Source organism: Podarcis pityusensis, assembly GCF_964106645.2.
Source record: "Podarcis pityusensis genome assembly, chromosome: 3".
Classification (NCBI taxonomy): Eukaryota; Metazoa; Chordata; class Lepidosauria; order Squamata; family Lacertidae; genus Podarcis; species Podarcis pityusensis.
The window spans coordinates 113,563,256-113,635,344 of NC_138026.1; positions in this window are offsets into that span (position 1 = coordinate 113,563,256).

A 72,089-nucleotide genomic window follows, 5' to 3' on the forward strand; every position below is an offset into this window, starting at 1 on the left:
AATTAATATTGGCTGTCTGGGGAAAACGATGGAGTTCTGTTTCTGTTGGAGGGATGGGAAAGTAAGATATAAGGGGTGTTCACACATTACAGTCAACAAGGGTACTACCTGTGTGCACAAAACATTGAGCCATGCAAATTGACGAGTGCACACTCTAAACCATTGAGCCATTTGGGCTGCCCAGTCAAAAGGTCAGCAGTTCGAATCTGCACAACAGGGTGAGCTACCATTGCTCTGTCCCAGCTCCTGCCAACCCTAGCAGTTTGAAAGCTTACCAGCGCAAGTAGATAAATAGGTACCCCTGCAGCGGGAAGGTAAACAGTGATTTCATGTGCACAGTCCTCCATGCACCAGCAGCAGTTTACTCATGCTGGCCCATAGCTGTCAACTTTTCCCTTTTCTTCTGAGGAATCCTATAAGGGAATTTCCCTTTTAAAAAGGAAAACGTTGACAGCTATGTGCTGGCCACATGACCTGGAAAACTGTCTGTGGACAAACGCCAGCTTCCTTGGTCTGAAAACCGAGGTGAGTGCCACACCCCATAGTCACCTTTGACTGGATTTAACCACCAGGGGTCCTTTACCTTTCTGTACCTTACCTACAGATGTAGAGATGGCATGACCTGTGTTCAGTGTCACACCTGAGCAAGCCTATAATGAAAAGGGGTGCTGATTTGTTTGTTGGTTCTTTCTCCATAAAATTATGCAGCAAATGTATTGCGGAGAAAATAAAGTGTGTGTGTGTGTGTGTGTGTGTGTGTGTGTGTGAAGACTTGCTCCCTGAATCTGTCCTGCTCTGCTGAAGCTGAAACATACCTGCAGCTAAATTGTTTGCCTTCTCAACTCCCAGAAGCCCCTGCACCAGGAAGTAGGAAGATGTTGCTGCTTAGCTCTTTCAGAACACTCCCAACATTGCCTCATAGTCCCTCTGTACCTCCCTGCCAATCACTAGCCCTCTGTTTTTCCTTGCTTTGTCATCCTGTGGTATTCAGTGGTAATGGAATTCAAAATATTACAATGGAATGCACAGTACATTTAATTGCCTGCATTTCTTCCTTTGTTTTCAAGTTAAGTAATGGATAAGGAACTGCTTATTGTGTCGGAGATGAAAAGATGTAGCAAAATATTTGCTTAATTTTTTATTATTTAAAAAAAAAAAAAACATTGAGAACACCTTTTGGCAAATTCTGGAATGTGCAAAGCAAGGCATTGCATGTATACTGCATGTGCCCTTATGGTGTGTGTGTGTGTGTCTGCGTGTGCATATATGTATATTTCCCTAAGACCTCTGAGTGCTTCCCCGTTCGGTGGGCAGCCGAGTCTTTGGTGATTCAGCCCACGCCACAAAACTCCCCTAACAAACAGGATTAAAATTCACTCCTTTCAACCAAGCTAGGCCTTTATTCCTCCCTTTTCATTGAGCTACATTTGTCTGATTTAACAAGATAAGATTTGAGTGCTGATGCAGCCCGTTGTTAATGCAGCGGCGGCGTCTGCCGTGCCATCGACACTTCCGCACGAGACTGATGCATAAATCAGGTATTCAAAAAAAAGAAGAAGAAGAAGAAGAAGGAAAAAAATTAGATATGCAACACACCGGTTTTATAGTACCAGGCTCAGAAATTGAAATGGGCCAGATTAATGTATTATATCTTACACACTGTCCGAGTGAATCAACTTTAATATATTGAACAGATTCACAGAACAAGACTGTGTTATCTAAGGAGCACTCGGAAGAAGGGATTGACCCAGGGATTTGATTTGGTTCAGGTAGTTCATGTTGTACAGAGGCATTTGAATAGTATCACATAAAAATAAAATTTGTATTAGAAATCTCTCACATCATCCTCAGGCGGCTTCTCCTGAAGCTTTTCAGGCGGTATGTCTGTGTCAGAGAGAGAGAAAAAGATTCCCCAGAACTATAACAACAACATAGACAATGTCCACAGTGCAATGGGTTTTAACATTTGCTACAAATGTCCCCTGGACATTGGGATACCTATTGGTGCTGCCAGTCTTTTCCCGATCCTGGGCATGCCAATGAATTTCCTTTTCAACTGGAATTGAAAACAGACATGGGCCATTTTCAAATCTCTAAAGGGGCTGTCACATGGAGGATGGAGCCAGCTTGTTTTCTCTTGCACTGGGAGGTAGGATTCGGACCAATGAGCCAGTGTGGTGTAATGGTTAAGAGCAGTAGACTCGTAATCTGGTGAACCGGGTTCGCGTCTCCGCTCCTCTACATGCAGCTGCTGGGTGACCTTGGGCTAGTCACACTTCTCTGAAGTCTCTCAGCCCCACTCACCTCACAGAGTGTTTGTTGTGGGGAAGGAAGGGAAAGGAGAATGTTAGCTGCTTTGAGATTCCTTCGGGTAGCGATAAAGCGGGATATCAAATCCAAACTGTTCTTCTATCAAATCCAATGGCTTCAAGTTGCAGGAAAGGAGATTCCGACTAAACATCAGGAAGAACTTTCTAATAGTAAGAGCTGTTCAACAGTGGAACGGACTCCCTTGGGAGGTGGTGGACTTTTCTTCCTTGGAGGTTTATAAACAGAGGTTGGGTAGCCATCTGTCATGGATTTTTTAGTTGAGATTTCTGCATTGCAGGGGGTTGAACTAGGTGAGCCTTGGGTTCCCTCCAGCTCTAAAATTCTATGATTCTATGACTTAAAACAGGCTTACTCACAGATATTTCTCCCTAGAGGATCCTGGGAAGTGTAGTTTGGCCAGGGGAACTAAGAATTTCTAATTCTAGTGTGATCTGTAGACAAGAGTTTCAAAAAGCATGGGGGGAAATGCAGAGAATACTTCACAAAACAGTGCCCTAAAATGCATACCTGGACTTGTTTTGATTGGATATTTAAGTTATAATTAGAAAAATATTAATAATTATTCATAAATGACTCAGTTTATAAGAAGTAAATAAGGAGGCCAGATACAGGAGAAAGGAAGTCTTTTATTTGGTTGTTTGTATTGTTGTATGTATGTTATGCTTATTGTATGTTATGTTCATGTTTAGTGAGGGTAGATTTCTGTATTTGGGGGGTGGGGGGTTTATGTTATGTTGTAAATAAAATAAAATAAAAAATTAATAAGAATTTCTAATTCTAAATACTCCCCCAATACTACAAGGTTCAATACTTTATCTGGAAAAGGTAAACTGTTTACCAGTCATCATGACTGACCACCAACCAGAGTTGGACAAAATCATGGTGGAGATGGCTATTGACAAGTGCAAGGCATGATGGTTGTGATCTGCCTTCATGGCCAGAGGCAATAATACTTCTGAATACCAGTCACTGGAAACAGCAGAAGGGGATAGGAGTGCTCTAGTGCTTGAATCCTGTTTGCAGGTTTCCCAAAGGCATCTGGTTGGCCACTGTGAGAAAAAGGATGCGGGTATTGATGGACCACTGGCCTGATTCAGCAGGTTCTCCTTATGTTCATCACCATTTCTTATATCCCACCCTCCCACCCACAAGATCCCTGGGCAGTTTTTTAATGTCCCAAATTACTAAAGTAATTGTTAAATTAATCACCTTAGAGTCTTGGATCTGCTTTGGGCTTTATGAAGTCCCTTCTATGTTCGGGAAGATGTGCTACTTGACTGCAGTTATCAGAGACAATGCCTTTTTGTGGTAGTCCCATTCCCTCCCCAGGGAAATATGCACGGGCCCTTTGATGTTGACTTTTGGAGAGAATTTTGAAGACTTTTTAATTTCAGTTAACATCAGGCAGATGTGCTGGTTCTTGTGTTTTAATTCTCGCTACTCCATTAATTAGAGGACTGTTTGGAAAACTGGCTTTAAGTGATTTTTACAAATGAATTCCTACTAATAATAGTAGCGATACTGTTTGTAGGAGTTGGGCACACAAGCATCAAAGTATAAAAAGCATTGCCCTCGCTTACATATCTCACTCTCTTTATACTAGCTCCTCTTTCATCCATCTCTTTGTCAGGGGAAGTGATTCTCTCCTCCTCTCCCTAACAAAAGAATGACAGATATCAATTATTCCGAATTGTATTGGAAACAATTAGGACAATCCAAGAGTCATTGCATCCCAAGCAATTGGGCTTTTCTATTTAGCAGTCTGGAAAGAGCACATTTTAAAACACAGGCGCAGTTATTCCGATGCATTAAGTATAAGTCTTTAATGCAGCAGAGTCTGTATCTTCCATCTGTTCCATCAATTAAACTGTACATTGATCTATGAAGTTATTAGCAACTGCCGAAGTTCCAAATAATCTGCTTTGCCGCTAAAGGAAATCCTAGTTGTTGTGGGTTTATTTCTTTCAAAGTGTGTGTGTGAGGAACCAGAAACAGGATATATTATAGCACCTCCTTCGAAGGCTGACTAGGATTGTCTGGATTCACAAAGGCTTACCTTTCCCCCCTCAACAAATTGCACCATTATAAATTAACTTTGCTCTAGCGTATGCATATGTAATGGAAAAATGGGATCTAGGCTGGCCATGGAAAGATTCCCTCCTCTCTCTCTCTCTCTCTCTCTCTCTCTGTCTTACACACACACACACACACACACACACACACACTGGAAATGCATCACGGAACAAGGACAAAAGGAGATGTAGATCTGCATAACATTTGCATATGCTAATTTATAGGTACAGATGCAATTTTAGAAATTAATTACTATGATTTGCATAGAAATACAACAGAGCTCAGCATAGTAGGGAATATTGTGAGCAGGTAACCTGCTGTCCAGAATTGGTTCATGGGTTGGGGCACTATGCTAATTTACTAGCAGATGGGGTGCTGCTGCTTGCTGGAAGGGAAAGGAGGAGCAGGGAGTTGGTGGAGAGTTCAGTGCAGTGCAAACACACTGGCATAGCCAACCCAGTGCTCCTGCCAATGGGTTTGCACTGTGTCAACTTCCCCACTACCTCCCCCTCTCCTTCCTGGTCAGTGACAGTGACCCATCTGCTGGGAAGCTAACATAGAGCTCTCACCCCGACAGCTGCTTCTCTTGCTGTTCAGGTGCTAATGTTTGAGAGGCAACCTCAAAGCTTCTTATGGTACTTTATCCATCAATTGGACATAGACCATATAGGCCTTCAAGTATAGGAACATTGACACCTGGAAAGTTTCTGGAACAGGTAATTAAATGGTCAGTCTGTGAGCACTTAGAAAAGGATGCTGTGATTACTAAGATACAGCATGGATTTCTCAAAAACAAGCCATGCCTGATGAATCCCATTCTTTTTATATAGAGTTACAAATTTGGTAGATCAGGGGAATGCTGTGGACATAGTGTATCTTGATTTCAGTAAGGCTTTTGAGAAATTCCCAATTGATTTGCTAGAGAAGCTGGATGAGGTAACTGTTAGGCGGATTTGTAGCTGGTTGATGGACCAAACCCAAAGACTAATGGTTCCTCATCATCCTGGAAAAAAGTGACAAGTAGGGTGCCGCAGGGTTCTGTCCTGGGCCTGCTGTTATTTGAAGTCTTTATAAAATGAATTGTACAAAGGAATTGAGAGGATGCTCATCCAATTTGCAGATGACCTCAAACTGGAAGGGGGAGCTAATACTGCAGAATACAGAATTGGAATTCAAGATGACCTTAAGAAATTGGAGAACTAGGCCAAACTAACAAAATGAATTTCATTAGGGTCTACACTTAGCCAGGAAGAGCCAGCTGCACAAATATAAGACGGGGGACACCTGGCTTACTAGTGAAAAGGATCTAGGGGTCTTGGTGGACCACAAACTTAACATGAGTCAACAGTGTGATGCAACAGCTAGGGAGCATCAACAAAAGTATAGTGCCCTGATCAAGGGAGGTCAACCAAGATGGTCGAGGGTCTGCAAACCGAACACAAGTACAGGTGGCAAGAACAGGCCTTTTCTGTGTTGGCTCCACCTTTGTGGAACGCTTTGCCCAGGGAGGCTCACCTGGCATTATAGTTATATATCTTTAGTCACCAGGTGAAAATTTTTCTCTATAACCTGGCCTGTGTCTGATTATCACTCTGTGACTTTTAAAATGTGTTTGAGGGAGGGGGGTTATTGGCTTGTTTTTGTTTTATTATGCATTTTGTGTTCTCATTTTGAATTTTTATGTTGTGAACTAACCTGTGCTCTTTGGATGAAGGGTGGTATAATAATAATAATAATAATAATAATAATAATAATAATTTATAGCTAGGCTAATCACTGTGTTTTATCAGTCTGTGAGCCCTTTTGAGCCTTTTGCTGAACCCCTGTCTGCTGCCACAGAATATATAAGCCAACTGAGGGCTCATCCAAACTTCCTTTCACCCCACGCTTTCTAGGCACAGATAAACACTTTAAAGCGCCATGTTCGAGTGCTATTCCACTCCTCCCAGGCACTTCCCCCATGAAAACCTGGTCTTTATCACTGAATTCGAGCAAACGGTAAACCTGAATTGCTGTTTGTTCCAATTCAGCATTAAAGAACAGGGTTTTGTGAGGAAAGCACTGGGGCAAAAAGAAGAAGTGTGCACTTTAAAGCTTGGACCTGTGCCTAGAAAGTGTGAGACGAAAAGGTCTGTGTGGATTGGCCTTAGGACAAAGAAAAGAGACATAATTTTGGTTGCAGAGGTCGAAGAGGAACCTTCTGGAGGGCTTGGGAGAGAAGGGGCAGCTTGGATGCAGATGAGGAGATAGGAGAGGCATTCCTCGTCTTATAAAGGCGAAGGAGAGAGGGAGAGAGAGAGAGAGAGAGAGAGAGAGAGAGCATGCTCACTCAGAGCCAAAGAAGAGTAGCAATTGCTTCCTGTTGGAGCAGAGCGGGTGAGGCAGCCTAAATTTCACACGCTGATTTCGGAATAAACAGCCGCATCTGTGGCAGTACCCAGTTTCCAGAATCGGCCGAGGGGGGTTTAAAGGAAGACGATCCCAAATGAGTCCTGTCTGCAGTTTTCTTTTCCCTGCTTGTTCATCTCACGCCCTCTGCAATAAGCAATCTTGAAATTTTCCAGTATGGAAAACCGTCGGCAGAAGTGTTTACATTATGACAAAAACACCTGGTTCCGAGAGATTGCAACGAGCCTCCCCACCTCCCCTCTGTTCGTTCTCTCTCTCTCTCTCTCTCTCTCTCTCTCTCCAGTGCCTTTGAAGAGTGGGCGCTGTCGAGGGATGTGATTCAGCATTCTCTGAAGCTTGTTAATTTTGTGTGTGTGTGCGTGCGTGCATCTAGAGAGTATTTCTAATGTGCTCACCTGAACAGCAGGTGTCTCTTATGTGCCTGCTTTAAATATAGCGCTTTGCTAGCATGACTCGTAAAAGGTAATCACTACACATTTTTAGAGTGCTGCTCAGAAATCACATAATGGCATCCTACTGGGAAGAAGTGCTTATGCTACTGCCGTGTTAGTCCCCTATAACCAAGATGTGTGTGTGTGCATGTGTGTTTGTGTGTGTGGCCGGGGACAGACTAAGAAAAAGACTACTGGCTGTTGTTGTTGTTTTAAGGGAAAAAATAGTGATTATCTTCTCCTTCCACTTTGGATCTGAAATTCTTGTTGCTGGGTGTGGTCTGCAAGGACTCAAGACCCCATACTGCTGCCAAAGTGCTGGCCCCATCAGGAAGGGTGGGGCTTTGGCTACATAAGCACCATACATTTAAATCACCATTATACCACTTTAAACCATCATGGCTTCCCCCCAAAGCATTATGTGAGCTGTACAGTGGTACCTTGGTTCTCAAACTTAATCCGTTCTGGAAGTCTGTTCCAAAACCAAAGTGTTCCAAAACCAAGGTGCGCTTTCCCAAAGAAAGTAATGCAAAATGGATTAATCCATTCCAGACTTTTTAAAACAACCCCTAAAACAGCAATTTAACACGAATTTTACTATCTTACAAGACCATTGATCCATAAAATGAAAGCAATAATGTACTGTACTATAAAAAAATAAAACAGTATTGTAGATGATAAAAAAAATAAAATTAAAAAAAAAATCTTACCTGCACTGATGGTAGTCATTGTTTGGATGGGGGGCTTTTATCCATTTCCACAGTCACACAATCAATCAATCAATCAATCAATCAGTAGCTGAACTGGGATCCACACAGTCAGAAAAACAAATTAACTGAAAAAGCCTCAAAACAAAAAATGCAAAATAAATAGCAAAAACAAAAGCACCAAATATAAGCTCCAAATATCACCTTAGAACACTGCAATTGGAAACGGAAGGCTTGAATTACAATGAAGGGACTCAGATTAGCAGCGCAATAGGAAACACAGGGGGACTCAAAACGGAGCATGTTCGGTTTCTGAGGCAAAGTTTGAAAACCGGAACAGCAACTTCTGATTTTGCAGCATCCGGGCTCCAAGTTGTTCGTGAACTAAGCTGTTCGAAAACTGAGGTACCACTGTAGTTTATTACAGGTGCTGATCCCTATTCCTCTCGCAGAGCTACAATTCCTGGAGTGGGTTATCCATCAATCTCTCTTCCCAGAGAACTCTAGGAATCGTAGCTCTGTTGGGGGCATAGGGGTCTCCTAACAACTCTCAGAACCCTTGACAAACTACAGCTCCCAGAATGCTTTGGGGGAAGCCATGATTACTTAAAGTGGTACCATGCTGCTGTAAATGTTTGGAGTTAATGGGACCTTAGGTAAATGACTTCCCATTGCCTCAAAGCTTTTGAGGATGAAGACAGATGCACCTTTGAAAGGCAGCTCTTTTAGGCATTTTTCTACTGTCAAAACATGCTTCTTGGGGTTAGAAAAGCAAACAAGAAAAAAGAGTTATGCGGGGATCTTTAAAAAGAAAATTAATTTATTTTTCCATAATCGGATAGGTACACATACATATTTTAACTGAAATAATAGTGAGAGAGAGAGAAATGAAAGAAGACCAACAAACCGTGACTACCATGTCAGGGAATGAATATGCTGTTGACATAAATTTAAACATTTTCATTTTTCCTTTCTTTTGTATATTCTTACAGGAGATTTGGGATCCAAAGTGTCAGCATCCATCAACAGTGTTAGGTTGGCAGGCATCAGGCACTTCAAAAGCTGGCGTAATTTGCTAGAACAGTCTGGATATCATTAGCATCATTTGCAATAAAAAACAAAACTTTGCCAAGCCTTTTTTTTTTAAAAAAAAAATGTATTTCTTCATTTGTCCCCGACTCAACAGTATTTTACGCTGTAAGATTTCAATAATAATTAGAAACCTGGCTGTAACTTTCTTCTCTGAGGATCATAAAATCATAGAGTTGGAAGAGACCACAAGGGCCATCGAGTCCAACCCCCTGCCAAGCAGGAAACACCATCAGAGCACTCCTGACATATGGTTGTCAAGCCTCTGCTTAAAGACCTCCAAAGAAGGAGACTCCACCACATTCCTTGGCAGCAAATTCCACTGTCAAACAGCTCTTACTGTCAGGAAGTTCTTCCTAATGTTTAGGTGGAATCTTCTTTCTTGGAGTTTGGATCCATTGCTCCGTGTCCGCTTCTCTGGAGCAGCAGAAAACAACCTTTCTCCCTCCTCTATGTGACATCCTTTTATATATTTGAACATGGCTATCATATCACCCCTTAACCTCCTCTTCTCCAGGCTAAACATGCCCAGCTCCCTTAGCCGTTCCTCATAAGGCATGTGCTATGACTTGTGCTATGTTAAGATGACTTGTACTATGTTAAGATGACAGGTACCCTTGATATCACAAACCACTTCTCCCCTCTTCTTGATCCTATGAGCAAAAAATTGTAAGGTAAAGTATGAAGATCAGGCTTCAGGTGGGAAGAAGGACCAGTTCCTTGGCTGTTCTGGGAGACTGGGGCTGCATTCACATGATACTTTATTCCACTTTCCAGATGTTTCCCTAACTGCTAATTTTCTCATTATATTTGATATTTCACATGACTTAAAAGCAACTTCCAGAAATACAGAGGAATGGAGCAGAAGGCTGCGTTTCCTGATGTTTCCCCAACTGTTGATTTTTACATTATACCTCAGCTTTCACATGACATGCCACATCCGGAAATATAGCAAGTTTAGGGCTTGTTTCCATGTTATTTGCTTGCAGGGAGGAAAGTCCATTTGCAAATAACACAGAAATAAGCACTAAACTCGCTCTATGTTGTGCTATAGTTCCGGAATGGGCTTTTCCATCGTGTGAAAGCACAAATATAATGCAGATATCAAAAGGGAAATGTCAGGAAAGCAGAATAAACTGCCATGTGAAAGCGGCCCAGGTCCATCAATGGTCACTTGACGGCATCAGGGCTGCACCATTGGCTCAGCTACTTTTGGACCCTCCTTTGTTTCCATCCCAACTGGTCATTATAATAATTATCAATTAACTTTAAGAATTGGTGCCTGACTTTGCTATCTGCCTTTGGTTGGAGAGGCTGAGCTCTACCAATGCAAGATGACTTTGATCTCCACATTTCAGTTTAGAAAGAAATTCTAGGGACAATTTGTGAAGTAAATTGCTCAGCAGATCTCAGGATCAATTTGCTGAGTAAATCTCTTTAGCTGAGATTCCTGCCTTGCAAGGGGTTGGACTAGTTGACCATTGGCACCCTTCCAACTCTAATATCCTACAATTCTATGAGTGATTTTAATATGAAAACAAACATTCCCATTGCTGCCTTGGACAACTGTTCTCTGTGTCAGGAGTTCAGCCTACACTCGAGTAGGATCCTGGTAGAGACGCATGCCCGACTGGCATGTTCCCTCCCTCCTGGTAGATCGTTCGGGAGCTTCATAAGCTTTCTTCAGCCCGAACATCATAGCGACCGATGCCAGCCGACACCGGCACACTTAGGGATCCGCAGAGTTTGTGCATCATGTGCGTGACAGAAACCCCAGCAACTCAGCATTTTGGCTAATCTACTTTATTTACATATAAACACACACAGAGCACTGCAACATGGCTCCCTCTCTCTCTAGCATCAGACAGCAAGGAGAAAAAGAACAAAGGACAATAGTCTCACTTCACAGAACACAGTAACACAAACATCCTGTCTCTGTCACTTCCCACTTTGTGGAGTCAAAACATATACCGTCATGTGATAGACAACAATCCCATGACTGCAATCATGGAGCAGAAATTCTAACACTCTGGACATTAATGAGGATATGCCTTTTTGGGATGCAGTGTGGGGTGGAAGCATACATTAATACGCACCCAGGAAGGGGTTGTCTTAAATGACGTTTTCATCATTTTTCATTATAGCTTTAGTCCTGAACCATGGCACATTTGATCAAAATAGGCATCCATTTGATTTTAAACAAACATGGACATTTTAAATCCTTAAATTCCTAGCAATCTCACTGGATTTACTTTCTTCTTCTTTGGTGATTACTCCTAGCCGAGTAAGATTGTCTTCCATGAACACGGTCTTAACAGTGAGTCTGTAAGTGACTGTGGAGGCCAATTCTGGATCCACACGTCCTTCCACAGTGGGGCCTGGGTAGGAGTTGATCATGGTGAGGGTTTGCCAAGTGTGCCTTCCTCTTAGCACATTTCTCCCTTTCGTCCTGAGTTCGGGCTTCTTCAAAGTCCATGACACCTTTGGTAAGGGCTATTCTCCAACTGGAGCACTCACAGGCCAGTGTTTCCCAGTTATCAGCCCAAACTCTATTTATTATCTTCATCACCACGATCCTACATATTGTCAAAGGGAAACTCCCCACCAGGGTAGAAATCATATATCGAACAGATGGAAAGCTCTTTAATCTGAATAGGCCAAAAGCAAAGAGTAAGGTTACCATAACTTCCATCATAGAGCTTCAATATGCTGATGACAACATACTGGATTTACTACATGTGGGAAGGAAACCAATGTCCCAGCTAGCACAAGAGACCAAATGCATATTGTGGATTATCATGTACAGAAAAGCACCATTTCATATGTCTTCTTCAATTGGGCTTGGTTAAAAGAAAACCTGTATTTTGCGTAGGTTACCATTATCCCCATTTTAGAGACCATAGGTTGGTAAGATGAGGCTGAGAAATCATGTTTTCCTGAAAACCAGTCACTAAAATCATAGCTGAAGTGGTTTAGATTTGAACCGGAGACCCTCCCAGCTCTTGGCTGATGCACTTAACCACCTCATTGTACCAGCTGTTGCACAGATACTGCAAAAGAGATGATCAGTAGGTCCTGCAGGTGTGCTTCATATATCTCCTAATACCTTTTAGTTCTATCCATCAAAAGCCTAGCCTGGAGTTGAGTTTGGCTGTGGCAGTGTCATCTCTCTGCCATTTCCTGAATTTATTTCAAGGCTCTCAGACCAGCAGCTGAATAGTTTGTGCTTCTGATGGCTAAAGACACCATTATGTCAAAGACAGAGAGAGAATTAGCAGGCCCACTTGTTACAGACCAGGCTGTGGGACAGCTTTCATCTCCGAGGGTTTCAGCTCAAAGACGCAAGTGTTGGCTAATAAATGTCGGGCCAAGGGCTATGCTAGTTCCAGTTTATTCTTCCACAGCTTTGTTTTTCTTTCAGTGTGTAGGCATTAAAGGCTGGGGCTGAAGCCTTAATAATTCTTTTTTTTTTTTTAATCCAAAGTCATATCCTGCGCTACAGTAAAGCAACTGTTGCTACGGACTTGTTTCCACACACACACACACACACATCACTATTTTTAAGAATTAGAAGGAACCAAATGGTTAATGTGGTCTAAACAGAAGGCAGGAACGAGCTGCTAATTAGACAGTCCATTTCGCTAGAGCCCCTTCTAATAAATGACACCAAACGTAGGCTCACACATATTTGTTTATTTTTCATTCCAAAAATGTTGTTTGGACTATGCAGACCCTGAATGTGCTTTACTGAAGGGTCCGTGCTATATCCGGAAAATGCTGAAGGAGCTGCTGAATGGTTGGGTTTCTAATATGCAATCCGCATGAACATAAGAACATAAGAAGTGGCGGCTGGATCAGGCCAATGGCCCACCTAGTCCAGCATCTTGTTCTCACAGTGGCACAAGAGTCCTCTCCCTTCTGGTGGTTTCCAACAACCATTATTCAGAAACCTTGTTGCCTCTGACCATGGAGGTAGAGCTTAGCCTTTGATAGCCCTCTCCTCCATGAATTGGTCTAATCCTCTTTTCAAGCCAACCAAGTTGGTGGCCATCATGTGATGGCCTGGGACTCAGGCTCGGACTAGGAACCGGAGAAGTCTCGGTTCGCACTGGATCCTCTGCCTCAGGCGGCATCTGAACCGAGTCTGGGGCCTGATTCTGAACATCCCCAGTCTGCACAGGTTCCCCTGCAACAAGCACCAGCTGGCCTGAGTCAGGGGCCTGAGCCTGCCCTGGCTCCAGATGCGGGGATTACCTCGTTCCCCTCTGCTGGGCCATCACATGCAGCTGCTCCACTACCAGTTGGGTCAGGAGAGGCTGAGGCGGCCTCTGGGTCTAGGAACCCATGACATCTCCCGAGCTGCAGAGACTGAGGTCTGAGAGGAGAGACCTGAGTACTCGCAGGAGGAGTGCTCACCTTCAGGCAAGACAGGGAGGTGAGTCACCTGGGGATCAGGACCGGCCATTACCCCGTCAAAGATAAAAGGCTGCTGGACCCCGCCCCCCCAGGTTGCGGGAGCAACATTGCTGCTTGCTGGAACCTGCCTGTTACCCTGTGCCTGACATAGCCTGGTTTCCTGCCTTGGCCCTGTTGGACTGACTCCTTGTGGAATCCTTGGATTCGGGACTGGACCTGGACCGCATGGCTCGGGTTAACCCCCAGGCCCAGCACACATCACTGCCTCCTGTGGCAGTGAGTTCCATAACTTAACTATGCACTGAGTGAAGGAGTGCTCTATTTGATCTGTTGCAAATCTTCCAGCATTCAGCTTCTCTGGGTTTCCACCACATACGCCTAGATATATGCCTAGAATGAGCACGGTTATGCGATAACATCGGTAATGTAGGCTGATACATTAGGGCAAGTGAAACACTGACTTGCCAGTCTCAGTCTGCCTGAGCTAGCCCCTACCTCCCTGCCGTCTTCCTTACAGTCTGGGAGTCACTCTTCCTGTCATTGGCTCTCCGGCGCCACCTACTGCTGGCCTCCCTGCCTTCCGCCCTATCAGTCCCAATGGGCACAAGCCACCACTGAATACAGAAGATGGACACAGGGATGGTTTTCACATATTTAAAGAGAGCAAGCATTGCCCCTTCCAGCCACCGAGAAAAGGACAATTAGGGATGGCTCCCAATTGGCTTGTGCAAAGGGTACAGGAAGAGTCTGCATTTAAAAAGATCTGTGTGCTGAGGGCCACTAAGTGAACCCACCTGTCTTTTGGGTTTGGGCCAGTTTGCTCCCCATCGCACTACATCATGGGTTTGGCATCTCAAGGGTGCCATCAATTCCTGTGCAAATAGTTCTACAGAAAGAGATATGGTGAGAAAAGATCTGTTCCATGGATTTGTAGCTGGTTGGCTGACTGAACCCAAAGAATGCTCACTAACTGTTCCTCATCATCCTGGGGAAAAGTGATAAGTGAGGTGCCGGAGGGTTCTGTCCTGGGCCTGCTGTTGTTCGAGGTCTTTTATAAACGAATTAGATGAAGGAATAGTGGGGATGCTCATCAAATTTGCAGATGACAGCAAACTGGGAGGGGTAGCTAATGCCACAGAAGACAGAACTGGGATTCAAGATGACCTTAAGAGATTGGAGAGCTGGACCCAAACTAACAGAATGAATTTCAGTAGGGACGAACGTCAGGTTCTGCACATAGGCAGGAAGAACCAGCTGCACAAATATGAGATGGGGGGGACACCTGACTTGCCAGTAGTACATGTGAAAAGGATCTAGGGGTTTTAGTAGACCACAAGGTAAACATCACTCAAGAGTTGATCTTGCTGACAAAAATATGTATAGTTAAATCTATGCTTTTTTCCAGTAATGATGTATGGAAGTCAGAGCTGGACCATAAAGAAGGCTGACCGTCGAAGAATTGATGCCTTTGAATTCTGGTGCTGGAGGAGACTCTTGAGAGTCCCATGGACTGCAAGAAGATCAAACCTATCCATTCTGAAGGAAATCAGCCCTGAGTGCTCACTGGAAGGACAGATCCTGAAGCTGAGGCTTCAATACTTTGGCCACCTCATAAGAAGAGAAGACTCCCTGGAAAAGACCCTGATGTTGGGAAAGATGGAGGGCACAAGGAGAAGGGAACGACAGAGGATGAGATGGTTGGACTCCAGGACTGCAGTCTCTTCCAGCCCTACCTAGCGATGTCACTGGGGATTGAACCTTGGGACCTTCTGCATGCAAAGCAGCTGTTTTGCTGCTGAGCTATGGTCCTTCCCCAGGTTGGGGGTCAGACTTGATGACCTGCGGGGATCCCTGTCGCCTCCAAGTCTCTGATATGCACGTGCTTCAAGCATCTCTGCCCAGGGCTGGAGCATAATAATAACAGCAGCTCCTACTGCTGTGGTTGTCAGAAACCGGTAGCCTATGCCAGGTCGCTTCACATGCGCTAGCGACAAATCTTCTGCCGGGGAAATTAGAAAAGGACCTTGCCACTTTAACAAGGCCCACAGTTTGTGCTCCTCTGAGCTTTGTGGAATTAGTAAAGCAGCATGAAAGACTTGATTTTCATTTTATGTTGTGCTTGTGAGGCATTAACATGATGTTCTAACACTTGTAAATGAGCACAGCCCTCGCCTAATCTGTCATTTTAATGCCTTATAGATTTTATTTCACTGTGTGTTGTACCAGCTTCTCAATAATAATAATCAACTGCTTTGTTGTTCTTTCGCAGAAATTAAATTTTCGGTAGTGAGTGTGCAACTAATAAAAGATGTTGCTTGAGGAAACAAAAAATAAATATGATGAATCATAAAAGTTGTGGGAGGGAGGGAGGCAGAGTTGTTCATATATGAAAGACAATTACTGAACCAGTGGTAAATTCATCTGATTCACATATTGTCAACAGCTTAATAACTCTCGGGAAGGACTTAGCCGGAGTAATTTCTCTGTTTGCATCAGCAGCTGTGTTCGCAGACCTGCTTCCCGGCGGACGACGAAGATACATCCTGTTGACATATTTAAAGAAATATATGTATATGCAAGAATAACAAGTACCCTGGGAAATTATGTGGTTTTTCTTTCCTACACCTTAGGAAGAAAGGGGGGGGGAGAGATAAGAAAGAAACCTTTCCTCCACTTGAATCACATCAACAATCTTGGAGGCTTGTTTTCACAAGTGCTTAATTTAATAACTTCTAACCTTGCTCTATCCTCTTAATGTTTGTTCTTAGGACTTGCTACTACTCAGCGGTTCATTTTCTCAGCATAGAATTAGCAGGGCTTAATCCTACCTGCAGTCATTTGCTCCCCATTCTCTTCCCCGATTCCCAGATCTGTGGGGACCTGGTGGGGCTTGCCTTTGGATTGTAACTTGCGTAAGGTAAAGGTAAAGGACCCCTGGACTGTTAAGTCCTGTCAAAGGGGTTGTGGCGGTCTGCCATGGATGTTTTAGCTGAGATTCCTGCACTGCATGGGGGTTGGACTAGATGACACTTGAGGTCCCTTCCAACTCTATGATTTTATGACAGGTCAGTAGATTCCCCACCTTCCCCTGCCCCACGATTTCCTAAAACTAGGAGGGGGTTGAAAAGGGAAGAGCAGCTACGACTTTTGTGCAGAGATCTCAGGTTGCGAGTACACAACCCATCAGAGCCGAGGGTATATAAGCCGGAAGAGTGGAGAAGTTCTCCTGTTGCTGCAACTGCTCCATAAGGTCCAGACCTGCTGTGGACAGCTGCCTTGAGGCTAGAAGTTGTCTGTGTTTATCCAGTCCACAGTGGAAGTTGCTGTAAGTGTTTCTGATGCCAATAAAGAGTCAACTATCTGTCTGTGTTTTCCTTATCTGGGTTGGGTTGTTGACAACACATCATTCCACAATGGCTCCTCTGCCCCCCCCCCTTTCATTCAGAACTCAGAGCAATAATGCTTTTGAACATGGAGCTTCCAGGAAACTATCAGGACTTTAAAACACCCACCTACCACCTCATGAATTTGTCCAATCATTTCTCAAAGCCATCTAAAAGTCATGGTGGCTGCCGTATCTCATAGTCTGATAATGCCATAGTCCTGCACACTCCAGCCCTCTTTATTTTTTTCTACACCCCTTCATATTTCAAAGAAAGCAGTTTTCAACATCCTGAAATATGAAAACTAAAAGATAAGCATATAGGGGAGGAAACACAACCACTAAGATTTCGTATTTCACACTGGAGGAATGGCAGATGAAACTGATGGACTATATGGAACTGGCGGAAATGACTGGTAGAATCCGTGACCAGGGAGAAGAGTCGGTGGAAGAAGATTGGAGGAAATTTAAAGATTATCTACAGAAACATTGCAAAATTAAAGAATGTTAGAGTGATGATGGATTGAAATTAAGTGGTTTCTAGCTGCACAGGTGTTAAAGTTATATATAGACTAAGATTAAGGATTAGGCATAAAAAGGTTAAAAGAATGGAAAATTGGCTATTGATAGATAATAATTTAATGTTACACCATATTAAGATTAAGGATTGGGATTTAAAAAGAGGGAAAGAAATTGCTGGACAAATAAATTGAATTGGAATACAAAAGAGGGAGGTATGAGGAGGTCCAGAAAATAAGTAAATTTAAAAGTGGTGATGAAAAGATGGTATTGTTTTTAATTGTTCTTTTCTTTTGTTTTTGTTTTTGTATTTTGTATTGTGTATTTTTGTATTGTGTATTTTTCTTTTTATTTTTAAATTCTTTTTTACTGATGTGTCTTTTCTTATTGGAAACCTTAATAAATATCATTAAAAAAAAAAAAAAGATTTCGTATTTCACGTTTTCAGGAAAAGGAAGATGACCTTGTGTGGGTTTCTGTGTTTCAATTCCTGCCCAGGGATGAGGTGGTGATGAGGTTGGTGCTGTGTTTGCACATTAATGGAGACAATCCAGTGTTCCCACTGATGTGGCTGCGTATAAATAATAAAATTATTATTATTATGTTCCTGCGTTGCATCGACCTCCTTCCCCACGGCCTCCCAGGAAGCAGCTATGGCTTAGCTGCTGCGTAGCTACATGTCCAAACCTTGTATTCCTCCCATGATTAAACAGGGCTCCTATTGTGTTCTTACGTTAATTTCAAGAGTTTGCAGCAACGGTGAAACCAATGCACCTGTGTCCTTTGTTAACGTGTCAGCAACTTTGTCTGGAAACGCAAGGGTCAGGGCTTTTGTTCAGCCAGAACTCGCCAGAACTCAGTTCTGGCACCTCTCAGGTGGGCGCCATTGCCGTTATGAGAGAACAAGGGAACCTCTTTTTCTAGAAAAATAGTGCCGGCGGGTGGCACTGTGGGTTAAGCCACAGAGCCTAGGGCTTGCTGATCAGAAGGTCGGCGGTTCGAATCCTCGTGACGGGGTGAGCTCCCGTTGCTCAGTCTCTGCTCCTGCCAACCTAGCAGTTCGAAAGCACATCAAAGTGCAAGTAGATAAATAGTACCACTCCGGCGGGAAGGTAAATGGTGTTTCCGTGCACTGCTCTGGTTTGCCAGAAGCGGCTTAGTCATGCTGGCCACATGGCCTGGAAGTTGTCTGTGGACAAATGCTGGCTCCTCGGCAAGTAAAGCAAGATGAGCGCCGCAACCCCAGAGTCGGTCACGACTGGACCTAATGGTCAGGGGTCCCTTTACCTTTACTAGAATCTGAAGCCCCTTTCTGAGATCAAGCTCGCGGCCTCCCGCTTCATGAATAGCCTCTTAACTTTGGGACTCCTCTTGCTATTTGAGTAATGAAAAGGTGTGCAACACCTGCTCGGTGTGGGAAATAGTTGGAGGCGAAACCTCTAATGGATGTCATCCGGAGAGAAAACGTAGTCCCATCCAGTGGACACTGAGAACCTCAGGCTGGTCGGATGTCTCTCCCATGTTCTAATCTGGCTTCTGCCAGTGTCCTACTGGGCTCCCTTGGGGGATTTTGTCAAATCCCCTACTTGTCAAATTGGGATAATAATGCTTCCGTAACCAACAGGGGTGTTGCAAGAATTAATGTGCAGCATACAAATAGCCCAATTAAGTCTTGGGCATGGAGCAATGTCAGATCCAGAAATAGTCTCAGAACAGTGATTATATGGACAATTACATTTCTCACTCGGTGGCACAGGTCTCCTGCTCCCTCCCTGAAACAAAACTGTTTTGAGGGGGGAAACAGAGCTCACCTGATTGGGTCTTCTTAGTCTATTTCCCACCAGTATACAGAGCAAAAGGCCTTGTGCTGGAACTCTGGAATAGCCGAACATGTTTTTCTCTTGGCTTCTGTCCAAAGTCCTGAACCAGTCTTGTGTGGTTGGTAGAACATCAGGTTCAAGCAAAGAAGAACCATCCTTAGCCATGTAGCTACAAATTAGTCACAGGAGAAACATAGGAAGTTGCCTCATACTGAGTCAGGTCACTGGTCCATGTAGCTCAGAATTGTCTACACTGAATGGGTTTCAGGCAGGGGCAGTTTTGTCTAAGCAAGAATGCTTTTAAGGTAAAGGTAAAGGAACCCCTGACCATTAGGTCCAGTCACGGCCGACTCTGGAATTGTGGCTCTCATCTCGCTTTATTGGCTGTGGGAGCTGGCGTACAGCTTCCGGGTCATGTGGCCAGCATGACTAAGCCGCTTCTGGAGAACCAGAGCAGCACACGGAAATGCCATTTACCTTCCTGCCGGAGTGGTACCTATTTATCTACTTGCACTTGACGTGCTTTCAAACTGCTAGGTTAGCAGGAGCCGGGACCGAGCAACGGGAGCTCACCCCGTCACGGGGATTCGAACCGCCGACCTTCTGATTGGCAAGTCCTAGGCTCTGTGGTTTAACCCACAGCGCCATCCGCGTCCCAAGAATGCTTTTAGCAAACAGAGCACAGTAAAGGCACCTGCTTGATCTCAATATGCAGGGAGTTCCAAAGTACAGCTGCTGCCACACTAAGCAATCTAATTCTTACAAATGCTATTATGATGCATGTTTGTATGTTGCTACTTTCACTAATATTAGCACCAATATGCACATTTTACCCTAGTATGCACAGTTTTGGACAGATTACGTGGCTGGAGAGCTGTACTGCAAAAATCTGGCAAGGGCAAATTTCAAAGGCTGCCTATTTGTCAGCTTGCATATTGTTTCAGAAAGTGGAAATTATGTAGGTTTGTCCCTACATGCAAACTTAGTCAAATTTCACCCCCACCTGTAGCAGGGTTATTGCACAGCGCTGTGCATGTCTGTTTGGAAAGGAGCTCCATTGGAGTGGGTGGCCTTTGTTGTTGTTTAGTCGTTTAGCCGTGTCCGACTCTTCGTGACCCCATGGACCAGACCACACCAGGCACTTCTGTCTTCCACTGCCTCCCGCAGTTTGGTCAAACTCATGCTGGTAGCTTCGAGAACACTATCCAACCATCTCGTCCTCAGTCGTCCCCTTCTCCTTGTGCCCTCAATCTTTCCCAACATCAGGGTCTTTTCCAGGGAGTCTTCCCTTCTCATGAGGTGGCCAAAGTATTGGAGCCTCAGCTTCAGGATCTGTCCTTCCAGTGAGCACTCAGGGCTGATTTCCTTCAGAATGGATAGCTTTGATCTTCTTGCAGTCCATGGGACTCTCAAGAGTCTCCTCCAGCACCATAATTCAAAAGCATCAATTCTTTGGCCTTCTTTATGGTCCAGCCCTCACTTCCATACATCACTACTGGGAAAACCATAGCTTTTACTATACGGACCTTAAGGGTGGCCTTACTCCCAGGTAAAAATAAGACTGGGATGGAAGCTTTTCTATTACTTTTGGGTACCTCAGGGTAGAAACACGCTCACTCCCTTTTCCAGACTTCCACAATGGGAAATTGCTAGAGATGAAAACAAAATTCAATTACCTTGCAAGTTTTGATAAGGTTTTGACTGGGGAGCGGGGGAAACGTTTGCAAATACATCCCATATGTTGGGTTTTTATTTTGTTTTTTGTTTGGTTTAACCATCGCTGACATCTATTTCTCTCCTCTCTCCCTCTCTTTCACTCTCAGAGCAGCAAGTGAGAGACACTCATCCCCAGGTAAGCATATGCAGCTGTCCTGCTTGGCTAAGCATTTATTTATTTTTATTACATTTATGTTTAAATATATAAGGATCATTAGCAGGACAAGGTGACACCACCAGGTATTTTGACTGCCTCTGGGCATTTCACCACTGACACATGGTGTTGCATTCCTTTTGCAAGTGACCCAAATTATCGCAAAAAGTCTGGAGTTCATGGACCGGCAGACCTGCCTGCTCCAAACTAAGATATTACTATGTGCTTTTGCAAACCTTCTACAGACTGTATCAGCAGCAGTAGTAGTAGGAAAAAAAAAAATTGCTATCAACAGAATAAAGGTACAAATTACCTTGGCTATGTCCTGCAGTCTACAGCCTGGATAGCTCAGTCAGTTAGAGAGTGGTGCCGATAATGTCAAGGTTGCAGGTTCGATCCCTGTATGGGACGGCTGCCTATTCCTGCTTTGCTGGGGGTTGGACTAGATGATCCTCAAGGTCCCTTCTAACTCTACATTTCTATGATCTATGGCCTCCTGAGGGCCACATGCTGGTGGGAATCAAGGTCGGAGGCAAAATGGACAGAGCAACCACTGTAAATTTTGCCTTGGGGCGGTGGCTGGTTTCTCTTTGCACTTGCACACTCCCCTCTGCCCAAGGAAACAAGAGGGGCTATCAGATCAGGGACATGTTCCAAGCTAGGCAAAAATACCCTCAAGGGGAGAGGGTGCACAATGCAGAGCCTGTGAGGAGGTGTCCTGGAGAGACGAGGCATGTCAGGGACTGGTTAGACGGAGAAGAAGAAGAGTTTGGATTTGATATCCCGCTTTATCACTACCCGAAGGAGTCTCAAAGTGGCTAACATTCTCCTTTCCCTTCCTCCCCCACAACAAATATTCTGTGAGGTGAGTGAGGCTAAGAGACTTCAGAGAAGTGTGACTGGCCCAAGGTCGCCCAGCAGCTGCATGTGGAGGAGCGGGGATGTGAACCCGGTTCACCAGATTACGAGTCTATCGCTCTTAACCACTACACCACACTGGAGGAATGGTGGGAGGAACCAGGCGGGGAACCCCTGGCGAAAGAAGGATGAGAGCCAGGGGATTGGCTCTGAGCCCCTAAACAGCTAGTTGGAAGAGAAAGATGGAGAAGTGGGGAGGAATTGTGATTGTATAAGACACAGGTGGCGCTGTGGGTTAAACCACAGAGCCTAGGACTTGCCGATCGGAAGGTCGGCAGCTCGAATCCCCGTGACGGGGTGAGCGCCCATTGTTCGGTCCCAGCTCCTGCCAACCTAGCAGTTCGAAAGCACAAAGTGCAAGTAGATAAATAGGTACCGCTCCAGCAGGAAGGTAAACGGCGTTTCCGTGTGCTGCTCTGGTTCGCCAGAAGTGGCTTAGGCATGCTGGCCACATGACCCGGAAGCTGTCTGCGGACAAACGCCGGCTCCCTCGGCCAATAAAGCGAGATGAGCACCGCAACCCCAGAATCGGTCACGACTGGACCTAATGGTCAGGGGTCCCTTTACCTTTTAAAGGCAGTGGTCTTATGAGCATACCTGCAAGCTGAACCTGAGCGTAACAGCACTCTCCCCTCTTGTGATTCCCAGCATCCATAAACGTGAGCTTGGTCATGGAAAAATGAGACACTGATCACCCACCAGCCATAACCTTCATCAGCTCCATCTATGTGTCCATTTGTACACGAATAAACATGTGTAATGGACTTTGGTGTGGGGAGAAAGGACATTCTCTCCTCGATTCATTCTGTGCTGGAAGATGTTTCTGTTTGTGTGTGCACTCCCCTTCTCCCCCCCCCCCTTTTAAAGGGACTTTCTCCTCATTACTCATTACTCATGTTTTGGGGTATATTTAATGTCTAGCCTAATGAAAGGAGGGCCAGCCTGTTGACACATCAAAGCATTTTCAGGTACTGTGAAGCAATAATGCGTAATTAACCCAACTTAAGCCCTACCTTCTACAAAGGTTAATGGGATTTTTTGGGGGGTGACCTCGAGTGGTCAAGGCCTCCGTTTTGCATCTCTTCTGAATGGAACTAGGAAACGGAGAGAGAGGAAATAAAAAAGAATCTATTCTAACTCACACACCCCACACACTTCAGAGAATAGATAAACTCCCAGGTACGGGTCATTAGTGCCCACCACTAGTCAATTTTGGTTTGTTTCTCAGTTCTTCATTGCCCCGCACCAGGAGTGAATGAAGGTGGAGCATTTCCGGATCAGTTTATGATTTATTTATTTATTTTTAAAGAAAAGTCTTCCCTGAAATTTATCAGCATTTTACTGAGCATTGCTCCAAATATGCACATTTTGGCATTTAGCCTCTCCGCATACTTCCTCTAATGGGCTTCTTTGGGAGGGAGAGAAATCAAAGAAATGAATAAATAACAGGTGATTTTTTTCGTATACCATTTTTGGTTGGAGAATGGCATTGCGAATTTCAGAGAGGTTGGGATTTTGAAGGATAAGCTCCATTTGGGTTCGCCTACTGTTTCATGGAGTGAAAATTCAGCAGGTCCATTTGTGAACCAAACAGAACTTCTCTCCCATTTCGATCCACCACCAAATCACCACCCCACCCTCACCTCGATGCTCACTATATCCAGTGCTATTTTCCTAGAAAAAGAGGTGTGCCAGGGCTCAGTGTGGTGTAGTGGTTAAGAACGGTAGTCACATAATCTGGGGAACCGGGTTCCCTTCCCCGCTCCTCCACATGCAGCTGCTGGGTGACCTTGGGCCAGTCACACTTCTCTGAAGTCTCTCAGCCCCACTCACCTCACAGAATGTTTGTTGTGGGGGAGGAAGGGAAAGGAGAATGTTAGCCGCTTTGAGACTCCTTAAAGGGAGTGAAAGGCGGGATATCAAATCCAAACTCTTCTTCTTCTCTTCTTCACCACGAACTTCTCCCTTGTTCTCTTAGAATGACAGTGGTGCCCACCTGAGAGATGCTGGAGATGAGCTACACTCGGGTGGAACTTAGATGGCTTTAAAAGAGGACTGGACAAATTCATGGAGGAGAAAGCCATCGATGACCATCAACAATCGTTGCTGCGCTCTGCCTGCGTGGTCAGAGCCTGCAATAATTTGGAATACCAGTTGCAGGAAGCCACTGGAAAGGAGAGGGCTCTTGGGGTAGGATTCAGTTTGCAGGATTCCCACAGGCATTTTGGTGGCCGCTTTGAGAACAGGATGCTAGATGAGAGGGGACATTGGCTTGATTCAGCAGGCCTTTCTTACATTCTTAATGCAAATGGAGCATTTAAGCTGGGTGTGTGGGTTGAGCAAACATGTGACATGCCTGTGTTTGTTTCTTTCCTCTTCCAGCACCCCATGAATTAAAATGCAACCCCGGGACTGGCTCTTGAACCAAGTGTGATGCCGTCAAATCCATCTAAACAAGTATAAATGTTGTGAAAGTAAAGAGTACTAATCAAGAGACACAAGACATTATACTGCCTAATAAATCTTGCCTTCAATTTATTTGTCTAGTATTACAAAGCTGAGGAGATATCAATTAATATAGGTAAAGAGGACCCATAATTTATAATTAACGGGCAAGCACTTTTTTTGTTGTTGCGAACAGCCACCAACTGAATCTAATAGCTGGTAGAAAAATAACTAGAGTTGATTTGTCCCTCAGCAAATTAATAGAGTGCTTATCAATGACAGGGTTACATAAAACTGCTAAATAAATAATCATCAGTGAGTAAGAGTGAAGCAGATCTTTAACAAGCTTAATCTGAACCTCTTGACACTGGCAGACTATGAAGAGATTAAATGCTAAGGGGAGAAGCGTGAGCCACACAGAAGGGAAAGCGTGCGGCAGGGACCATGAGAGATTGTCTTCCACCGGTAATGAGAAATAAGGAAATATTTTTATTGCAAAAGTGCACTGAAAAATTATTTTCATTCTAATTAGAGGGGAAATTATCAAAGATATATCAAAAGGGACGCTGAGCCGGAATTAAGCAGATGAGAATTAACGGTCTTGTTTCTTAGCAATGGAAACGCATGGTGGTAGGTGGGCTGGAGGTTCCTTGCCTTTATTGCCCACCCGTCGTCCTTGCCCTTGGCAGATGTTGCAGGAAAGATGCAGTTGCAGGTAAGGTCAGTTGTATCATAGCAGATACAACTGCACCTTGCCAACAAAGGTCCATATAGTAAAAGCTACGGTTTTCCCAGTAGTGATGTATGGAAGTGAGAGCTGGACCATAAAGAAGGCTGATCGCCCAATAATTGATGCTTTTGAATTATGGTGCTGGAGGAGACTCGTGAGAGTCCCATGGACTGCAAGAAGATCAAAGCTATCCATTCTGAAGGAAATCAGCCCTGAGTGCTCACTGGAAGCACAGATCCTGAAGCTGAGGCTCCAATACTTTGGCCACCTCATGAGAAGAGAAGACTCCCTGGAAAAGACCCTGATGTTGAGAAAGATGGAGGGCACAAGGAGAAGGGGACGACAGAGGACGAGATGGTTGGACAGTGTTCTCGAAGCTACCAGCATGAGTTTGACCAAACTGCGGGAGGCAGTGGAAGACAGAAGTGCCTGGTGTGCTCTGGTCCATGGGGTCACGAAGTGCTGGACATGACTAAACGACTAAACAACAACAACAAATCATAGCAGAATGAGAAGAACCCTTCTGGATCACATCAGTGCCATCACGATGTCTAGAGCAAAGAGCCATATCTTAGTTGTAGAGCATCTGCTTTGCATGTAGAATGTCCCGTGTTTGGTGCCTGGCAGCTGGGGGGTAGGGCTGTGAAAAGACTGGCTGTCTGGAATCCCAAAGAGCTTCTGCCATGCAGTGTGGACAGTGCTAAGCTAGATGGACCAGTAATGTGACTCCACATAAGAGGCAGCTTCTGATGCTCTTCTGGTGTGAAAGACAGTGGTCCAGATTCAACCAAAATGACATACTAGTGGAAGCTACTAGGGCTCCTGCTAGCACAATGGGGCTTTCCCTCTTACTTCAGATCTACTCTGGAGAGCTAAGAAAACCCCTAGAACAGTAGGGGAGGAGGAGGAAAGTGGGCCCCCCCGCCATCTGGCAAGCATACGTTTTTGTGCTGATGGAACGATCAGAAAGATCCCTCCCAGTTTGACTCTGAAAATGGGGTAGTGAGCTATCGTGCTCATGTCCTGCTTGCAGGCATCATAGACATCTGGCTGGCCACTGTGGGAACAGAATGCTAACTAGATGGGCCTTCAGTCCAATCCATGCTGCACGGCTCTACTTACATTGCTTTCGTTTCATGATGCTTCAGTTGAGATTCCTGCATTGTAGGGGGTTGAACTAGATGACCCTCTGTATCCCTTCCAACCCTACAATTCCATAATTCTATTATTCTGTGTTGAAGTTTGATCAGGGCATAAAGGCAATAGCCTTTCCCTGTTATCTGTCCCAGCATCCTTTACTTAGAGCCTCTGAATAAGCATGGCTGATGATAACCATTAATGATGAACTTGCATAATACCCATATGAGATTATTGCGTTGCTGTTTTAATTTTGCAAATATTCACCGATAAGCACAGTCAACACAACAGATGAGTAAAGCTAAGCACAGGGACAGCTTATCTCATCCTAATGTTTTTCAGTGTGAGCCACCAGCAGATCTTTGTCGTGAGCCAATAAAGGAAGCCCAGAGAAGATGTTGCAAGGGAAATGCTAAATGGACTGATGGTAACAGCTCCTTCAATTATCCCCAGAAATGAGACCAGCTAGAGCAGTTCCCAGATTCCTTCCCTTCCATATCACCACCTCGGGTTTCAAAACCACACAAACACCACAGGTGTTTTGATTCTACTCCCTTGAGGTCAGTTTCACCTAGTGAGCTCTGACACCAAGGCCCTTCTATTGGTATGATCTTGTGATAGGTTTGTACCATTCAACTTTTGTTATCTGCTGGCCTGATCACAGAGAAACCAAACTGGTCTGAACTGACTCCATGGCTAATGGACCTGAAGGAGACCTTTATTAGAGGACATTAATCTGCTCTGGAATTAAGGGCACACATTTCTGGAAGCTGTCCAATGTCGCTAGTCATTGGTAGATCCTCAGCCAGTGATAATGATGTCCAGGATCCTTCCATTTTGATTTGGAAAGGCATCCCCAATCACGTTTGGTTCTTATTGCATCAAAGCATTAGGAGCTAGGCAAATCCTTTATCTTCCAAACCAGGTGATTGTCACTTTTGGTGCAAACGCTATTGGGGAGGCCACAACTCTCAGTGCTGGGCCACAGGCAAAATAGCATGTAACATGGTGCAAGGAAAAGTTTGTGCAAAATGGGAATCGGGGTCATTTGGGAGGCAAATTGTACAGGAGGTAATAGGCAAGGAAAGAGGCCGGATGAACACAGAGCAGAAGGGTCAGCCACAAGCTTGGTTTCATTCTGAAAAGTATGGAACATGGATGTAGGCGTATAGCAAGACAGCAAGTAGGCAAGGGACCAGGAAACCTACCACACAAGCTATGGTAGGTATGCAGATAAGGAGGGGGAGAAGAGGCATCCTTTGACTGGACTTCAGGCAAAGCCACTTCTGACCTCAGAAGGAGGTGGTGTTGCGGACGTCACGCCCCCAACACTCACGCGGAGGCCGGCTCCCAGCCCCGTGCGATCAAGGGAATCCTCTACTGCGTCATTCCCCTGGCCAGCCAATCGGCTGGCTCAGGGGGTGTGGCTTGCCGCATTTAAGGCAAGCGTGGCAGAGGAGCATCCTCTTTTGCCCTGATCAGCTGGGGAATTTCCCACCCACCCACCCTTCAAGGTTTCTCTGTTGACCTTGCTATGGACTTAAGGGGCCTGGTAGGAATTTTTTCCACTTGGCAAATTGGCACCAGCCATTTGGTTTTTCACCTACCTCGTAGCAAATCGTCACAACTTCCGTGGTTTGGCAGTTAGGCATTGGTCGGGCTATTATTATGTAGATGAATGGGGGGGAGGAGCGCCACCACCTCCCCCAGTTACTGAAGGGTAGTCCGGTAAAGGATTCTGGGGAGCGTGGCCCTGTCCGAAGTCTATGGAGACCAGGGCCCAAGGCATGACCCCGGGGGAGTGCCTAGTTGATGTGCATCAGTGGGGCTTCCCCTGCTGGTGTTAACCCTTCCCGGCAGACAGACTGAAGCCTTATAGTCGATTAGGACCAATGCCTAAGCCAATACCACTCATCACCTGTAACCAATAAAGTTGTGGCCAATTTTAGCCCATTAACCTTAATAATGGTGTCTTGTGTCGTTATTTCTCCTGGTGGGAGGTGGGAACTCGCCACGCAAAGACTCAGGCCTGGCCCAGAAGTATTTGTGTCACCCATGGAGTGTGTAGCCACATTGGAGTTTGGGAGGAGGGGAATGTGCCTTCGCTGACATCACAGTGTAGCCAATTGGGATTGGCTAAAAAGAATTCTGATGTCCTGTTCATACTTTGTGCTCCCTGATTGGATAGGATTACCCATGTGTCTAAGTGAGGAAACATTATGTAATCCTTACGTGCATGACATTACCCTGGGTGACATGATCACGTAGCCAGGTGTGATTGGCTACATTGTGAAATCATCTTGTTCAATGGCATGATAACTGATTGGTTAGGATTACCCATGTGGCTAATCAAAAAAAGGGTGAAAAATAGCATCCAAGGGGAAAAAGGAGAGAGAGAGAGAAAGCACTGAACAAAGTCAACAAATCATGAACACTGAATTAGCAGTGTGGGAGAGACTATGGACAACAGCATTAAAGTATACAGCATGTAACACTCTGAAGGAGAAATATATGAAAATGACGTATTGTTGGTATTTAGCGCCTAGCAAATTAGCTAAGATCTATAAATCAAAGTCTAAAACGTGCTGGAAATGTAAAGAAAAAGATGGTACTTTTATCATCTGTGATGGTCACGTAATATGATAAGAGACTTCTTGGAAATAACGAACTGGAAAAAATGTTGAAAATAGCTTTTCCTAAGAAACCAGAAGCTTTTCTTTTAGGTATTATAGGAGCAGAGACCCCAAAGGACCGGACAAAACTATATATACGGCTGCATGGACTCTGTTAACCCAGATATGGAAAGATGATACAGCTCTGACCAAAGAAGAGTGGCAGACAAAATAGATGAACTATGCCAAGATGGCAAAACTTACAGGAAGAATTAGAAACCAGGAAGAGGAGGCCTTTAATAAAGAATGGGGAAAGTTTATAATTTATTTGAAAAGCTATTGTAAACAATTACGTATGTTGGTAGGATTGACAGAAAACTTGTAGTAAAAAAATTGAACTATAGATTGACAAAGGATTTATTTTTTTAAAAAAAAGACTTATGAAAGAGATGTAGGGGGTAAATCATTATACAGTGGTACCTCGGGTTACGTACTTAATTTGTTCCGGAGGTCCGTTCTTAACCTGAAACTGTTCTTAACCTGAAGCACCACTTTAGCTAATGGGGCCTCCTGCTGCCACTGTGCTGCTGGAGCCCGATTTCTGTTCTTATCCTGAAGCAAAGTTCTTAACCTGAAGCACTATTTCTGGATTAGCGGAGTCTGTAACCTGAAGCGTATGCAACCTGAAGCGTATGTAACCCAAGGTACCACTGTATTAGGATCCACAATGTGGGGGAGGGAAGTCAGAAGGGCTTATATGTTTATGTATTTAATTCATTTGTTTATGTAAAATAGAAAATGCAAAAATAATTTTTATTTTTTAAAAAGCAAATCATGGTGTGGGGTACCCCCTACATGGATAGGGGCTTGGAGTAAGATGCCATTTGAGGTCCCTTCCAACATTATGATTCTCTTCTACTGCACGAGAATAGCTATTTTCAACTTGAAAATTGAAACGAGAGAATATTGAGTGCAGCCCTAAACAAAATAAAAATGGAAATAGAAAACCTGAGATGTGCCATTACTCTGTAAAGCTGTGGATGTATAAACTAGTTTTCTACCATTACATGTTTTTTTCTTTAATGTCATCAGTGGTGGCTTAGCAGCTCATTTGCTAATAATGATTGCATTTCTCATTAAATTGTTTCTTTCATTATTCTACAGGTAGAAATGTGTAATTTGACGATTGTTACATCAATTATACTTAAAAAGCTCATTAAAACCCTGAAATATTATCTCCTGTAGCCAGAGAACTTTAAGGGGACCGCACTAATTACAAAAGGAATAAACTCGTCGTAATATCACCATTTTGAATGGATGCCTTATAAATTCTTAATGTAAAGCTAACATCGAAAGTGTAAATCAAATATATAGATCCACTATACTGAAACCCCCCCCTTTTCCCCCTAATCGTGTTTAAACCCCCCCCCAAAAAAAAACTTTGGCAAAGGATTCTGATCATTGTAATTAAATAATGCATAGTGTAATAAAGATCTAGCACATGCAATTATTTCATCAGCAATTGAATATTTGCACTTTTTGGCATTGTTGGGTAGGCTTTATTTATGTGCCCAATTTATCATGGGCAATATGGATCAAGCATTAAAATATTGATACAATTACATCTATGCAGCAGAACCGATTAAACAAAAAACAAAAAAACCCCCAACAGCCCCATGTCATGGCTCTCCGCTGATAACGCAGGGGCGGTTTGAATTCCCTTTTTAAAATTTAATATTCAGATGTGCTGGGTTATGCTAATTCTGCGAGAAGAAAATGCAGCTTTTATTTTTGGGTGAAATTCCAATTTCAGCAGCCCTTAGTATGGGTAACTAGCGGTGCTCATGGAGAATGAATCAAAGGTGACTCAGTGCAGAAGGTCCTTGTTTGTATTGATTTTATGCCACCAATGCGACTCCCTGGTTTTGCTGTTAATTACATAACATGTTAATTTTCTAAGCCCATTCCGAAGTGAAGCAGAGACTCGCAGAGAGAACAAGGCTTCCTCTGACTTTAAATTGCTTCTGATCACAACATCATATTCTCCAGCGCTCAAGAGAAGAACTGGGAACATTTGTAAAGGAGTAATAAGCGTACACACTTGCACGCATATGTAAAATGAAAAATTCCCCCTCCCCACAAAAATGCCTTGACACTGAAGCCTCTTGTAGCAATTAAATGAATGAATGTACACTAGGTAAGTACATAGGGACGCGGGTGGCGCTGTGGGTTAAACCACAGGGTCTAGGGCTTGCTGATCAGAAGGTCGGCGGTTCAAATCCCCACGATGGGGTGAGTTCCCGTTGCTCGGTCCCTGCTCCTGCCAACCTAGCAGTTTGAAAGCACGTCAAAGTGCAAGTAGATAAATAGGTACCTCTCCGGCGGGAAGGTAAACGGCGTTTCCGTGTGCTGCTCTGCTTCGCCAGAAGTGGCTTTGTCATGCTGGCCACATGACCTGGAAACTGTACGCCGGCTCCCTCGGCCAATAAAGCGAGATGAGCACCGCAACCCCAGAGTCGGCCACAACTGGACCTAATGGTCAGGGGTCCCTTTACCTTTTTAGGTAAGAACATAAGAGCCTTCCGGATCTGTCCAATGCCCCATCGACTCCATCATCCTATTCTCACAATGACCAGTCAGATACTGGTGGGAAGCCCAAAGGAAAGACTGGAGTGCAAAAGCTCTCTCCCCCCCCCCCGAGGTTTATAATAATAATAATAATAATAATAATAATAATAATAATAATAATAATTTTATTTATACCCCACCCTTCCAGGTTCAGAAAACCAGGCTCAAGGCAGCTAACAACAAATTTAAAACACTTAATTGTGATACAACAAAACCAGTATAAAAGTGTGAATAACAATAAATTCAAAGTTCTAAAATCAATTTGAGGGAAAATCCATCCAATAAACATTAGATGATCACCAGAGCTAGCTGGCTAAATTAGTCCTATTTGGGCCAGCAAGGAGGCCAGGGTATTCTAGCAACTAGTATTCAGAAGATGTGGAGACGGAGGATAGCCAATGTGGAAAGTAGCTATTGATAACCTTCTCCTCCATTAATTTGTCCAACCCGTCCAAGTTGGTGGCCATCACTGGCCACTGTGATAACTAGATGAGCCGCTGACCTGATCCAGCAGATTCTTCTTTTGTTCTTACGTTCTCAGCCTATCCTACCTCACGGAGTTGTTGTGAGGAGAGAAGGCAAAGCAAGAAACCATGTATGCCACTCTGAGGTTGGTGGAGGAAAGGCAGGATATAATTGGAGTGATCAAATATAAGCAAACAGGATTATATTATTGAGAGCAAGTTAAGGAAGCAGAGTGAAAGGAAGAGGGAAATCTTCTTTTTTGGCAATCTTTCGTAGTCAAGTAAGATTGTCTTCCATAAACATGGTCTTAACAATGAGTCCATAAGTGACTGTGGAGGCCAATTCTGGATCCACACGTCCTTCCACAGTGGGGACATGGGTTTCCAAGCGGGAGTTGATCACAGTGTGGATTTGCCAATCATGCCTTCCTCTTAGCTCGTTTCTCCCTTGATTCCTGAGTTCGAGTGTCTTCAAAGCCCATGACACCTTTGGTAAAGGCTGTTCTCCAATTGGAGCGCTCGCAGGCAAGTGTTTCCCAATGGTTGGTGTTTATACTACATTTTTTTTTTAAATTGCCTTGAGACAGTCTTTAAACCTCTTTTGTTGACCACCAGTATTACGCTTTCCATTTTTAAGTTGGGAATAGAGTAGTTGCTTTGGAAGAAGATAATCAGGCATCCACACAAAATGACCAGTCCAATGAAGTTGATGTTGAAGAATCATTGCTTCAACACTGGTGATCCTTTTACCTTTTTACATAACAATGGATAAAAGTTGGGCATTCTCTTATTTTGTTGTATTGCAACAGATCACCCTAGAATTCAGTTGCTCCCAATTAGCTAAGTATTGCAGACCCCCTGTTTTTCAGAAGCCAAACCATGGAACCCAACTTTCGAAAATCTCTGTATATCTATGGTACTTTTTGTTATGTGAATGAAGCTACAGGCCCCCTGGGTGGGTTATGCGGACCCCCTGGGGTCCACGGACTACCAATTGGAAACCACTGCCTAGATCATTCATGAATTATCAAAGGTTAATCATGCCTCTAATAAGAGCCCAGATCCAACAGACCAGCTGTGTTACAGCTCAACTGTTCAGTATAGACCAATTAAAACAAACTCTTTGAAAGACATTAAAAAAGAGGGGGAAATGCCAGTCGCTTGCCATTGTTATTTGCAGATAGAAATCTCAAATGGAACATATTAGGGGGAGGGGATAAAAAGACATATAATTGAATAATTGATTAGAATTATAATTCATTTTCAAAAGAAGATAATGTGTCTTATTTATATCTATCTCCCTGGTACCGACATACAATGGAGAATGATGAATGGGCAACTTAATTGCCAAGTCATCCTTGTTTAATAGGTTGTGGATTCAAGATATCAGCAAGCTTGCATTACAGTTGCGATGTCTATATTTTAGACATTTTAAAAATGTCTAAAAACACCCCTTGTCTAGATGGCTCCTCAGCACAGTGACCAATGACAAGGACAATCCCATTGGGATTCAAGGTGACTTGAAGCATTGAAACCTGAGGTTCTTAGCATCCGGATAGGTTCATATAATGCAGACATCCCCAAACTCGGCCCTCCAGCTGTTTTGGGACTACAGCTCCCATCATCCCTTGCTAACAGGACCAGTGGTCAGGGATTATGGGAACTGTAGCCCCAAAACAGCTGGAGGGCCAAGTTTGGAGATGCCTGATATAATGTGTACATTCTTTCAGGTAAACTGGGCCAAAGCCATATAGGGCTTTATAGATTTTGTCATGTTTGATGATTTTGAACACCAAAAAATTGGCATGGATGAGGAGTGTCCGTCCCACTTACTGGGTCCTTCCAGAGCAGAAAATTTGGTGTTACTGTATCACTGGAATTTTTAACAGTAGTGTTGGAGAACCTTCTTCTGGTGTATTCCCCTCCTCCCCTCTCTCCCACTTCTTGTCTTTGTCATCACTGCTTGTTATGTACTGAGTTGAATAGGGTTCAGAATGCAGCAGTCTGATTGGTCCTAGAATAATAGGATTCAGAATGCAGCAGTCTAATTGGTCCTAGAACAATAGGACTCAGAATGCAGTAGTCTGATTGGTCCACAGGATCCACCCAATCCAGCTCCAGGTGGAAGTGAATCAGCAATCCGATTGGCCTACAGGAGAATCCCGGAATTAGCCAATCACGTGGGGCCCATAGTGTAAATAATATATAAAGCAGACATTCTGGGGGAACTTCCATTCCTCCTCACCACTATGAGCTGAATAAAGAGAATGAAATCCACTCTCGACTCAGAGTATATTTCACTGCTAAAGATGATTTAATAAGCTAATGGCCCTTTAAGATCCTAATGGAGCCAGAGCCAAAAGCGTTACAAGGCTGGCCAATCATTTAAAGATCTCAAGAGGCGTTAACACCCTGCTGAAGCAACAGCTTCCCTTGCAGTATAGGCAAAGAGTTTTCAGCTGGTGAGCTGTCCAAGGTCCTGATCAGCTAGTTTTAACCTGATTCTGCTCTGCTCACTGAGTCTGGACCTTGCAGACTGAAAGGTCACATTGTCCGAGCTTACCTTTGTTTTACTGTCTGAAACATTGCTTCAACTTCTGCTCTGAAGGCACTGGAGAGACTATAAGATATGACAGACACATTTGATCAGTCTCGATTGATGTGAAAGCTCAAACTGTGGACTGCATGAGTGCACAAGCAAACCTCATCTCTATGTGTAAGGCCCATCCCCAATGGCTTGGCATGCATGAATCCTGTCTGCTTGGTCCAATAACCCTCTGCATGATTGGGAACCCTACACTAGATAAGGTCCCCAACTACTCAGAGGGTTCTACTTGTGTTGAAGCAAATATGAGAAAAGCTCCTACAGACCACCTGCACTAAACACAGGAAGTTGACTGGGGCCATTTGCAGGGAGCATATTACTTCCTTGTTAAAACAACTTCACTAGCTATTGGTCTGTTTCTGGGCAGAATTCAAAGTGTTAGTTATGAGCTATAAAGCCCTATATGGCTTTGGCCCAGTTTACCTGAAAGAATGTACACATTATTTTTCCACATCTCTTGTTGTTATTTTCATATATTTCAATTGACTGTAGTTTTCAGTTCCTGCCTTCTTCATTTCACTCCATTCATTCTGTTATTGCTTCTTTACATTTCTTTCCCAACCTTTCATACATGCTGCTTCTCTCCCAGGAATGAGGAATTCCTATAATTAATTTTTCAGGTCTCTCTGTCTTTCCCTGTCTGTCTCTCTCTCTCTCTCTCTCTCTCTCTCTCTCACACACACACACACACACACACACGTTGCTTTCCCCACATGTTGCTGATGTGCCATGGTATATGACCACATTGGGTCAATCAGTACAGAAAGGAAGCGTGAAGAGATCAAATTTCCTTTTTGTGCAATGATAATAATAATAATAATAATAATAATAATAATAGAATTTATTTATATCCCGCCCTCCCCAGCCGAAGCCGGGCTCAGGGCGGCTAACAACAATAAAACAGTACAAAAGTACAGCACAAACAACACTCTAAAATCATTCATTATAAAATTAATTTATATGACTTCTTTTCTTTTTTTTTAAAAAAAGATGGTATTAGCTGGTCACATCAATAACATATAAGGGGAAAAGAAGAAGGCAGGAACTGAAAACTACAGTCAATTGAAATATATGAAAATAACAACAAGAGATGTGGAAAAATAATAAGAAAGGACTGGATAGTACTGTGAACATCATAAGGTTAGATTTGTGGACATTAAAACAGCAGTAAGAAGCAAGAAGTTGATTGGATCCCTTCGGAACTTGAAATATGGGTACCCCCAACAAAAATTTAAAATTCGGCTGTGTAATTTGGAATTTATGTAATTTGGTTTGATTTGATGTGATTGGTCGGTTAATAAAAAATTATTCTTAAAAAAAGAAAAAGAAAACTACAGTCAATTGCACAGCAATCCAAACAAAATCTGTAAAACAAAAACAGAAGAAAGGTGGATCACTAATACATTAGTCCTGCATCAGATGCAAGATACTTTGAAACTCTGATGTCCTAGAAGAAGTAGAGGGTATGACTAGGGAGAGTGCCTTAGGTGCTAAACAGAGAATATTATAAGGCTGCATTCATACACACACACCAGGTCTGAGGCATCCCAACTCTGGACTGGACAATAATTTTGTAGCAGCTAGTCCTGTGATGCATAGTTGGTGATGCAACAAAATTTCTGAACTGTGTTTTTTTTAATTGACAAATATTTGATCATGCCAAAAACATCTGGAGAACATTCAACCAGGAAAATTTCTCAGTGGAGAAATTTTGGGGGGGGATGTCTTTTTGCTTTCAACCGGATCTGCGGTCTGTAGAACAACCTGCAGGAAATCTGTGCTAAGCCGTGTATTTACACTTATACTCAAGCAGTTGCTACTGATGATGGCTGTGTTATAGTATGGAAAGCGCACCCCCACACCAGCAGCTGAAAGCAGTGGCTTGTACTGGAAATGAGCTGTTTGCAATATGAATGCTCCCTTGCTACGAAAAGTAGCTGATTTAGTCAGAAAGGTGACAGTTAAGCAGGAGAGATTTTTGCATCTTCTCGGCGACTTCTTTCCCTCTCCCTCTTCTGCTTTACAGTCCTGGCTGTCCATCACAGTTGTTATGCATGCAGGCTCACAGAGCCCGCAGGGGATCCGAGTTATTTACACTCTTTTTTCAAGCACCGAAGCTGTTATAATCATTCGCTGTCAACTTTGTGCTGACATTGAATTTTACTTTGTGGGCTGTTTTTTCTCCCTTTCTTTCTTTTCTTTTTTTAAAAAAAGAATGTGCAGTTTGGATCTGAACACCAGGCACCCTTACCTTCTGCTACAGGACTGTGGATGACTGAGTTGACCAGCGATAGGCAGTGTCATGATGTAAAACCTCCAGAAACCTGGGAGCTATATCGAGATAGCTGCGATTTGTTGATTTGTGGGCCGCAAACAAAGTCTCTAGGCTTTGTACTCTTTTTTTATCCTGGCGGTGGCCCTCAGGAACCAGTTCTATTCTATGTTTCATGTCACTGCATTCTCATCTTTAAAGATATGTAAATATATCTCCCTCCCACCTGCAAAGTTAAGAAATAGAAACAGAAACTTCTTTTCCCTAACACCTGGGTTGAAAAGGATGTTTCAATTGCTTTTCCCTGCTCCTGTAAGCACGTTTTGAAGTTTGGTGATGTTAATGTGTATGAATTATAGAGAGATTTGGAGGAGCGTGCCTCATTTCCTCGACTTCCTGCTTTTACACTAAGTTGTAGGGTTGTGTTTATGAAATTTGTATACGGCTTCCCACTTAGAAGTCCTGAAGCAATTTGCAAGTGAAAAACAAACAAACCCAAATACAACATAACATCACAAAAACTTATATTAAAAACAGGTTTAGCAATGTGGCGTAATTATCATTGGTGTTGTCCAAAGGCCTGGAGAAATGTTCTTGTATTTTTCTGGTGGCAAAACAACGACATGGGTCTTCCTGGGAGAGTGTACCATCCAACATTTCTCCAATGAAAATAGGGATGTCCCATTCCAGAATGATTATTTTACTATTTATATCCCACACATCTTACTAGGTTGCCCCGGCCACTGTGGGTATCTTCCAACATATATAAAAACATAATACAACATCAAGATTTTTTAAAAAAACAAATCCCTTCCCTATACAGCATTGCCTTCAGACAGCTCAGGGTTCGCATAACTTCATACCTTCCAACGTTTCTCCAATGAAATAGGGACATCCTACCATACCTTCCAACCTTTCTTCAATGAAAATAGGGACATCCTAAGGAAAAGTGGGACATTCCGGGATCAAATCAGAAACCAGGATAGCTTCTTTAAATCAGGGACGTCCCTGGAAAATAGGAAGACTTGGAAGATCTTGAAGAGCATTCCACCCTCTGGACTTCCCTTGGAAAGGGCACACAGGGAAGTGTCCAGATTACAACATTTGAGGGAGAGAGTCAAGTTAGGAGGGGCCTGATATAGGTATATAGAATTATCAGTGGTTTTTTCCTGGGGGTACTCATGGTAACGCAGTACAGGCACCTCTTCCCCATAAAGGTTAAAAGTGCAGCACTTGCATTATACAGTGGTACCTTGGGTTACAGACGCCTCAGGTTACAGACACTTCAGGTTACAGACCCCGCTAACCCAGAAATAGTACCTTGGGTTAAGAACTTTGCTTCAGGATGAGAACAGAAATTGCGCAGCTGCTGCGGAAGGCCCCATTAGCTAAAGTGGTACCTCAGGTTAAGAACAGTTTCAGGTTAAGAACGGACCTCTGGAATGAATTAAGTTCTTAACCTGAGGTACCACTGTACTGAAAAAGTGAAGAAAGACAAGCTCTTGCATTAAAACCCAGGAACTTCCAATGAAGCTGACTATAGAAAGGTTCAGGACAGGCAACGACACCTAATTAAGCCATAGAATTCACCCCACAAGATGTAGTGATAGCCACTGATTTGGATGGCTGTAAAGGAGGATCTGACCAAGTCATAAGGTGATCAGTGGCTACTAGCCATGATGTCTACATGCTGCTGTACCTCCATTGCTGGGGCAGTACGACTCTGAATACCAGCGGCTATGAATCTCAGAAGAGCACAGCTGTTGCACTTGGGTAATGCTTGCAAACTTTCCATTGTTATCTGGCTGGCTGCTGTGAGCCTTGAACAGGCAGGGCTTTCCTTATATCTATATTTAAACACAGATTATAAGGCACACATTTAAATGTGGATTTTTGAATATTTCAAAAAGCAGATCAAAGTGGAGGCAGAACGGCATGGACACAGAACACAGTTACATACCCTCCAACATTTCTCCAAAGAAAATAGGGACAACCTACTCTATTATTATTATTATTATTATTATTATTATTATTATTATATCCCATCCATTTAATTGGGTTGCCTTAGCCACTCTGGGCACCTTCCAACATACATAAAAACATAATTAAACATTAAAACCCTTCCCTATACAGGACTGTTAGACACAAGCCCCACACTGCCAGGAAAGATGCGTGGCTCGGGAGTGTTGCAGGCCAGGCCCCGTGGTAAGTGCCGTCCCCCTTGGTGCGCCATTTTGTCACCCCCTCAGGGATGACACCTGGTACAACCCGCACCCCCGCACCCCCTTCCTAGGCCTTCTCCTGTGGTTTCCAGAAGTGGGTATTCAGAAACATGACTGCCTCTAACTGTGGATGAAGAGCTTAGCTGTCATAGCTAGTAGCTACTGGCAGCCTTAGGATCCATGAATTTGCCCAAGACTCTTTTAAAGCCATATAGGTTGGTAGCCATCAATGGAAGCGGGTTCTATAGTGTAACTGCAGACCCTCCAAGTGTCCCTATTTTCCAGGACAGTCCCAGATTTACAGAAAGCTTCCCAGTTTCTGATTTGGTCCCGGAATGTCTCACTTTTCCTTAGGACGTCCCTATTTCCATTGGAGAAATGTTGGAAGGTAAGGAGTCATGTGACTCCCCAGCCAAGGAGATAAGTAACTATACAAGCTTTAGAAGACATCTGACAGTCTATACAGGACTGAGGTTAGAGTTACCAGATTTTTTTCAATAAATCCAGGGACACTTTTTTTAAAAAAAATATTTTTTTTTTTAAAAAAAGTGATTATTATTTTTTGAAAAGAGAAAAAAAAGTTATTTTAAAAAATTAAGGAAAACACCACAGATCAACACCACAGATCAAAGTTTGCTTTAAAACTGAGCTTTGGTTAATTTAAAGACAACCCCCCCCCATGCAATGTATCCAGTGGAAGAAACGCGAAGGTGCATTTGAAAGAATCCAAGCGCGGCTGGTGTGCCCCAAAGAGGAAAGGGGCATAAAGGGGAGGGGGGTGAGCATGAGCTTGTTACGTTTGTCTGCCACCAGTCCCCTTGCTCAGTGCATCTGCTTGCTGTGAGGTGACACGGCTAGGAAGGAATTAGCAGGCGGACACGATCCTTTTCCCTTCTGTTGCTCAGCGCTGGCCGTGGCAGCGTCACCTCGCAGCAAGTGAACTGGTGGCAGACAAATGCAACAAAGAGGAGGGAAATCCCCAGCCCTCATGGCAAGCAGAGGGGAAAGGATAGTGTCCTTCCTCCTAATTCCTTCCTGGCTGCACTGCGCGCAGGCTCCAGCCCACATGGCTCAGCTTCCAGCGGCTAGGAGCACAGCTGACTGCCGCCTCCTCCTCCTCTCTGTGCTCCAGTGCTGCTGCTGTGTCCAGGGAAGCATGTGCAGGCAGCCTGAAAACATGCAGGTGGGAGGGAGTGGGGGGGCTGGCTTTGGGGGGGGTAGAGAACTTTTGCATTCCTCCCCCCCCCTTAAACTCCCCTCTTCCGCATCCAGTTAGCCTATGGTTACCAGATTTTTTTCAATGAAGCCTGGCTCCAGGCTGCTGAGACTGCCACTGCCAAGTTTCCCGGGGACATTTAATGAAATCTGCGGACGGAATTTTTCCGGGGGCAGATTTGCGAATCCAGGGACTGTCCCCGGAAACCGGGGACGTCTGGTAACCCTAGATTAGGTGAGCCATTGGCTGGATCTAACAGGGTCTCCTTAGGTTATTAAGTTCTTAACGCATGTGAAATGGACATAGGATGGAACTGGACTGCTGTGTCCATGCCTGTGGTAGAAGACTCTTCCCAGAAGGCCATTGCTAGTGAATGTGCAAAATACTGGGGCAAGAGATGGGCTATTGGCTTGACTCAGTATCTGGTAAGTTACCTGTGCTATGCACTCCGGTGCTAAATCCCGTGTCCCCTGGGGGGAGGGGCGAGGGCTCCAATCGCACAAAATGATCTGACCCAGTTCTTAACTGGACTTGAAAATGAGTCTTGATCGAGGAGCCTGTGTGCTTGGCCACTGTAATAAAGTAGACAAATAATTACCAAGCAAATCAAACACACTTACACCTCAGATGATTTTGAAATATTATCTATAATCGGGCACTTCTGTGGTAGGAGGAAAGGTTAATAAAGTAATTTAAAAAAGATTGTGTGGTGTATTACAGAAACAGAAGAAGACTGGCGGTCATAATTGTTAATCTCCCGCAACACCGGATCTCTCTTGCATGAGGCATGTATTTTAGCCCGGCTCCTTATGGTGTATTTCACTTATAACTATATTATACTCCTTATTTGCCTTTTATTTTATTTTATTTTTTGAAAAAAAAGAGGAGGGGGGAAATCTTATTTTAGCTTTAAAATAATAAATAGAGCCGATTAATTTCCCCCCCCATCCCCAGCAGAGAATTCTAATGCAGGAGATTTAAAAACACACGCGTACCTACGGAAGACATCTGCATTGTATATCACCGTATCAACATCCGCAGAATAATCTGATAATTGTTGGGAATGATTATCCCCATCTATCACACTGAGGAGAGAGCTCTGTATTTCTGCCGGGACAATTTTGATACAGTTTCTTTTGTTTTCTTTCAGCCTCTTCACCACCCGGCTAATATTTCATCATTTGCCATGGATCATTCAGTGGACATGTTGCACCTCCAATGTGCCACTAGTCATGGAGCCCACGTAGAAATGCCTTACAGGAAGAGCAACAGATACAGGTGGTGCTGTGGTTTAAACCACTGAGCCCCTTGGGCTAGCCAATCGTAAGGTTGGCAGTTCGAATCCACACATAGGAGTGAACTCCTGTTGTTCTTTCCCAGATTCTGCCAAGCTAGCATGTTCGAAAGCATACCAGCACAAGTAGATAAATAGGTACCACTGCGGCAGGAAGCTAAACGGTGTTTCCTTGCACTCTGGTTTCCCTCACAGTGTCCCGTTGCACCAGAAGCGGTTTAGTCATGCTGGCCACATGACCCAGAAAACTGTCTGTGGACAAACACCGGCTCCTTTGGCCTGAAAGCGAGATGAGTGCTGCAACCCGTAGTCAATTTTGATTGGACTTAACCATCCAGGGGACCTTACATGAAGAGAATGCCTAGCCACAGATCCAAAATCGGTTCTACTAGCGATTATATATAACAGCATTAAAAAATAATAATCAACCTATTGAACAAAGGAATCAAACTGATTTGGGGTGGCGGCATTTGGGATATGTACAAGTAAATTATTGCAACCTTAAAAGAGAAAGAGTTTCTTTCTTTCTTTCTTTCTTTCTTTCTTTCTTTCTTTCTTTCTTTCATAAATATAGTGAATGCAAAACATCAGTAATCCCATAGTAATATCATCTGATAGCGGTTAATCCCTTCTTAGGGATAGCTTTGTCTCGTCCTTTTGGAAGAGAGAAAATGGGCTTTCACTGCTAGGCATTCTGTCTAAGCATCAATCAGGCCTTTAATGCTTAATTGTCTTCTTGCCGCCCGTTTCCCTCTCTCCCCCGCCCACAACCCCACCCTCTCTAAAAGGCCATCATGTTAAAATGAATCAGCTTCAAAGAAAGTTCCAGTGCAGCCCCTCCCTCTCTCTGTCCTTGCGCCTCTTATTTTGTATTCCGAGGTCGTGGATCAAGGGCGACCCCAAAGCTTGTGCTTTGGACGCGACTATCTGTTTTGACAGGAAGATGCAGGCGTCTCTGGGAGATCCTAATCCGTTAGAGAAAGGCTATTAAGTTCAAGCCCCTAAGCTGTCTCAGCCCAAATCAGTGATACCCAACTTACATTTGTTTTTGTGATGACCATTCATTTTGGTCAAATGAAGAAATTGCTCGTGTAGGATTCTGTAGCTCCGGGGAAGAAATCTGTGAATGTCACGTACCTTTTAGCCTCTCTGCTGCCTCTCTCTCTCTCTCTCTCTCTCTCTCTCACTCACTCACTCTCTCTCCCTCTTTCTCTGAAACATTATTGAGACCGGGAGAGAGATATCATTTTTATTGAAGCCGTTTATAAGTTTGTAACAAAGTGACTGAAAGCAGGAGGGAAGAAAATTGTTAGAGATGCTCAGTGTCAAGAGAAGGCCCTTCTGCCCCATAAATCCAGGCAGAACAGGGGTCTCCGAAATAAGGGCCAGCTCACCAGTGATGGCGGGTGACCATTGGGCATAAAGCTGGGAGGCCAACAGTAGGTGGCGCCAGAGCCCATGAGAGGAAGAGCCAACTGATGCTTGTTTTGTCCCCATCTTCCTCGTGGCTGAGTTCTAACAGGGCAACACGGAGACCGAAGAGGAGGAAGCTGAAAACCAGTGCCACTCCCTGGGCTGGTTATAAGTAAGACGGCAGGTGGGGCATTGTTGAGGACAGATGGATGTTGGTGGGAAAGTACCAGTGGACTAATCACCTCTGAAGTTCACCCAAGCAGGTGTCCTCCAAGACAGCCTGCTGAACACAGAGGTATGTACACAATGCCTATTCCCTCGTCCACTGGATTTATGCAATTCATTCTATGCGTGGCTTCCCTTGCGCTTGACCAGGAAACCACAGTTAGTGCAGAATGCTTCAGCACAATTGCTGACGGGAGGGAGGCCTTGTCAGAACATAACACCGGTGCTTAAAGAGCTGCACTGATTGCTCATTTTTTACTGGGCCAAGTTCATGATTTTTACTTTTAGTATACAATTGTACCTCGGAACTCAAACGCTTTGGCTCCCGAGCAAATCGGCTCCCGAACGATCGAAACCCGGAAGTGAGTGTTCCAGTTTTCTAACATTCATTTGGAAGCCGAACATCCGACGGGGCTTCCGATTGGCTGCAGGAGCTGCTTCTTGCAGCCAATCAGAAGCTGCGCTTTGGTTTCCAAACGTTTTAGAAGTCAAATGGACTTCCGGAACGGATTCCGTACGACTTCTAAGGTACGACTGTTTTAACAGCTTGAGAACAGTTTACTTGCAGGACCACCTTACCTACTCAACGACTCTCTGGAATCAACACTGTATCAACACTGATACAGGTGTGGCTTCCCTTGCAACATAAGACTTATTCTACCTTTGTAAGAAATTGATCTGGTAGTGTGGCAGCACTTATGCTTTTGAATAAGCTGACACCAAGCAGGCACCTTTGCTGTACTCTCTTTGGTGGCTGCTTAAAACACGTTTGTTTAGGCACGTTTATTGAGATATGTAGATGTTAGTGTACCTTCTGCCTTGCAGGACACCTTCAGCAAAAGAAAAGGCTAAGGAGTAAACCCGACACAAATCCAAAGTGGAGTCCCTGAGACAGTTGGATGGCGCCTTGTATGCTTACTTCTGGCAACTCCTCCAGCCAAGCTGGTGCCAAATGTCTTGCTCTGCTTTCCTTTGGCTGCCCTTGAGACTGACCCAGAAACTCCAGCGGGTGCAGAATGCCATGGCGAGACTCCTTACGGGGTCCTTGCCATGGGATCACATTCACCCGGTGCTATACCAGCTGCACTGGCTCCTGGTGGAGTACAGGATCAGGTTTAAGGTGCTGGTTTTAACCTTTAAAGCCCTATATGGCCTAGGACCCTCGTACCCATGGGACCACTTCTGCTTATATGTCCCACGGAGGACCTTACGGTCTTCAAACAAAAACATCTTGGAGGTCCCAGGCCACAGGGAGGTTAGGCTGGCCTCAACCAGAGCCAGGGCTTTTTCGGCTGTGGCTCCGATCTGGTGGAACGCTCTGTCACAAGAGACTAGGGCCCTGCGGGACTTGACATCTTTCCACAGGGCCTGCAAAACAGAGCTGTTCCACCAGGCCTTTGGCCAGGGCACAGTCTGACCCCCTCCTTTGGTAATCCTCACAGAACTCTAGCCCAATGGTTGCCATTAATTTGATTTTGAATTGATTTTAAAATGAATTGATTTTAGAATGCTGTTTTACTTTTATTGTTGTTAGCCGCTCTGAGCCTGGCTTCAGCTGGGGAGTGCGGGATATAAATAAAATTATTTATTATTATTATTATTATTATTATTATTATTATTATTATCAGTGAGGCTGAGAGGTGAGTCTTGTCAGCCCAGGAGCTCCAGACATACTGCCCAGGCTTGTGTCCCAGAGAGGTCTGCTGCCAACGCAGCGGTTTGACTTAACCTCGGAAGGCACACTCCATTGTCTCTCGAGATAGGAAGATACCAGCAATAGTAAGCTAAATTCCAGGCATGCAAAAATAGGAGGCTTACACACACACACACACACACACACACACACACACACACACACCCCACACACACCAAGTCAAGAAGAGGCCTCATTGCAGCAGTGAGAGGTGTAGCCTGGGGTGTGTGGATTAGGCAGAGTCCCCCTGGTCAGATGGAGGGGCTTGGAGGGCCAGATTCAGTTCCTAGACCTACTGTAAGGTTCTCTACTTGTGCATTGCACCAAACTAATACTGATGCGACCATAATCACAATCACATCAAGGTGGACATTTTTCACTCCATGTCTTATTCATACCTAGATGCGTATCAGTAGGACAGGCGAGGAAAAGAACACAAACAACAACAACAGAACTTAAAGCCACAGCAAAGTGCACATCTCCAATTCTGGAATTGATTTTAAGAAATTATTTCTCATTAATCCTGGACATCAGGACTTCAGGAGGCACGGAACAAAGGGCAGAACAAACTGGGGGCGGGGGGGGGGGGGATAAAGCAAACTGGGGGCGGGGGGGGGGATAAAGGAACATAATGGGAGGAAAGCCTGTCTTCCAAAGTGCAGGGAAAGAGCTGCCTCTGATAATCCACAGAAAGCAATTTCCCTCCAGTAAATGTGTGATATTTGAAACACTCCTTATTCAGCATGCAAAGGCCCCTTTTTCTCATTTTTGTTTCACTCCACACTACTCCAAATCTTTCAGTGCAGTTTCTCTGGCCAAATAATGTCTCAGAGCAATGCATATCCATCATTACTGTACTTATTTATTAAATTTATTAGCTGCCCTTCACCAATAAGTCCCAGACTGGATTGCACCAATTTATAATTTACCTTGAAAAACAGTTGGGGAAAACATATTGAAAAAATGTTTATGTAGGGGAAAATTTCCTACTCAAAGGTGCGCTTCTGGAGAAATTTGCATGAAACCGCTGACACATTTTCACAAGGACTTTTTTTAAAAAAAGGCAAACCGCTGTAGAAATGTAGAGAACAGAACTTTAGACTTGAAAAATGAGAAGAAGAGAGAAATTGGGATTGGTAGGTTCACCAAACGTGTGTTTTGTTTTCTTCATTAGGCAGGTTTCATACGTGTTTGTTTATCTGTTTACCGGCATCCATTCTCTCCTCCTTTGCTTTGTTGTTTCCCTCCACTTGGAACAAAAGGAAGAAACGATTTGGGTAATCTTTCTTTTGCAAAGCCACCTGAGGGCAGCATGGCTCTCACCTCCCAGCAAAAGTTTGGCTGAGCTGAAGATGTAACTTTCCCTTCCTCCGGCCAATTTGACTGGTGTGGCAGCTGCAGCAGCCCTCTCTTCAGAGGTTTCCTCTTTTCAGGGGTTGTTTCCCCCACCTTTTAAAATAACCACATCAGCTCTGCCTTTCAACAGTGTCCTGTTTCAGCTTCCCCCTCACCAAGAGAGGCCACTCACAGATCGCACTGGCGTCTTGTAAAATCCGCCTCAGTTGCAACCTCAGCTGTTAAGAGCGCCACAGCTTTCCCCCTCTCTCTTTGTTACATTAACGTATCATAACTGTTAACAAAGAACACAATTATAATTCTTCAAGGGAGGCCATGCAAAAGCACTTGGTTCAGTCCCTGGCAGTGGTGGCTTGTATGCGTTGGGACTGGTAGGGAAGAAGGCAAGGAGGCCAACAGTAGGTGGCGCCAGAGCTAACAAGAGACAGCCAACTCATTCTTCTTTTGCCCCCCTTCTCTTCCCTGTGTTCAGAAGTGTCACTGCCTCTGACCATGGAGTCAGAACATAGCCATTGTGGCAGGTAGAGATCAATAGCCACCTCCGCCACGAATTTGTCTTTTCAAGCCACCCAAATTGGTGCCTGCTGGGGAAGAGAGTTCTGCCATTTAACGAAGTGGATGCATGCAGAAGTTCTGGCTTTTATCCGTTGGGAATCTTCCAACATTCAGCTTCACTGGAGGGGCAGATCCAGCGAGTTCATTTCAGGATGCAGACCTACCCAATTCCTCAAGCTGGGATAAGGTTTCTTCATTCTTCAGATTCCAAGATGGCCGCGTGTTCATACGCTGCAGCTCTGAGCTCCCAATACTTCACCTACTCATGTACAAAACTGGTAAACATTGGGCTCGCAAGAAAAATAAAGATAACTAGAGGGTTTCAAAGGTCCCACTGTATACCAAACTGCTTAGTAGACAATCTCTATGGATTGTCATTGGGAAGGGGAAGTGCCGAAAGAAGTGTGTAATCTCACTGTATACAAGTTGTACAAGTGACAATAAAGTATTTTATTCATTCATTCATTATTGGGGAAGCCATTAACTCACCGCAGCAATGACACATGCAGAGGTGTAACATGGAGGGGAGCTGATGGGGCTGTTGCCCCCAGCGCGGTTTGGGGAAACGCACATTCCTTACAATGCCCTGCCACACTGTAAGCTGCTGCTGCATCCTTCTCAGGCACCCACCAGTTGGAGCCAGGAGGGCACCTAAGAAAGATGCGAAAGCTCAGACACCCTACTACAAGCCCAGAGCCACTCACAAAAGCAGCACTGGGTTGGCACATGCCTGTTGCGTCCTTCTCAGCCACCCTCCACCGTCACATAACGCAAAGTGACACTGGGTTCGCGGGGCACTGTGAGTACACCCCTCAAAGCAGGGCAGCATCAGCTGATGAGCCTCCCCACTGTCAGAAGTTCGGCCTACACTCGAGTAGGACCCTGGTAGAGACAGATGCCCGACCGGCATGTTCCCTTCCTACTGTTCGTTCATTGGGGAGCTTCAAGAGCTTTCTTCAGTCCGAACATCACAGTGACCGATGCCAACCGACACCGGCACACTTAGAGATCCGCATAGTTTGTGCAACTTGCACATGACAGACCGCAGCAACTCAGCATTTTGGCTAATCTACATTATTTAGAGGGACGCGGGTGGCGCTGTGGGTTAAACCATATAGCCTAGGGCTTGCCGATCAGAAGGTTGGTGGTTCGTATCCCCGGAACAGGGTGAGCTCCCGTTGTTCGGTCCCTGCTCCTGCCAACCTAGCAGTTCAAAAGCATGTCAAAGTGCAAGTAGATAAATAGGCACTGCTCTGGCAGGAAGGTAAACGGCATTTCTGGGCGCTCCTCTGGTTCACCAGAAGCAGCTTAGTCATGCTGGCCACATGACCCGGAAGCTGTGCGCCGGCTCCCTCGGCCAATAAAGTGAGATGAGCGCCACAACCCCAGAGTCGTCCGCGACTGGACCTAATGGTCAGGGGTCCCTTTACCTTTACCTTTACCTTTACATTATTTAGATATAAACACACAGAGAGCACTGCAACATGGCTCCCTCTCTCTCTAGCATCAGACAGCAAAGAGAAAAAGAACAAAGAACAATAGTTCCACTTCACGGACCACAGTAACACAAACATCCTGTCTCCGTCACTTCCCACTCTGTGGAGTCAAAACATATACTGGTGAGCGTGGCCGGGCAGGTGGCACAGCATGGCTCTGCTTCGGTCCAGTGGGCGGGGGGGTCACTCCAGTGGCGCGCCCCAGTCCCACACCGTTCCCTTCCCCCACAGATGGCTTGGGTTGGTTCTGGGTCAACAGACTTTGAGGTATTGCAGTCCTCAGAGCTGCCATCTTTTCAAGATGATTGAGGGGGCCCGACGCAACATTGTGATGACATCAAGAGGAGTTGGGGGCAGAGCTGGACGCTCTCTGGACACTGAGGGGCCCTGACCCCCTAAACAAACAAAAAACAAAAATTGGGAAGGCGAAAGTGCCTAGGGCCCCAGGAGCTGGTGCTTATTGTGGGAGTGAGCCATTTAAGGATTCATAGGTCAAAACCAGCGTTTTGAATTGGGCCTTGAAACTAACTGGCAGCCATTGCAGTTGGGCCAGGATTGATGTAATATACTCCAACCATCTTGCCCCCAGTGAGCAACCTAGCCTCCAAATTCTGCAGCAGCCAAAGTTTCTGTTTTTCCCCCCTTTTTTCCTTTTTCTTTTATTAAGTTTATTTACAGCACATACACACACTTGTCAAACTGAACATGAAAATAATAATACAGAAACAAAAGAGAAACGAACAGCAAGACACAAAACAAAAATGTACAAATAAAACATGATAATGTACGAAAACTTATACAAAACAAAGTCAATTACATATGTATACCATCTTTCATTTCTTCTTTTCAGCCAAAGTTTCTGACTCTCCAGAGGCAGCCCCACATATAAAGAAGTAATCTAACGTAATCTAAGTGCAGGCGTCTGAATACAGTGGTACCTCAGGTTACAGACGCTTCAGGTTACAGACTCCACTAACCCAGAAATAGTACCTTGGGTTAAGAACTTTGCTTCAGGATGAGAACAGAAATTGCATGGCAGCGACAGCAGGAAGCCCCATTAGCTAAAGTGGTGCTTCAGGTTAAGAAAAGTTTCAGGTTAAGAACGGACCTCCAGAATGAATTAAGTACTTAACCCAAGGTACCACTGTATATCTGTAGGGAAGGGCTATGAAAGGTCCTTGCCGGAAACCCTGGATAGCTGCTGTCGGCCAGTGCAGACTATACTGGGCTATCTAGGCCAGCGGTCTAACTTGGTATAAGGCAGCCTCTCAAGTTCCCATGCTGTATAGCTGCCCCCAGAAAACTACCCCAAAAGTGAGAGGGAGGACAAATCCACAAGGCAGCAGCTCTGCTGGACATCTTCAGGTCCAGTTCTTTGCCCCAGACCAGCCCAATCCCCCTGGTCCCAGAAGATTTCGAACCTTCCTTGTTCCAGCCTTCCCCACTCCCCGCTTCCCTGGGAAGACAGCCTGCGCCTTGCCATCACCTTTCAGCAGGTAAAATATGTTGTTATGGAAGGGATGTGTGGCAGAGATGCCGACAACAATTAACACATGCTACTCATTAACAAATGGAGATTACAACGGAGCCACGATGGCAGCCTGCCATCCGCCGGATAGTTACGGGGGCAGTTGAATTCCTAATGAATGCGAGCACCGGATTAGTAACGACATTCGACAGAACGCTGCCTGCTGCATTCTCTTACGGCTTTCATTACCAAATTGAAAATCTGTGTAGATTTTCGGGGAAATTACTTTTAAATGTAGCCAATCGCCTCGACAGCCAAGCCTTGATTTGCCAGCGAGGGAGGCCTGCTGTGAGATTTTAATGAAAGATCATAGTGGCCCTCCATGACCGTCAAAGAGCGATGGGCCCTGAAAGGCCTGGAATAATCTGTTTTACTTTTAATGGTACCCATTTTATATTCATTAAGATCAAAATGCAGTTTTGCAGGCAAATTGCAAAGCTGTTCCACTCACAGCTTGAGAAGCTGGAGGCCCCTACTGCTTTTTATCTTGTTCATAAGCAAATATGCAGTTAATATCTTTTAATATGCTTTGATGCCTGGTACCTTATGGGTACATTGTACTGGAGGTTAGCAAGCCGCGTGTTTCCTCTGCGGTGTCAGCAACGAACTGAAGCCTTGGCCCTTTCATTTCCATAATGGCAGGAGAAATAACTCACAGTCTCTCTTTCCCCTTTTTCTCCCTCCCACTCTCATATGATCACTGCTCAAGCAAATTGTTTCTTTAAAAAAAAAAAAATCACTAGGAAGTGTATGTCCAGGATCTCGGGGGGGGGGGGGGATAAGAGAGAAATTATTGTTTTGCTGCATTCCATCCTTTGTTGGCCTCCTCCATTGCTCGAGTCCAGACCTGGAAACCCCCCCCCCCATTATTTTCTTTGTTCGTTCTTTCGTTTTATTTGTATGCTACTTTCCCACAAAAGAATCACGCTCGAAATGGCTAAAGCGAAGAAAGCAGGGGTGGGTTTCAAAAGCAAACAGTGCAAAAGCAATTTCGTTATAGCTAAACAATGGCAACTACAGTCATACCTTGGGTTGAATGTGCTTCGGGATGAGCGCGTTACTTCCGGATTTCACCGCTTGTGCATGCGCAGACGCTCAAAATCACGTTACGCGCATGCGCAGAAGCAGCGAAAAGTGACGTGCGTGCGCAGACGTGCCATCGCTGGTTACGTTTGCTTCTAGTTGCGAACGGGGCTCCGGAACGGATCCCGTTCGCATCTAGAGGTACCACTGTATAATAATATACAAAAACACCCAGCGTTTCAGTACTACAGCCATACCTCATGTTACGTTTGCTTCATATTACGTTCTTTCAGATTACATCCTGTGGCAACCCGGAAGTACCGGAAAGGGTTCCTTCTGGGTTTCGCCGCTCGCACATGCACAAAAGCGCTAAATCGCGCCGCACACCTGTGCAGATATGGCGCTTCAGGTTGCGCTCTTTTCATGTTGCGAACGGCCCTCCAGAATGGATCCCGTTCACAACCAGAGGTACCACTGTACAACAGATGCTTCCGGTGTCCCTATTTTCCAGGGACAGTCCTGGATTTACAGTATCTGTCCCAGTTTCTGATTTGATCCCGGAATGTCCTGTTTTTTCCTTAGGACGTCCCTATGTTCATCAGAGAAAGGTTGGAGGCTGGGGAGTTATCTGACTCCTGAGCCATCTGAAGGTAGTCCTGTACAAAGAAGTTGTTTAATGTTTAATGATGTTTTTATATACAGTCAAACCTTGGTTCCTGAACGCCTTAGTTGCTGAACAAATTGGCTCCCGAAGGTGCAAACCCAGAAGTAAGTGTTCTGGTTTGTGGTTTTTCGGAATCCAAATGTCCAACGCGGCTTCTGCTTGAGTGCAGGAAGATCCTGCAGCCAAACAGAAGCCATGCCTTGGTTTTCAAACGGTTTAGGGAGTCAAAGGGACTCCCAGAACGGAATAAGTTTGAGAACCAAGGTGCCACTGTATGTTGGAAGCCACCCAGAGTGGCTGAGGTGGGTGGGGTCATAAAATTATAAATCTTAAAGCTGGAAGGGAACCAGGGGTCATCTGGTCCAACCCCCTGCAATGCAGGAATCTCAGCTAAAGCATCCATGACAGGTGGCCATCCAACCTCTGCTTAAAAATTTTCAAGGAAGGAAAGTCCACAACCTCCTGAGGGAGACTCTTCCACTGTCAAACAGTTCTTACTGTCAGAAAGCTTTTTCTGTATGTTTTGTCGGAATCTCCTTTCTTGTCACTTGTAGCCATTGGTTTGAGTCCTACCTTCCAGAGCAGGAGAAAACTATTAGAATTCCTGTTCCATGATTGCAGTCATGGGATTGTTGTCTTGCACATGACGGTATATGTTTTGACTCCACAGAGTGGGAAGTGACAGAGACAGGATGTTTGTGTTACTGTGTTCTGTGAAGTGGGACTATTGTCCTTTGTTCATTCTCCTTGCTGTCTGATGCTAGAGAGAGAGGGAGCCATGTTGCAGTGCTCTGTGTGTGTTTATATGTAAATAAAGTAGATTAGCCAAAATGCTGAGTTGCTGGGGTTTCTGTCATGCACATGATGCACAAACTCTGCGGATCCCTAAGTGTGCCTATGTCTGTTGGCATCGGTCGCTGTGATGTTCGGGCAGAAGAAAGCTTTTGAAGCTCCTGAACGAATGACCAGGAGGGAGAGAACATGCCAGTCGGGCATGTGTCTCTAGCAGGGTCCTACTCGAGTGTAGGCTGAACTCCTGACAAAAACAATAATGTGCCATCTTTCATGTGGCAGCCTTTTAGGTATCTGAAGATGGAAGAAGCAGAAGAAGAAGAAGAAGGAGGAGGAGGAGGAGGAGGAGGAGGAGGAGAGAAGAGAATAAGGTGTCCCCATTTTCATCAGAGAAATATAAATTTAACAAGTTTATGTAAATGACATCCAGCATCTAAGAGCAAACAATAACAAGAGAGCTTTAGAGTTTCATCTTGGTCCTGAAACACCTCTTCCTCCCATGATTTTGCTCACAGATCTTCTCCTGCATCAACTTGCAACGATTCCAGATGCCAGGGGCTGGTGCATTTAAATGTAAACAGCCAAACAATGTTGAAGGTCCAAATTGCTGTCATCTGGAATTTGCACTCTGAACCTCGCTGAATGTGAGATTGTGTGCATGACATGAGTGACATTTTTCTGAAGACTGCGATTCGGCTCAGTGTTCCAAAGTTGAGTTGGTCTTTCGTCTTGCTACAGAAAGGGAGGCGTATCTTTTTTTTATGTGCATCTTTTCGCAGGGAACTCACCTGCATGCATTTCTCATGACACAGACAAGGCTGGTTTAGGGTGTTGACAGAAAGGAAAGTAGGAGGGAAAACAACCACAAGCCCGGTCAAATATGATCCCAATCAGGTGAGCTGAAGATTATCTTGGGTTGACCAAAGACCATTCTAACAACAGTAGGTCACAAATTGTGGCACACACTCTCTCTAGGGCAGGACTAAAACAAAAACATCAGCTTCCTATGGTCTTTGGCTCCTGGCTCCCCTTCACAGAATCATAGAATTGAAGAGAATTAAGAATTAAACCTCTGCTTAAAAACCTGCAAAGAAGGAGAGTCCGCTGCTGAACAGCTCTTGCTGCCAGAAAGTTATTCCTAATGTTTAGTCGGAATCTCTACTGAACCCAGAAGACTCATTGGCAGAGCTGCTGATTTTGAGAACAGGGAACCCTCTTTGTAAGGTGACCTCCTAATTTTTTTTTTTTTTTCAGAACTGCCCTGAACTTTCTGTCCACATGAAAATACAGGTGAATCGTACCATTTTTAAACACCTCCCAACACAAACGGACAAAACCAAAAGCCCTCTGTGCAAATAGAAAGCTAATGTGTCAGGCAGCTAGGCTCTAGCCTAACTGTGCTACCCTTCCTGCTTGCGGGGATTTTTGAAGAACGTCCAGACATACGATCTCCCAGATACAGTTAGAAGCATTGCCACTCATTCTACGCCCTATTCAGCTACGTCTCTCATAGCTGGCCCTATAAAGCCTTCTTATGAAGTGTGTTAAGTGGGCCTTACTTCCAAACATTGCACAGAAGATTGTAGGTGGAGACAGTTCCACTGAGCTTAATGGTCCTCACTTCTGAGCAGACATCTACAGAATTGCGCTGTTCATTCTCTGCCTTTTCCTTCTCTATCTCTCTTTCCCTGGGCTGGGAAAGATTCAGCCGCTGCCCTGTGGTAACGTGTCAAGGCCTCTATTTCAGAACGGCCACCCCCATCAAAAGGAAGCTGTCAGAGCCTGGGAGATTTAATGCCAGAGCCAGCCCTTTTCCGCAAATAACACCAACCCTGTTTCCTCCAAAATACCCTCTTAGAAAGGACCTAACAATTATCATAATGCACATTAGTATGGTTCCATCAAGGAGGGCAAGCGCCGATCCCCAGGCCCTCCTAAAAGCTCTATACGAAGCCGTGCCCCATAGGCATAGCCATAGACAGGTTTACAAGCCCCATGACTTCTGTACAACAGCAAAGCCTTTCTCTCTCTCCCCCCCTCCCCAAGCCTCTTTCTCTCTCTCTTTCTCCTTTTTGTAGCTGCACTGAGGGTTTCTTTCTTTTCTTCTTTTTTTATGCATCTGGCAAGAACGAGGGAATTCGATAACCTTCTCTCGTCGGGTCTTAGGGCGAGTTGAATATGTCTGGCCTGCCAAGGCACAATTTAATGGGCTTCTGAAAACACTCAAAAAGGCAGACGCAAATGTGTGGATGGGCACCCAGCCAGGATGACCTGGGGGGGGGAGGGAGGGCCCCCGGCGTCTGATTTGAAGCAGGGGAAGGTCGTGAAGGAATGTTCCGGAGGAGGACAAAGCTTGACTTTGGGGGAGGTGAGTCCAAGAGTCAAGCGTTTGACTGGAATGGATTTACAGGGGCCCGGACTTAATTCGGTAACTTAAGAGTCAGGAGTGATTCCACCTGTCTGGATTCTTTTTCCCCCCCTTTCTCGAAAAAAAAGAAAAGAAAAGGGGGAAATGGAAAATGGAAAAGGCTATGTAATTAATTTCAATTAGAAGCCTCTGCATATCTCTTGCCGGCTTAAGCTTTCTCACCTGGCGCTTTCGTGCAAGGATCTAACAAGAGGCCTCCGTTCAGAGGAGAGGAATTGAAGGAGGGAGAGAAAAAGGATGGGGGGGGGAGAGCCCTGAGATTTGTGCTTTCTCCTACTCAAAAGCAGCCCACGACACTGGGCACCTTCCCTGCATGGTGGCACAATTATAATAACACAACCTCCAACATTTCTCAGATGGAATGTTTCTGACACCCCACCAACTGACCCTCCTTGACACCTCTTTTCCACCCTCCCCTCCCAAAATAAAAACTATTTCCTGCCAGAAAAGTCCCGCCACCACTGCCCCAATGGGGCACAGCGCACGTGCTCTCCACTGTCCTCGGCAAACCCTTCAATCCTGGTTTTATTTGATTTTATTCTTTGGTAGATTTACCAAAAGTAGAACACAAACCAATGAACAAGTTTTTGAAAGGGGCAAGATTAGCCCCCGATGCACAAAGCCTTTTTTTTTTTTAATGAGGTTTGTTCTACTCTGCTTTGCTCCTCCTTTCTTCTCACCCAGTATTTTCCTGCCCTGTGCCTACCTCTTAGGGTTGGCGCATCAGACAGGGCCGGGCCTTGCCGGCTGCAGCCTATCCTCCTCCTTGCTGTTATGAGCTGCCCTAGGGAGGAGGCAGGAAGCCAGGATGGCTTTTGTAATTCCAGGACTGTCCCTGGAAAATCAGGACACTTGAAGGGCTTGTAATAAGAATCTAAATAACTGAGCATGCCCCACCCTTTGATGGTCCCACAAAATTTTAAAAGCTTCTTGAGGTGGGCCTCATTCTGATGAGGGCTGGCATTGTTCGTTTAGAAGAACTCTGGTCTCACACACATGTACCCCAACCCATTTTTTAAAAATCTTAAAATACACCTCTTTGTATTCTATGTAATGTTGCCTAATGCAGCTTTCCCCCTGTACAGCCGTACCTCGGGTTACAGACGCTTCAGGTTGAGCGTTTTCAGGATAGGGAGGCGGCAAAACCAGGAAGTACCGGAATGGGTTACCTTTGGGTTTTGGCACTCGCGCATGTGCAGAAGAACTAATTCACGGTTTGTGCATGCACAGAAGCACCAAATTGCAACCCGTGTGTGTGCAGACGCAGCGCTGCGGGTTGCGGACGCTGCGGGGTTGTGGACGTGCCTCCCGCACGGATCATGTTCGCAATCCGAGAGTCCACTGTATATAACAAAGACATTAGTTAAATAACTTAACCCAGGAAGCATCTCTCCTCTGAAGGAAGACATGATGGACAGCGTCACTTTTCCAACTTTCTATTTGTTCTTTGAGTAGTGCTTATCTCAGGACTTAGGTAAATACCTGAATATTCAGTATAAGTCACACACACATGCACATAAATACTTTCAATGCACCTTTAGGTTAAGCTTTTGGATTTCATTACTGGCTTTTCGGATAAGAAGTTTGTTTGCATAATTCACTTAAAATAGAATCTCTTCAATCTGATTTTTGTTATATAAAAAAAGCTATTTACGCTGCTCGTGGTGATATAAGTGTCATAAGATTACAGCTCACACACTGACTAGTGTAATTTGGCTGCAAGACAATAGGAAAATATGGGTGGTGGGTGGGAGGTTGTTGAATCAGTTCAAAAGTGGAGTTCTCTCTTTTCTTAGTGCTCCATAATGAACGAGACGCTAAGAGAGCTTGCCCTTGAATCAATTCATCCATTTTTGTAACTTCCAAACATCATGCAAATTTTGTTTCTTGAGGAATATTGGTGCTTGGAATTAGAGGGCTAACATATGTACGATAGGGCAGGGTTGCCTTCTGAGCCCCACAGTGTGGCCTCTACAAGCTGTACCCCAATGGCCATTCTCACACAAAGGTGCTGCAGGACTTTGAATATTTGAATTGTGCCAAACAAATGCAGCGCAGACATTTCTCATCGGGCAGTTCTGTTGGGAGGTGGGTCCAGAGACGAAGCTGAGAGGTCCAGCCGCCCTCCATTTTCCAACCATTAGCCATCCAATGGAGAACTGGACTGGACTGGACTGGATGTCTTATCCTGCGTTGTTCATTGGGCAGTGCTGCTGGGAGTGGGGCCCAGATGGGGTATGATCTCTGAAATCTTTTACACATCACTTGGGAAGGCAGGTGAACTAATACCAGTGTACTGGAAGAAGCAAAGATCACCAGTGTTGAAGCAGTGTTGATTCTTCAACATCAACTTCGTTGGACTGGTCATGTTGTGCGGATGCCTGATTATCATCTACCAAAGCAACTACTGTATTCCCAACTTAAAAATGGAAAGCGTAATATTGGTGGTCAACAAAAAAGGTTTAAAGACTGTCTCAAGGCATTTTTTTAAAAAAAAATGTAGTAGTATAAACACTGTCAACTGGGAAACACTGTCCTGCGAGCGCTCCAGTTGGAGAATAGCCTTTACCAAAGGTGTCATGGACCTTGAAGATGCTCAAACTCAGGATGAAAGGGAGAAACGTGCTAAGAGGAAGGCACGCTTGGCAAACCGTCACTGTGATCAACTCCCACCCAGAAACTCATGTCCCCACTGTGGAAGGACGTGTGGATCCAGAATTGGCCTCCACAGTCACTCACGGCTGCACCGTTAAGACCGTGTTCATGGAAGACAATCTTACTCAGCTACGAGTGATCACCAAAGAAGAAGAAGATGCCCATCCATACTTCTTTACAGGGAACTTTGGGAATGGTGGCTCTTTGAGGGAAGGGGGGGATAGGGACCTCCTACCAACTCCCAGCTCCTTCAACAAACTACAGAAACAGAAGGAAGGAGACCTTCCAAACAAGGAAGAAGGGATCCATTATGTGGAAATGGCAAAACTGACAGCAAGAGCAAAAGATCAAAACCACAAACTTTTTATTGAAGAGTGGAGACCCCCTTTTGGACTCTCTGGGGAAGTATTCTAGCCAAAATGAAGTTGCGAGCAGGATTTGAAATTTAAGCAGAGGAAGGGAAATAAATGACAGCAATTGCAATATCGGAAAAGGATGAGATACAAGTATGCTACATAATGCAGCAGGGTGGGTTAATAATACAGTGGTACCTCGGGTTACATACGCTTCAGGTTACATATGCTTCAGGTTACAGACTCCGCTAACCCAGAAATAGTACCTCGGGTTAATAACTTTGCTTCAGGATTAGAATAGAAATCGCGCAGTGGCAGCGCGGCGACAGCGGGAGGCCCCATTAGCTAAAGTGGTGCTTCAGGTTAAGAACAGTTTCAGGTTAAGAACGGACCTCCGGAATGAATTAAGTGCTTAACCCTAGGTACCACCTCCTGGAGGTAAGGGTGGGAAGTCAAATTGTTTATGGGAAATGTGTATCTTCGTTGAAGATAATTCGTTAGAATTTCTGAAATTTAATGAAAATTCAATACAAAACAATAACAACACCCTAGAGCTCCCAGAATTGTATAGGGGAGACGATTTTAAAATGGTGTTGTAGTGTTTTCAATGTATAGTGAAAACATGGAAAGGACGAAAAACCACCCCACGTGCCCTCCGCCTGTCTGTGAGGCATTTCCCGAATGTCTCAGAAGGGCTGTTGCTAATATTGGTCAAGCAGAAATGTCCCCACAGACACACACACACATACGAGCCAAACCAGCAGTCCTCAGGATCTGATGAATCTGACAAGAATCTACCAGAGCCTGGGTTTTTTCAGGCAGAAAAATACAGCCCTAACATGTGTAAAGGAAATTTCAATATGTTTTGACAATAGTGTAATCTGGAGAAAGTGCTTATCCCCCTCGCGGAGGTCATCATTCTTAATACAGTGTGTGTCATCAATTCTCAGGACAACAGGGAAAATGATCTAGTCAATACATATGAAACAGAAAATCATGCATAAACATGCCGCTTCGCCTCTAAAGTGGGTGACACCGGTGGAAATTGGATAGCAGGGCCCAGGCGCAATTTTCCATAACTTTTTATTATTCATAAGATCGTGTGATCTAATAAGCCACACCTCAAATTACTGTCCATTGAAGGGACTCTTGAGTGATAGATTCTGACAAACCAGACATAGAATATATTATGATTAAGATCAGATGCCAGCCGGGCTGGACCTTGTAACGGCTGGCTGTTTTCAGCTGTCTCCCATCAGTTCCTCTTCTGCGTTGCAGCCTTTGTGTGCATGTGTGTGTGTTTTATTTTTTAAAAATGAAAGAAACATGAACAGGCTTGCGGTCGATGCCTTAAAAAGGAAGAATTTGCTCTCCGATTGCCTGGCAGTGCTAAGTCCTGGATTCAGCTCCAGTTTTTGTGTGCATTACGTAAAACAAGACACAAGCCCACCCACAAGGATAAATAAAAAAAGAATGGAAGGAAGGAGAAAAATATTTATTTGGGGTGTGTTGTTGTTGTTGTTGTTTTTATATTATTATTATTATTATTTTTAAAAAGACTTGTCTTCTAAGAAAGATATGGAACAGATATGCAATCCCAAAATAATTTGGGTAAAGGGAGAACTCAAGTAAATTTGAAATTTTGATACCCAAACCTGGGGGAACGGTGAAAAAAGAAGATAAACTAAAAATGTTCACCTTTGCCGTTTATTGGCCATTGGAACATTGAGAACGCCACCAACGTTGAAATTTCAGTTTTGACGTAATCGTGGCAGGCACGAAAGAAGCACAGAGATGCATTTTTAATTGACGTTACACATGAGCTTAAATCTTGCTCCCATTGAAATCTGTGGGGCTTTGACGATGCTCAACGCGTTGGAGCCGTGCTGGATTTGATGCCCGCCCTGTTCAAAAGGCTCAGGGTGAGTTATTAAACACAGAGAAGAAGTGCAGAATCGAACCTCAAGATACAAAAGATGCAGGCTCAACTATTCCCCAGTTAGCAAGCTTTAATTGATAGCAAGCTGATTTGAACTCCTTTTTGAGGAAAGGTGGCTTTTTAAAATGAATAACCAAAAGCTAAGCCTACACTGAAACCTTTCGCAATAGTCAGATAGGGGCTCCAGCTCAGATTTTGGGGGACTTCGAAGGGGAAGGAGCTGCTCTGTTGCAGGTCAGTCACCCTCTGCAGATCCCTGTTCTTTGCACCTGCTGCAAAGGAGGAATAATTCAATGTCCAATTTCAGCATAATTTCTAAATGATGGTTATCGGTACACAAACTCTCTAGCAGAACTTATTTCTAGAAATCTGCTTTTCCGGGAAATCTCTTTTCCTTGTTGTAGACCGCCCATTTGCACAGGTCATATGATACTTTGGTGCATATCTGTTCGCTCACAGTTGCACCACTTAGCATGACTATGTCCCTCGTGGTCGCACTGCATCATGGGTTCAATATTAATCCCAGTTATGAAAGGGCAATCTCTGTTTTAATGCACAGGTATTGGAAGGTTGGCGGTTCGAATCCCCACAACGGGGTGAGCTCCCATTGCTCAGTCCTAGATCCTGCCAACCTAGCAGTTCAAAAGCACGTCAAAGTGCAAGTAGATAAATAGGTACCACTCCGGCGGGAAGGTAAATGGTGTTTCAGTGCACTGCTCTGGTTTTGCCAGAAGCAGCTTTGACATGCTGGCCACATAACCCGGAAAAACTGTCTGCGGACAAACATCAGCTCCCTCGGCCAGTAAAGCGAGATGAGCGCCGCAACCCCAGAGTTGTTTGCGACTGGACTTAACTGTCAGGGATCCTTTTCCTTTTTTTAAACCTACAAAATCCAAGTGTGTCGTCCCGTTTTATGGCACTAACTTTCCCCTGCATCAAAATTGGTCTTATTCTTCCAGACACCAAATCCCCTGTTTGATAGTTTGGAATCAGCATGGCAGGCTCAAAAGTTGCTAGCAAGAAGCCTCAGCTCCTCTAACCAAAGTCACCTTCAGAGTTGGCCCCTCATCTGACCCTTTATATACAGTGGTACCTCGGGTTACATACGCAGGAGGCCCCATTAGCTAAAGTGGTACTTCAGGTTAAGAACAGTTTCAGGTTAAGTACGGACCTCCGGAACGAATCAAGTACTTAACCCAAGGTACCACTGTACACAGAGAACTTTTAAGTAGACAAGTTCAGAACAACAATAATATTGAATTTCAGGGGCATTTGCCCCGCTAAGGAGGATAAGTGCAGATACATCTGAAACAGCTTCCCTGATATGTGTGGATAGGGCTTGGATGCTTCTGTCAATACTGGTTCTCTCTGAGCAATTCCAGATGACCAATTTATTGAACATTCATCCTGATTTGTTTGCAGGGAAATTAGACTACATCGGTTATTTAATTACAATTCATTCCAGTTTGTTTTCAGGGAAGTTAGATGACGTCGCATCAAAGCAAGTGTACTCCCACTTTTCCGGGTACATTTCCCCATCACTTTCCTTCCCCATCACTTTCCTTCCCCATCACTTTCCTTCCCCATCACTTTCCTTACTGCAAAAATAAAAATAAAAATCCAGTTGCTTAGGAAAGGTGTGAAAGACCACCTGATTATCTATAATTGCGCAACCTGAATTTGCTGGTATGTGAATCCCACTAAAAAAGGTGTGGAAGTGTCCTCGGTTCCTCATTTTTCATTCAGTTTTCCACATTGCCACATAAAAATTCATTTAAAAAATTTGTCACCATTCTTGCTAGCATTTCTCTTAATTCATATCCAGTTTTAATACATAATACTATACATATTATGCAATTCTCACATGGTGCATTTTTGTTTGTTATTTTCACAAATATATGCACACATACACCCCATTTTTGTGCACAGATTTCTTTGCCTGGAGAAGCTACACCAAAAATTGGGAAGAGGAGCAGATTGTAAAGGATAGCTGTGCTTTGATTCCTGTAGGGTCTTAAGTAGCGTAGACTAACCCCCACCCCTGTTTGTGACTAGACATTTGCTGCGTGTACCAGAATCCCAGTTGTTATCTTGCCAGTAGTAAGGTTCTCCATATCCATGTGAAAGGCTGGAATGTCCCTCTTGCAAATTTGTGTGTGTATCGGGGGGTGTCCTTAAATACAGAGATATATTTGCTTGCTTCTATTTGACTATCAAATGCCAAGGGAATGCTTTCACAATGCACGGACCCCGAGCTATAATCTCCAGCAGAGGGGATGTTTAATTAAGAAAAGTGACTCTCTAACAAGGAATTGTGGGTCTGCGGGTCTTCAGTGGGATTGAGTAATCACTCTGGTCCTGGTCTCCAAAAAGGATCCTGCCCCTTTAATATTTCAAATACCAGTGGGTGGGTGTGTACGGAGGGGCAGGCAGCAACCCTTTTGGCAAAGCCAGGATCTGCGAGCCACATTCCAAAGGGAGATGTTTTCAATTCACTCATTATAAGGAGGTCAGACGGGGTCAAGTTCAATGTCATGAAAAAGAAGTACTCTCCAGAAAGGAGCGCCACCCCCATATGGGAGAGAAGCCGAGGTTGGGGAGGGGGGAGGGAAATGGACGGGAGAAATGAGATGAACCGTGTAACCTAATTTTTTGGGCAAATACAAGAAAATTAGCCCTGTATGCTATTTGAATTTAAAACCTCCTATTAACAATTCTGCTCTAGAAGGTGATGGGAACCATAACAAAGTAAACACCCTCTCCAAGCCACTAGGCTGTAATGATGCTATTAGTATGCATACAGCAGTGGCCAGATGTAGCCTTTAACAGGCCAGGCTCCAGCGCTTAATAGATGTACACACAAATATGTATATGGAGATAGACAGACAGACAGACAGTGCTCTCTTCCCCCCTCCTCTCCCTCTCTGTCTCTCATGCATTGCATGGATATCTGAGGAGGCACAGGGCCTCACTGCAGGCTCTGTGTACAGAGACACATCCAAACTCTCTTCCTTCCTTGTGAAATTCCTACCATTGCTGGCTGGTGTTCCTTGCTCTTAAAGATGCTCTCGTTGCAGCAGCATTCCCAATAATTTGTGGTTTGTTTGTTGTTGTTGTTTGGCATCCGGCTGTCTCAAGAGACAATGGAGTGAAGGGGTGAAGGCAAACCGCTGTGTTAGCCTCACCAAAGTGACCTCCCCGGGGCACAAGCCTAGTCATAATAATAAATACCCCAGCCACTCAGGGCAGCTTTCAACAGAATATTAAAATACAATAGTCTATTAAACATTAAAAGCTTCCCTAAACAGGGCTGCCTTCAGATGTCTTCTCAAAGTCTGGTAGATGTTGTTCTCTTTGACATCTGGTGGGAGGGCGTTCCACAGGGCGGATGCCACGACTGAGAAGGCCCTGTGTGTGGAGGTCCTGGGCTGCTAGACGACAAGACCCTCATCTCGGCCTTGTTGATGTGGTCCAAAGGAAAGCAGAGCAATACATTGGGCACCAGCCTGGCTGCAGGAGTTGCTGGAAGGAGGTGTACAAGATGCCATCCGACCTTCTTAGGGACTCCACTCCGGACTTGTATAGGGTTTACTCCTTTGCCAGCAAGGTTTAGGATCAGAGTTTTCCGTCTCCTAGATGGGCTACCTTCCCAGGTGGATGAGCCCCATCTGCCCCTGACACATGGCAGAAACTTGCCTCAATGCCTAATAAGGAAAATGCAAAGGGAGAAAGGTGTACGCAGAGAGGGAGGGCTATTTATAGATTGTCTACCTGATCCAACAATGGGAATAGAATCATAGAACAGGTGACTGTGTGTGTGTGTGTGTGTGTGTGTGTGCCAGCCAGCCAGTTCCCGACTACTTTTCAAAGTGGGGTGTTTGGCGGCCAAAACGTTACCAGAGGACAGGATCAGGAGATAATTCATGTTGCCGACGTGACCGCTGCGTCTGTCTCCTCCACATCCCATTGTCTGCCGCGATAATGGATGGTATCTGCTGGTAGGCAACAAAGCACCTGTAAAAGAATTCGTGGTTTAAGCATTATGCAGGCTCTGCATGGCGGAGCGACTGGAACAGCTTCTTTCGCTTGGTGGCAGATCACTTTCCTGGGAAGCCAGGGACTCGAATTGGAGTCTCCTCTGGTGACCTCTCCTCTGAAAATGACTCCTCGATGTACTTGTCTCTGTGATGCAGTGCGTCCCTCGCTTGCAGATGTGTTGAAAGGGGGGAAAGAAGGGGAAATAAAACCTCAGGCGGTCGCACAATGGCTCATTGTGAGGAAATAAAGGGGCCAGTTTATCTGGGGAAGAATTATCCACCAGGCTGGTTTTAGGATATTATTCTTTTCAGGGGCGGGTGGTGGGTGGGAGAGGAGATGCCAAGAGACCACCAGGGTTTCATAGTCCCCTGAAGCAGCAAGTGGCGGTAGCTGGACAATATGGAAATGGAGGGTCCATCTTAGGCCACAGTCACACCATAAATTTAAAGCTCTGTGATACCACTTTAAACAGTCATCTTTCCCCGCCTTTCCCCCCACAACCAAAAGAATTATGGGAGCTGTAGTTTGTTAAGGATGCTGAGAGATGTAAGAAGGCCCTTATTCAGTTCACAGACTAAAGTTTTGAAAGTTCCCTATGAAGATTAACTGTCTGTTAAACCACTTTGAGAACTGTAGTTCTGTGGGGAGATATATTTATACTTCGTGTGGATTTTTTGTGAGGGTTTGTTTGTTTTTTTGCCAAATTGTTTTTATTGATTTTCCAAATTTTACCAAATCAGTCACAGATTAAGACAAATGTAATGCATTTTTCCCTTCCAAAAATTGGTTTCCCGCACTCCATTCTTGATCCATCCAAGGTTTCCTCTAGTTGCTGTTTTGTTTTCTTAGTTCTTTCCATTCCTTACAGTTAACCTTAAATTACAATAGTTTTGTGTTGTTTTTAAACTTATTTTATCCTTAACCATCAACTGTCTATCCCCCTGCCAATTCCTGCACGTGAAATGTTTTTACATTTGCAATATCTGCAAGTGAAGTTAATCCACAAATTATCCACAATAAATCAGCAATAACCATTTCTAAAATAAATCATTGATAGTGTGTTCTAAGCGAACCAAATGGTACACAGGTTGGTTTGGAAGAACCTGTTTCTTGTGAACTGTGGGCCTCCCCATTTAGAAGGATGCGGCTGAATTGTTCATTCGGTGCTAACATGCAGGCTCAAGGTACGTACGATGGAAGAAAGCTCATTTAGGCTCCTTATTATGTTCGGCCGGTCGTTGGCAAGTCATAAAACATACCTGTAATAACTCTCTTTACAACAGGCTTTAATTATAGCAGTGCCTGACGAAATGCAGATGAGCCGCTCTTTTAAAAGAGACAAGGGGGCTCAATTAAGTAGATTTCAGGGGATCAGCGACCTCAAGATGGAGATGAAAATGTGGGCGTAAAGAGGGGCTGTAGACACTGGGGTGGGGAGAGAAGTGGTACAACAGTGGTATATGAGGTCTTCAGGGAAGTGAAGGTGGTATCCCACCCCCAGAGTGACAGCTCCTCTATCATCACAGAGAATGAGGGTCTCAGGGAAGGATGTCATCAGTGTAAGGAAGAGAGGACTGACTCCTCAGAGGGGACTCATTCCTTAGTGGGGCAGGGATAAACTCCTGGCAGTGGGCAATTTGATAATTGATTGCGTGGCGACCCCCCCCCCCCGTTGTAATCAATAAGGACACAGGACACCAGAATTTTAGGTTAATGGGCGAAAAATGGCCACAACTTTATTGGTTACAGGTAAGAGCGGTATTGACTTTAGTCATTGGTCCTATCAGACTATCCGGCATAGAACCGGAAAGGGTTAACACCAACAGGGGGAGCCCCTGAGATGCACATCCCTAGGCGCTCCCTGAGGGGTCACTGCTCGGGAGTGCACTTTAGGCCCTAGCCTCCATAGGTTTCAGACGAGGCAACGCTCCCCAGAATCCTTTATCAGACTACCCCTATATATTTGGGGGAGGTGATGGCGCTCCTCCCCCCCGACTCATCTGCATAATAATACCCCTACCAATGCCTAACCGCCAAAGCAAAGGCGCTGTGACGATTTGCTACGAGGTAGGCGAAAAAACCAAATGGCTTTAAAAACAATGCCAATTAGCCAAGTGGAAAAACTCCTACCAGGCCCCTTGCGGCGACCAACCGAGGTCCATAGCAAAGTCCGAGGGAAAACCTAGAGGGTGGGTGGGTGGGAAACCACAGCTGGAACGAGGGAAAGAAAGGGGCGATCTCGGGCCGTCCTGTCCGTAAATGAATCTTAGCCCCGCCCCTGCAGCCAGCCGATTGGCTGGCCCAGGGGATGACGCGGCCCGAGGATTCCCCAGGTCGCGCAGGGGCGCAGCCAGCCCCGCGCGGCTGAAGGAGGGCATGAGCCCGCAACCCCCCCCTCCTTATGTTGGGAGTGGCTTTCCAGACAAGCTATAGTGAACAAAGTATACCTGAAGGAGCGTCTCCACCATTCACCGAACTTTCCGGTCACACCTTGTACAGTACTTTCTTTTGCTCTGTTGCAGAGCTTCCCAGTCTGTGTGCCACGACATGTTAGTGTGTCGGCTGCAGTATGGATGTGTCTGTATCTATTATAAAGGGCTAGTTTAACCTCCGGTTTGCTAGTAAAACTGATTCACTGTGTTGCGAAATGATGCAGGTTCAAAAAGTGTGTTGCCAACATGAAAAGTTTGCAAAGCTCTGCTCTGATGCATGAGGTGGATCTCCGTTGTGATGAAGCTCCCTGAAAGTCATTTCTCAGGACTGGTTCACACACACACACATGTTTATTCAAATGTGAGCAGAGGAGGCTGGGAAGGCCCAGCACTCTGTCTCCTAGACTATATGCAATTCTTCTCTTTCCATCTGGAAAAGACAAGGCAGCGAGCATAGCATTGTCGTTACAATAAATCTGATGCAGAGCTTCATACCAGTGGCATGCACCTGCCTAATGCCATCTGGAGTTTCTTCTATTTCTTGACAGACACAGGTTGTAAACTGCTGCTATTTCCCTTTTCAGTAGGACTGAGAAGCTCTTATAATCTCTACAGTAGGCATGGTAGCTCCCAGATATGACGGAGGCTCCTTTATGGAAGTCATAATGCACAAGAGAGCATCACAAAAGACTCTGCTGTGACTGCCATGCTGGAGAAACAATATACAGGAGATATTATTTACTGCAATTGTATTATTTTTCATACTCACTGGTGTGACATATAAACTTATGTGCACATATATTTTGCCATCAGGGTTTTTACATCTGAAGGGATAACATGGCGGCAACGTTTGACGGCTGGGGTTTGTTTGTTTGTTTCTGACGGGAGTCCAAATAAGCCAGAATATCAGCTCTGCAGGCAAGTCTGTATAAGACAATAATTTCTGAGCACTTTGTCCAGCCAAGGCTGGAAAGAACTTGTAGGCAGTCCTTACCTTGACTTCATTTTTTTATAGGAATCATTATGAATTATTAAAATAGTTTATTGTATTCTTATTTCTATTAAACACCAGTTCCTAGGAATCACAAGAGGGGAGAGCGCTGTTTCACTCAGATCCTGTTTGTGGGCTTCCAATGGGCATCTGGTTGGTCACTTTGAGAACAGGATCCTGCACCAGATGGGTGTTTGGTCTGACCCAACAAGGCTCTGTTTATATTCCATAACATCTGAACAAGGCACAATAGGTTAACTGCCATCATTCAGGAAGCAGCGACCCTCCTACCAAAGTCATGTCTAAATCAGGTAGGCAAATTCGGCCCTCCAGATGTTTTGGGACTACAACTCCCATGATCCCTAGTTAACAGGACCAGTGGTCAGGGATGATGGGAATTGTAGTCCCAAAACATCTGGAGGGCCGAGTTTGCCCATGCCTGGTCTAAACGTTAGCATACCCTACAAGTGTTCCAATTTTCCAAAGACAGTCCCAGAATTACGAAAGCCATGCCAGTTTCTGATTTGATTCCGGAATGCCCTATAATTTAAGGTTGTGTTTTTGACCTTGCTATGCCTGTCTAGGTGTCATCTGTTTTTGGAGCAGGGGCCCGGTAGGAATTTTGACACTTGGCTGATTGGCTGGTGTCACTTGGTTTTTGCCTACCGTGTAGCAAATCGTCACAACTTTGTAAGGTTGGCGGTTAGGCAATGGTTCATTCTTTGGTGGAGGGGATTATGGATTGGCTGTGCCTGCCCCTCATTTTTTGTTGCTGCTGCTAGGGAATTCCGCTAAAGGAATCCAGGGGCGTGATTTGCTCTGTCCGATCCCCTCTCAGGGGTAGGGCCATGCCAGAGTTCCTGGGAGCATCTGGGGTGAACTAAGAGGTGGAAATCTGCCTCTGTGCTCCCCCAGTATGTTTTCCCTTACCGACCTCTGGAGGTTCCAGTTGTCAGTCCTGCTCCTTCCAGTTCAGGTTCAGATAGTCCAAACCAATGCCTAAGCAACCACTCACATGCTGTAATCAATAAAGTTGTGGCCAAATTAATGCCAAAAATCTTAAACAAATATTCTGTGTCCTGTGTGATTTATTTTGGAGGGGATTTGGGGGTCTTCACACACAAATGATAGATGATAGATAGATGATAGATATAGATACATAGATAGATAGATAGATAGATGATGATAGATAGATAGATAGATAGATAGATAGATAGATAGATAGATAGATGATAGACAGATAGATGAAGAAGAGTTTGGATTTGATATTCCACTTTATCACTACCCTAAGGAGTCTCAAAGCGGCTAACATTCTCCTTTCCCTTCCTCCCCCACAACAAACACTCTGTGAGGTGAGAGAGGTTGAGAGACTTCAGAGAAGTGTGACTAGCCCAAGGTCACCCAGCAGCTGCATGTGGAGGAGCGGAGACGCGAACCCGGTTCACCAGATTACGAGTCTACCGCTCTTAACCACTACACCACACTGGTTCCTAGATAGATAGCTGATAGATAGATAGATAGATAGATAGATAGATAGATAGATAGATAGATAGATGCTGTGGTGGAGAACTCTGAGGCTACTCCAGCACAAGCAATTTGAGTCTGCTGAAGAACAAAGGCCCACACATTGGGCACTGAAACGTTCATGTTTGCCAAGCTTCTATACTTGCCAAGTTTTGGGAAACTTGAGCTCTTTCATGATAAAGGATACAAATGTTTATTTAAAGGAACCACATCATTAGGCTGGAGTTACCAAGAAGCCCAGCTGAAATGAGATGCCATCCTCATAAACCACGAACTGCCGTTAACAAGTTTAAAACGCAGGCACTTTTTTGTCTAATTGTAGTCGTAATAGTAATAATAATAATAATAGTTGCTGAACTCCAAAGAGTGCCAAGATCCCTCTTTTCATGCTTCAACAGAGCATAATTCGTTTGCAGCAATGATGACTAGTTATGTATAATTATCTGATTATTGTGGGGGGGGGAGGAGCATGCCTAAACATATTTAGAATATTGCATTATAAGGTTTCATTTCGCCTCTGAATTAGTTAATGTTTAGGCCGTTCAGACTCAAACTGCAGGGATCCACAGCAATTAAAAGATTTATCCAGATCACCCATAGCTTGGAAATGTGGAAGACATATGATTTTTTAAAAAAAACAAGATGTGATACTATAATCTGTATTTTATTATTTAAGATGGAAGTTGATATTATGATGATTAGGAATTCAAGTTCTACCTCTTGCTGGGAAAAGTGGCCACATGCAAATGTTGCATTGTGATTAGGGTCATTCAGCCCTTTATTTATGGAGATATATCACCTTTCCACAATTCAGCATCATATGCTCAGGACACTCATCTGTGAAAAGAGAACAGCAGAAACAATTGCCTTACATCACAATTCCCTTAAACCACTGAGCCTATTAGGCTTGCCGATCAGAAGGTCAGAGGTTCGAATCCCCGTGACGGGGTGAGCTCCCGTTGCTCTGTCCCAGCTCCTGCCAACCTAGCAGTTCGAAAGCATGTCAAAGTGCAAGTAGATAAATAGGTACCGCTCCAGCGGGAAGGTAAACAGTGTTTCCATGCACTCTGGTTTCCGTCATGGTGTTCCATTGTGCCAGAAAAGGTTTAGTCATGCTGGCCACAAGACCTGGAAAGCTGTCTGTGGACAAACGCCCGCTCCCTCGGCCTGAAAGCGAGATGAGCGCCGCAACCCCATGGTCGCCTTTGACTGGACTTAACCGTCCAGGGGTCCTTTACCTTTTACCTTTGTGTAGTTGGTGGGGCAATGATGGCAGGGTGGTGTTGCATCCCTGTTTTCTGAACATCAAGTGCCCCTGCCACTTACCAGGAGCTCGAAAGGAGGCCTGGTGAGGTCAATGAAAGACAGGCATGGCATGCGGAAAGGACCATTGGATTGTTGACGGTGCTGCCCTTAAAGCACGTTGAGCTCCCCGTACCTTACATAAGGACCTAAGAAGGGTCTGTCAGATCAGCCAATGGCCCATCTATCCTGTTCTCACATTGGCCATGCAGTTGCGTGGTGAACCGGCAAGTGCAAGGGCATTGTCTCCTCTTGTGGTTTCTAGCCCCTGGTACTCAGAAGCATTTCTGCCTCTGACTGTGCCAACAGAGCATAGACATCATGGCTGGTGGCCATTGATAGCTTTGTATTCCACAAATTTGTCCAATCCTTTTCAAAAGGCATCTAAGCAGGTAGCCATCACAGGTTCCCCAGTTTTAACGTAGGTGCTTTCTTTTATCTGTGCTGAATCATCCAACATTCAGCATTTACTCACCTTCTCGCTATACTTTTGTTGTTGTTGTTGTTGTTGTTGTTGTTGTTGTTGTTTAGTTGTTTAGTCGTATCCGACTCTTCGTGACCCCATGGACCAGAGCACGCCAGGCCCTCCTGTCTTCCACTGCCTCCCGCAGTTTGGTCAAACTCATGCTGGTAGTTTCGAGAACACTGTTCAGCCATCTCGTCCTCTGTTGTCCCCTTCTCCTTGTGCCCTCAATCTTTCCCAACATCAGGGTCTTTTCCAGGGAGTCTTCTCTTCTCAGGACTGATTTCCTTCAGAATGGATAGGTTTGATCTTCTTGTAGTCCATGGGACTCTCAAGAGTCTCCTCCAGCACCATAATTCAAAAGCATCAATTCTTCGGCAATCGGCCTTCTTTATGGTCCAGCTCTCACTTCCATACATCGCTACTGGGAAAACCATAGCTTTAACTATACGAACCTTTGTTGGCAAGGTGATGTCTCTGCTTTTTAAGATGCTGTCTAGGTTTGTCATTGCTTTTCTCCCAAGAAGCAGACGTCTTTTAATTTCATGACTGCTTTCACCATCTGCAATGATCACGGAGCCCAAGAAAGTAAAATCTCTCACTGCCTCCATTTCTTCCCCTTCTATTTGCCAGGAGGTGATGGGACCAGTGGCCTTGATCTTAGTTTTTTTATGCTGAGCTTCAGACCATATTTTGCGCTCTCCTCTTTCACCCTCATTAAAAGGTTCTTTAATTCCTCCTCACTTTCCGTCATCAAGGTTGTGTCATCTGCATATCTGAAGTTGTTGATATTTCTTCCAGCAATCTTAATTCCGTCTTGGGATTCATCCAGTCCAGCCTTTCGCATGATGAATTCGCTATACTAGAAAGTACCAAAAGCTGTAACCTTTCCTATGGTGAGACAGATGACATTTTCCAAGTCCATGCTTTCCCCATGCGATGGCACAGTCTGCAGACTGCAAACACACCCCATGGAAAGGCCCCTCATGGTGAATTTTCTGCATCTTAAAAGTTAGCCGCAAGTCACATTTTGCCGAAAGTTGGGTGGAATGTTAAAGCAGGATCTCATCTCTTCCAGTCATTTAACGATACATGGAATGTGGACAACAAAAACCATCAGAACTCATTTTTGGCGGGTTGGGTTTCCAAAAAGAATTACAAAGCAGCAAGTGCCGAAGGGGTTGATTTTCATTGTGAAAATCTATATATAGTTTGAAACAGAAGTGACGATAAATGACCATCCTTATGGTGTAATCGTCAGGTTGAAAAATCAAGAGACTTTAGTCCTCCAAGTCCCTGTTAGCATGGGGAGTTTTTATGTTCTTTATGTCTTTGTTGGTGGATGAGTGGCTGCTTAAGCGCTCATTCATCATTTGCTATATAAAAGAAAAAGCTATTACCTGAAACTCATTTTTACAGTTGCAGGCAAACTGAAATAATCATTTTCAAGGACCTAAAGCTGTTTCTTGAAGAATGTCATCACATTCTCTTTATTTTACTTACCACTTAAGCTGGTATATAAGATACCTTCAAGAACTGAACATGGCAAAAAATATGGTTTCAGAATTCAGATACCTGGCCTACTGCGAAGAAACTTTTTTTGTAACTTGAGATCTGGTCAACGGCAAC